Genomic DNA, 72,089 nt, shown 5'->3' with positions numbered 1-72,089 from the left:
TTCCTCAGAATGAAAGTCTTTTTCTTTTGTCACTCTTCACCACATCAAACAAAAGCAGATGAAAATTCCATCACACAGAGTCTTTGTCAAAGCCATCATAAATTGATTGATATTGTTATGTGATTCTCAAATTTACGGATTAAATTGAACCAAAAATGTCCTCAAAAAAATAAGTAATTGCCTGGTTATTTTATTATCACTTTTCAGGACTTCAATTCCTTTCTTACTGCATTGAACGCTTGCAAATAAGTGAGGTCGTTTGCCGTACGAATGGCTACCCTTCAAATCATTTCAATATTTTGCCGGCGACGACATGCGACTGAAAGTTAATTTTGTAGGAGAATCTTTTACGCTCAAAACGGTCGGTCTCGTATTTTCGAGAAATTTCCTTGAACCACCTCAAATTTGCCATTTCACTGGATGCATTTTCTGAACCAGGTTCAAAATCAAAGATTTTCCTAGCACAGAACACAGCTAGATATTAATCCCGCAAAAAAAAAAAGTCATAACAAAGATTTTTTACAGCGCAGGAAAGCTAGCTACGCCGTACACACATAACCTAAAGATTTTGTAGCGCGGAGAAAGCTAAGTTTGTCGCGCACACCACGGAAACGCACGCCACATGCATACAACCCCTGGTAAAATAATATCGAGATATGACCAAAAAGAAAAATCAGTTCCGATCAGAAAACTAGATTTCACTTGAAGAAAGGGTCTTTGTTTTTTTTATGTACTAAAAGGGTTGGGGTGGTTCAGCTGAACCATCTGAACCCCCTCAGATCCGCCGCTGCTATCTTGTTTTTAGCTTGCATCGAGTCTTCAAGGAGCAAAATCTTATTGTGATTCGCAGCATCCCCTCTTTGTTATTGGCGTAACATCCATGTCACTCGAAAACGTTCACATTGTTGATCCTGAACTTAAAGTAGTGTTGTCTTCGCTCAATAAAGAGGACATAGAAATATACCAATCGTTTCGATCGTGCTATCATCTCCGTCAAAGATCACATTTGAAAATTGGCTCGTTTGTTGTCTTGGACGATGGGAGTGTCGGAAAAATCGCAGAATTTATTTTTACGAAAAGTGCTGATTGCTCAACAAAATTGGTTCGGTTGCAGTCTTACGAATTCGATGGTTCAACAATTTAAGACACTTCTGCCCATCAATACTCGGAACATAGTTAAAATGGACAGAGTACTAAGAAAGGTTATTGTGTATAAAGGAAATAATGACTTCCTATTTTATATCGATTACGACCGTCTAGATTTCGACTTTGATTTCGAAGTTTTACCTTAAACATTTCTTTTGTATATATTTATTTCTAATCTTAATTTTTAAGGTTAATTTGTTGAAGTATTCAAGGCTTTGTTTATTGACAGGTTTTAAAACTTCTGGACGAAGTGAAATAGTACCTTTATGAATGAATTGCAAGCTTTAAAAACCGAATTTAATCAAATTAGGACTTTGGTTAGTCAGGCATGATTACTCTTAAAACTGAGTAAACGCCGTCTCGTCTGAACGTGACGAAAAACAAGACACGTGCGAGGTCGGGATTGGCCATACTTTTCCTTCACAGTAAGTTATTAAGTAAGTTTCACTTCACTTGCGGTCGGTTGGTTAAGTTTCATGGTCAATCTTGATGGAGCAGGTAGAAATCTACTGAGCTCTGTGTTCGTTGATGGTTTCCGATGAAATACCTCCCGCCAAGTTCTAATGTAGTTCAACAGCTCTTTGTCTGTTGACTTGATGCGCTGGTTTTAAAACAACTTGTTTCCAATACAGTTATATTTTTTTAATATGCTGTATTTTTGATTATTGAAAAATAACTTTCTTCAGGCTTGATAATTCTTTTCCTACGATTCGAATTTGAAAAACCTGTCAATTAAAATTCAATGTCTTCAGAGGTAATAACTTTAAATTAGTCTAAAAGGTACATAATGATGTGTTAATTTTGGTACTTTACATGATTCTGCTTAAGTTTGTATTTCCGGATGACGTTTTATCCTAGAATGTATAGAATATTGTACTTCCCATACTAATACTTCATTTTTCCGATTTTGCCATTAAGTTAATTACCAAACTACCAAACTTGTGAATTTATATTTTCGGATAGGTTTCCATTTCCGATGTAATCTATTTTTCACGATGTGATTTCTAATTTTTCCTAGTTTCTTTATGAATTAGATTACCAAACTTGCGAATTTGTATTTTCGGATAGGTTTCCATTTCCGATGTAATCTATTTTTCACGATGTGATTTCTAATTTTTCCTAGTTTCTTTATGAATTAGATTACCAAACTTGTGAATTTGTATTTTCGGATAGGTTTCCATTTCCGATGTAATCTATTTTTCACGATGTGATTTCTAATTTTCCTAGTTTCTTTATGAATTAGATTACCAAACTTGTGAATTTGTATTTTCGGATAGGTTTCCATTTCCGATGTAATCTATTTTTCACGATGTGATTTCTAATTTTTTCCTAGTTTCTTTATGAATTAGATTACCAAACTTGTGAATTTGTATTTTCGGATAGGTTTCTTTTTTCATTTAGAAAGAATTTTAGCGGTTGGTGTTATTTTGTTTCCCTACCTTGGTCACAACTTTTACCTATTTCAAAAATTTTAAGTTTGTGATTTAGGTTTTGCCATAGAGGATTTTATTGATCCCGAATATGCCAAACAGATTTGGGAAATTAATTCCAGAATGGTAAAAACAGATACCCAATGCTCCAAAGAATCCAAAGTTAACATTCCCTAATCCTAAAAGAAATGCGTTGAAATTCCCAATCTGTTTTTCAATTTTCACAAGTTTGGGATTTAAAGATTTTTTCCTGTGGAAGTCGCCAACAATTTGAATGTTTGAAAAAAGACTTCAACTCTTTCTTGGAAAGTGTCAATACGTTTCAAATCTACTGTCGTTGCTCTGATATCTCTTGCCAAGTCTCTGAATAACTCATACAGCTTCATTACTTGCCTCATGTTAGAAAAGCTTTTATCATCTACTGCCTCATTTTCTTTGATGAAAAAGCTAATAAACTTTCCAATATTGTCTTCAAAGTTTTTGCAGTCTCTCCCAATCATTTTCAAAGATGAGTTACCGTCATAGTACTTCTTTTTACTGAAAATAGAAATTCAAAATCTAATAAGTCTGTGACAAGTCTATTTCCTAACTCTGTTGATCCTACAGGGAAATTCCTTTGAAAGGCTCATTGCGTTTAATCTCCCTGAACTATAATAACATTAAAGTAATTTAAAAGATAACGAGAAAGAACTTAACCTTTTGAAATATGATTCCATTTAAAGAGCTAAAAAGTGACAATTTATGCTGCGTAAAGCCTTGGGAAGTAAATCTTGAATGATATTACTCAGAAAATCTGCCGTATACTACCTTCGCTTTCTGATTTGAATGATGGCGCTGCGATAGGACGTCAGAGGGAACCCCTCGACAGTTTTCTGTCGGCACATGCGTCAACTTTTGAAAATAATTCAAAATTGCGCAATATCCGTGGTTGTTTAATAAAAAAAGAAATGGCCGTGTTGTTAATTTTCAAATTATGTTTTCATCTTAGTGAGATAAACCACAGCTTAATTATTGATTTTGACCGCCATTCCAGGGTTCCAAACAAAAACAAATCAGAAATTCTCAAAGTTAGTAGCAAATTTAGCAGTGAAGGAATTATGGAAAACTTAAAGAAGAAAATCATCAGAAATCATGTCGAGAAGATAATGGAAGTCTTTCCTTTTACCATTAAGGAAAAGCAATTCGATGCTGTTGCTAATATTGTACGTGGTAAAGACACTTTGTGTGTATTACCAACATCATTTGGAAAGAGTTTGATTTATCAAATGCTTCCTGTTCTGGCTAAAAACCTAGACTTGGCACCTTCCCCTTTGGTGATTGTGGTTTCACCCCTGATTGCATTGATCAAGGACCAGATTCATGAGGCTAACAGCTCACCACTTGGTTTAAAAGCTTGTGCTGTCCAAGAAGACATGAAGGGCTTCAACATGATTTTTGGTACTCCAGAGACGTGGCTTAAAAACAGTACAGCTCAAAAATTTCTCAAATCAGCTTTCACAAAGAAAAATTTGGTTTGCTTGGTTGTTGATGAGCATGGCATGGACCAGGGGTTTAGGTACCCCCTAAGAAAATAGGTACCCCTGAATTTTAGGTACCCCCAAACAACAGACGTTAATAGGTACCCCCTGTGATTGGTACCCCCTGTGACTTGAGTATATGTCAAGAAATGAAAAAATTGTATATTTTTACAATTAAAAAGAATAATGATAGTTAGATAAAAGGAAGATAAAATATAGTTCCCACGCCCCCAGACCTTACTGCATAAAAGTTAGATACCCCCAGAGATCATAGGTACTCCCTGAAATTCAAAAAGAATCCAGCCCCAGCCTTTTTCAGGAAGAATTTGGTTGTAGCCCCCCCTGCGGGCTGGGGGGGGGGTTCATGCCATGATGAGGTCCACAAAGTTTCCTGGTATCTGCTATATGCTATTTTAAGATTACAATGTCGCTTTGTGTTTTGTTTTTACATTGTCATCGAAGTTAGACAAGACTCTCTTCTTGGACTTTTTACCAGTCCAAAAGATTCTCAGGGAAATCTACCTAGACGTAGACAGGAGGGTTTCATTGTACATTTATCAGATTTACTGTAGGATAATCAAAAGAAGTACTGCAGATATTCATTTTTGGATGCAGCTACTACAAAACAATGAACACAATAAACTCATTGAAATAAAATTATATTTCATATTTTTCAGGGGAGAAGCATCGAAAACAGAAGCTGCATTTCGTGAATCCTTTGCTCGTATATCAGAGTTACGATCAACCTGCAGATCAAACTTGCCAGTCTTAGCCACAAGCGCAACTGTCAATGCTTACCTGACAGAGCTCATCATGAACAGAACTCTCCAAAAATGTCAAAGTCATTACTGCCTGTAGTGACAGGTCAAACATTAAATTGAACATCATAAACATAAAAGAAAAGGACAATTATTCCTCTTTAAAATGGCTAAATTGGGCTTGAAAGTAATTTTAAAGTATTAATATACTGTAGATCTATGGAGATGTGTGGTCGCCTGTATAGTGTGCTGTTATCATTCTTTGTTGAACATTATGAAAACCCAGAAAATATTGTGGCAATGTTTCATGCTTACACCCCTGATTCGTGTAAGGAGAAGGTATTGCAATCACTTCGAATTGATAACTCTATAATGATAATCATCATTTGCACCAGTGCCCTTGAATGCGAAGTGAATGTGAAAAATGTTCGTTATGTTATTCATTATGGGCCATCATATGACGTTGTAGATTATTGCCAACAGATTGGGAGGGCTGGTAGAAACACCAATGATCAATGTTACGCTATTATGTAATTGTATTCTAATGCAAAAAGAAATATTACACAAAAACTCAAAACTTACATTTCCTGTAAGTCATGTCCGAGAACAGAATTATACACCCAATTCAATGAAAATGGTGATATTATTCCGCCGTTGGAACCCAAGCATAATTGTTGTACAATATGTTTTGTCAATTGTGATTGTGGTGATTGTCCAATCAGGGCGTACGAGGTATTTTGAATTTTTTTGATTAATTACAAATTGACAAATTTATTGACACATTTTGGAGAACAGCTGTGAAACTAAATCATAATGTTGTAAATGTTCTTTCAGAATTATTTTTCACTTCCCCGCTTGGGATGTTTTGTCTGTCTAGTTTCCAATGTTCAATCTTTTAAGGGATAAGTAAACAACTCTCATTTTCAGATTGTGTTCTATTTATATTGTGTTCGCTTAAATAAAGAGAGTTTTTAATTAATGCTGATGTTTGAAATCTAGATTCAGAAATTTCAGAGTCATTGATTGTGAGACCTCTGCTTAGAATTGGCTACTCTCTTTTAAAGAATGAAAAAAAGCAGGATAACTATTTGAAATTTTTTTTTTAGGTACCAGAAATTCGAAAAGTCAAACAATTCAGCCAAATCAGAAATGTTTCTGACGAGCAAAGAGAATTCGTGAACAATTTGATCATAGGATACAAGGAGGGTATGTCCACTGGATTGTGCGTACCCCTAAGTATAACCACTGGGCTGACAGATGAAAAAATTGATAAAATTGTTGCAAATTTAGAAAATATTGACTCAAGTTTATTCTTGGTTCAAAGAATTGGGTTGGTGGAAAATAAAACAATAAAGAAAATATTACAGATCATTAGCATTGTATTTAATGACATAGACATTGATGTTGAAGATTTGTCTATTGAAAATATGGTTATGGACACAAAGTAACAGTTCTGATTTGCACTGGTGTGCTGTGCACCCTTTCTTTTGATAATCGAGAAAATTTACAATGTTCATTTACAGTAGATATCTATTTACAAAATGTCTTTCTTTTTTTAGGTAAGATCGTTCCTCCGTTCATAAAGAATATAGTGAAAATATGATTATTTTTTTAAGTTTTTAACTTTTTCTAGTAAGTCACTGCACAACGATGCCAGACGGTGTGATTCTGATTCGTCTAACTCCATATCAGAACATTCACTATCTGAGTCTGAATCTTCATTTTCAGAGTCTTCGATGTCGCTTTCTTCTTCATTTGGTTCTTTCGACTCTTCCTCGTCATCAAAAACAAAAATGATCTCTTTAAAACTCTCTACGTTTTTTGGAAACCCAGGACATAAAGTTGTCATTGAGACTTGACAAAATTCGTTTATCAAACTTTCCAAACGACTCGTACTCCCTATCGGGTTTTCTCTGAAATGTCTTATCGGCTATATAAGCAAGAGTGAGTTTTTATGTCTTTAAGTGACGCCTTTGCTCGTTTAGAGCCTCTCATCTGCTTTATTTCTAAAGTATCTTCAAAATGTTTCACAATTTTTCCCAAGTTTTTAATGGAAAAAGCAATCCTCTTGGCATTCTCCCTGTTCAGGTTACTGTGTAACGGTTTTAGAAGTCCTTTCAAAAAATCTATTTAAGTGTTCAAGATGGAGGTCACGGGAGATGTTTTTTCCTCGGAAACCGTGAGTGTTGACAAAGCGCCCCCAAATCAATATAAAAGCTTTGTCAGGTTTGTTTTCGATGGTTGCTAGGAGCTTTAATATAGCAAGGCCATATTTATGATGCCTCGTCGTCTTGAAGTAAAGTAAAACCATCTTGTATGAATTCAATAATCGCTCCCCGTCGCCTTCCCTGACGGTATCGTGGATGTTTTTGAGTAACAGGTTCATGGTCAATAAAGCCTCTTGATAATTCAGTACGTAATCTTCTTCCGGTTCGTTAGTGGAGGTTTTTCTGAAAACATAATGGTAAATGATTTAGAAAACTCCAATTTGCGATGTTATTAAAAATTAACTGATTTTCTATAAGAACTTAACAATTTTCCTTTACGAGAGGCAACATAACAGTGAAGTCCGATGTTTTACGAAAAACTCATAAAAGGAATAAAAGTAAGTAAGCCTTACCGATAGAAATCTGTTCGTGTAAGTTTCTTTCCTGTTCATCTAGAAAAGGCTGGTGATCGCATTTAACCCAAAAGAAGAATTTTGCTTTCGAAGACTCGGTCGATCTTTCCTTTTCATTGTCAGTTTGATAGATTACAGTGAACCTTAAATGAAAAATAAAAACTACTTTAACTATGGCCCACGTCTGGATGCTTGAATACAAAATATACATTTCTTTTTTAAATACAGTACGCATTTGGCAAGTGAAAAGAGTTTATACAAGAAGCAAAATCTTATGACATAAAAATTACTATTTCCCTCACTTTTCAACGATGTGTTGTGCAATTTGTTGGACGTACTCTCGGATAACTTCTTAGCTACCATCTTTTATCTCTTCTGGTATTGGATCATCTAAAAGCACATCGGGATTTTTTATGGTTATTATATGCGAAATAATCTATCATAGTCAAGAGAATCAAATGGAAAAATTCAGTAGAATAAAAAAACTGAACAATTTTGGCATTCTATTTCAGGGCCTATTTCGGAATTCCTATTTCTTTGTAGAAGGACTCGATGTAAATGACTAACACCAAAATAAGTTTACGTTCAAAGCTTTCCATCTTCAAATATTCCATCGTAATAGCAGCTATCTGTCCATCAAGCTCCTTGTATGTGTATTCAGAGTAAGCATTCATGGCCTTGTGTGGTCCCTTTTTGGCATTGGACGTTTTCATGACATTCATTGCCCAAGTCACTGTTCCGTGTTCTTTTCCAGAACTTCTCACTCTGAAGAGCTTATCCTTGACCTATGAAATAAATTTAGCCCAATTTTTTTCTTCTGAAATTTCATCACACAGCACATTTTTCATAAAACTCATTGCTAAACATTGCTAAGGGTATTTCTCTCCAAGTTCCGAGTGACTGGGAGAAGTGCTTAAATTTAACCCAAACACGAACAATTAAAAACTATTTTACCCCTACTAGCCTTTTGATGTAAAAATAACTGTTGTTACCTCGTAAAGTGTCTTTCTACAATGCCAGTCAGCAAACTGAGGTTCGATACCTTCAAGTCGTTCGATGTCGGTGTGTACTGCACGAATGAAATTAACAGCCCGTTCTTCGGTTAGATGATCTCCCTCAAATCTTATAGGTTTCAATATCTGAAAAAGAAACGAGACAATGTTAGATGTTTAGCATACTCCAGGTCCCAATGCTTTTTGTGAAATACCTCCAGTATTAGCTAGAATTACTACATTGTCGACTGTAGCTGTGCGGCCAAATGAAGTTTCATGAGTTTGAAATTAATAATGTAAATGTAAGATTTTGGAATATGAACTACCTTAGAAATACCTTACTTTTTTTCGTCGTCTTTGACAACCATTTGCACGTACTTTTCTTTGATTTCTCTCAAGATTTTAGCTATACCAGCAGAAGTGTTCTCGTTTTCGAAAATCAAGCCAAGTGGTACAACTGTTGATTTTTGAGACATTTCCTTCACAAATGGATGATGAATATGCCTTGAAATGTGTTTCTTTAGTGGTGCAAAAGCAGGTAAGTGTGAGACGATTGACTTTGCAACAAGAAAGATGAATTCGTCTTTGAGTCGCTGACAGGTGTCTGAGTTTGGTAGTACTCCGAATCGAGGATCTAAAAGAAAATGTAAAATAATCCGATTGGGATATAACCAGTCTATTCATACAACCAGACTCCCCTTTAAGTCGATTATAGAATTTCATGTTAATAAAGTATTAAACTTTCAAGTACCTTGTGAAGAGAGAACTCGAACTAAGATAGCAATATGATGAAACCAGTGATGATCCTGATTTAATTGATCATTCCCCTGATGCCGTGCCTCTACCTTGATATCAAGATTATCACCAACATCCTATGATATAAAAGTTTTAATTATTTTAACAAATCAACTTTCTAAAAGATGTTCTTATTTTCAAGCATAAACTGGTTCTTCCAATTCTTAAAGATAAAAACCCCCTCAGTTGAATATGTCATTCAAACGACGTTCATACAGTTAATGACTTTCTTGTTTGCTTCATGTTGATCTTTGTTTGCGATTATTTCAAAGTTTTGTTGTTCACCAATCTTTCTCTTTTTAATAATGTCGTCTAGTTCGTGTTCACAAGAACGTTTTCGCTTTTTGTTGACCCTTTGCATCAATGTTGTTTCTTTCTCCTTTAATTTATCATCTAACAATTTTTCAATCTCTTCAATGGTAGCCATGTCTGTTTCAAAGTTAATCCACGTGTGCTGCTCAATACCTGCTTCTTTTACAGAGGGCTGAGAATGAGAAATGTCACAAAAAAAGATATTGCAAAAATAACTTAACTTATATGCAATAAGTAAAGGCAAAAATAGAGCAAATGATCTTGTAATATCAATGATTTCTTCTTATTTACAGGACGATACTCCAGATCACAGAAGTTTTGGATGATACTGATTCGTGTGACGAATTTGAAGATACCCCTCAAAACGAATCAATTATTTTTGATGATGCAAACGAAAAAATCATTATTATGCTTATGTACCAACTTTTTGCCCTTCTAACAACATACTCAATTTTAGACAATGTTATGGGGATCTTGTTGAAATTGTTCCACTCTTTTTTGACACAATTGAAGTCGCATGACGGTGTTGATGATAAATTGAAAAGGACAATTGAGTGGTTTCCTTCAAGCCTCTTCCTTGCTAAAAAGAAGATTAACTTAGAAAATAATTCTTTCGTTAAGTATGTTAGCTGTGGAAAATGCCACTCTATATACAAGTCAGAAGACTGCTATTACGAAAAAGATGGTAAAAGAGAAAGTCACTGCTGTACCCACGTTCCATATCCTGACCATCCTCAAGCACGCTTTAGAGAGCCATGTGGCGAAACACTGATGAAATCTGTTTCAAGTGGTGATGGTAAAAAGAATTACCTTCATCCAAAAAGGTTATATTGTTATCAACCCTTAAAACAGTCTCTACAGAACCTGATTAGTAGGAATGATCTTAGAAAAAAACTTTTGGGTGGCCCATCAAAAGGTCCCGAAGGCGTTTTGTTTGACACCATTGATGGCAAGTTTTGGAAAGAATTTAAAGACAATAATGGGGAAATTTACTTCAAAGACCCTCGAAACCTTGGAGCCATTTTAAATATAGACTGGTTTCAACCATTTGACGGTGTGGAGTATAGCTGTGGAGTCATATATATGGCACTCCTTAATCTTCCAAGAGAGTTGAGGTTTCGATGGGAGAACATAACAACTGTTGGCATCATCCCTGGCCCAAACGAACCTTCACTCAATGTCAACAGTTATGTCAAACCTCTTGTCGACGATTTGCTGACGCTTTGGCAAGGAGATATGTTTGAGGAGAAAGAATCTAGAGCTATGTACAAGTTCGCTCTTTGTTGTGTATCTTCTGACCTTCCAGCTACAAGAAAATTATGTGGTTTTGTTTCATACAATGCAAAACAAGGTATAAATCATAGAAATTTAGTATGCGCATTTGCTTTTGTTTTATCCATTTCATTTTGCGGAAAGGAGTCTGACCCCCCTTGTTAAATGATCTCCCCTTCTTGACATCCCCAACTTTTTAAAATGTCTATCCCCAAGGGTTTTGTGCTAAATTTTCAGAAATACATAGTGTATAGTGCGATCTGCTAATCCCCTTCTCGCTGCTACCCCCTTCTTAAAATCAATCCTCCGTTTTTTCTCTATCTATTTGTTTATGGTAAAAGGGAGGGAAACAGCAAAGAAAAATGAAGTCTGGTAAATATAATACCACTTTTTCAGGGAAATAAAAGTAACAGTGCTGGAAAATAATCTACAATATATGGGGCTTACTTAAACGATCCCCCTTCCTTGCTACCCCCCTTTTTAATTAAATTTTCTGAAGGTGTTATCCCCCCTTAAGAAAGGGTGATTCGAACTATGCATTTAAATTTTTTATATGCTCATGTTAGTGTTGAAATCTTTTTGATTTATTATAAACAAATATTGTAAAACTTCAATCGATTTTTAATAAAAGCGTCATCAATTATAGGCTGGGGTTAGGGTTTATGGGTAATGGTTTTTCTTGTGGTCCAAGTATTGAAATCATAAAATCATTTTAAACTGGTGTGCTTTCTACTGGACCTCATTAACATTCATGCGTAATAGTAATACAACGTTGACGCATATAAATCATTTTTACTCGCGTACTCAACCATCACTGGATCACTATTAAGCTGATTTTAAATCTTAAATTGTTAGAGAACATCTCCACAGCTAGAATGAAGCTACGTTTTTCTCTTTTCTTAATATTGTAGGTTGTAGTAAATGTTTTAAACAATTCGAACACGATGTTCCTGTTGGAACTACTAAAACTGACTATTCTGGCTTCGACGAAGAGAACTGGACTGAGAGGGACCCTAAAGAACATGTCAGGTTGGCGTTCAAACACAAAGCGGTGAAAACACTAGCTGAAGCAAAAGAAACAGAACGTGATTATGGTGTTAGATTTTCTGAATTGTGTCGTCTACCGTATTACGATCCGGTTCGTTGTCACCTCATCGATCCAATGCATTGTCTCCTCCTAGGTGTAGCCAAGAACACGTTGACAATCTGGATAAAAGTTAGTATAATTCTCATTACTTCCTTTACTATAAGGACAAGCAACTTGTCTTGCAGGTTTGAAATTGCCCAGTATTGGTCTCATATTTAAAACAGCTTTCCTCATCACCACCATTTCAAGTTGATTTATTCATAAATTTACGCGGAACAAACAATTTTACAGTTTTCCAGGGCTGGAAATGGAGTTTTCACACCCGTGGGATCTGATGACTTTTTCCTGGGAATGAGACAAGGGTGCTATCAATGTTTCTAATTCAGGAATGAGACAAGGGTGTGGTCAATGTTTCTCATTCAGGAATGAGACAAGGGTGTATCAATGTTTCTCATTCAGGAATGAGACAAGGGTGTTTTAATGATTCTCATTCAAGTGAGACAAGGGTGTGGTCAATGTTTCTGATTTAGGAGACATGGGTGCTATCGATATTAGGTACCCGCAAGAACCTCTTAAGAACATTTAAGCCTAAAGATAAAAATAATAACAACTAAGCCTGAGCCAAAATTTAATGGTTCTAATCAAAATAAAATATTTTATTTCATAGACCGACGTTCTGACGAAGGAGAAGCTGGAAGCTGCAGACGCTCAGATGAAGCTCATCAAACTTCCACCCGGTTATGGTGTTCTTGCAAGTGCTGTGTCAGCGGCCTTTCGAAAAATGAAATCCGATGAGTACAAAACATGGGTGTTATACGTGTCATTGTTTGTTTTGAAAGATCTTCTTCCTAAAGCTCATTACAATATGTGGCAAGATTTTGTACGTGCTTGCCAGCTATTGATCAAGCCCTACATTATCGTCGAGGATGTCGAAGAGGCCCACAAATTGCTAAAGTCTTTCAACGAGAACTTCGAAAAAGTCATCGGTCCTGATAAATGCGTCCCAAACATGCACATGAAGATGCACATAAAAGGCTATATTTTAGATTTTGGGCCAGTATATGCATTTTGGTGTTATTCATTCGAGCGTTTCAATGGTAAACTAGGTGAATACCAAACTAACAACAAGAGCATTACGATGCAACTAATGCGACAATTTCTGGACAATTAATCCATTGTCACTGCCTACCAAAAGCTTGATATAGATGATATTCCGTCCTTTGAAGAGTTGAAGCTGATCTCCAACGTTGACGAAAATTTGAAGCATCTGGTAGCACTTTGCAGCTCTAGAGTCGGCATAGTCGATATTTCTTCATTGCTGTTATCAAACCATTCTACTTTTCTCTCTGGAGCGAAATTCCGTCGCATCCATAAAGATGACGCCGAGTGCATCACAGAATATCTTAAAGCTGTGTTTTCTACTGATGATCTATCAATTGAGCGCACCGTTCAAAGCTACTCACGAATAAAAGTTGGTAGGGATGTAATAGCTGTTTCGAGTTACAGAAGAAATGATAACCGCAATCAATTCATTTTTATTTCGTATCAAAATCAAAATCACCCTGGATTTGTTACAGATATTGTCGATGTTCATGTTAACATTTCTGGAAATGAGTTTCACATCCCTTTTTTTCAAATGAGTCTTTTTAACACTCACCAGTATAAGAACTTTTATGGAGAAGACTGTCCTATGAAAATTTGGAGCACCACCATTATGACAGAAATCTTTGTCCCTGTAGTGGCCATGAAAGGAAAATGTGTTGTCATTAAAGACGATTGTAAGTTTGATCGTATACCAATAGCAAATGGCCGAGTGGCTAGAGCTAACTTTGAAGATATCGTTTATTTTGTATTAGAAATGTAGATTTTAATTATAGATAGATATAGGCTAAGAATTTAAGCCAAATTTTGATAGTTTAAACTGACGAAATTTTTTTTTTCGTACTTTGAGCAGCTTGGAGGCCTACTTTTTTCATAAAAAGCCTGCAATTCATAGAGAGAAGCTCTCATTTCAAATGGAAAAATTCATCTGAAATGAAATTATACCTCTTTTATTTAACTTACTTTCTGAGCGAATCAAGTTACTGGTCCGTATTAATCTTTGTGGTAACTTGGCAATAAAACCAGTCAATAGCTATTATAAATATCGGAAATCATGTTTTGTCAAAGTTAAAAAAGAATTCGGAACAAACTCTTTTTATTGACTCTGTCTAATGCACGTATGCATTTTCATTTCGCTGATGTAACCCTTCTCGCAGGATCGATGGAACCCCCTCTCCCCACTGGAAAAATTGGCCAAAATATTGTTCTCGTAGAAAGCTGTACTTTCTTTTACTTTCCGGTGGGAAAGTATCAAATAACCCTCCCTACAAAATATCGTGTTATTTTTTCATTCCTACTGTGTTTTTTGACTTGCAAACAATGGAATTCATAACTCCTCAGCCATAAAAACACGAGGATATCAAGCTCCAATCAATCCCTATCAAGTAATCTTTTATTTTCACCATCCCTCCCCAACTGCTGAAGTCCTTCCTAGTCTGTGAGAAGGGGATGTATTAATACATTGTTGTTGTTTTTTGTATTATTTATAAAAGATGGAAAGATATAGAACTTTCGTTTTCATTTTTAATTCACTTCGAAAAATAGATTTTAAACTATACCGTACCATGTTTTTTAGAAGATTCACTTCTTTCTGTTTCTGTGTACGCAAACAACAAAATAATTTTAACTTTTCACATCTAATTTCTTTGACTCATCTTTCGAAATCGTTTAATTGTTTGGAATATTTCGTTTAAATTTTGAGCAAGTTCCATGTCTATCATGCCCCTATCAGGCGTTTGAACGCTAGAATTTTTCAAAATAGCGAATTAAAGAGGCATTTAATCGATTCGATTACTTATTTGCAGGTCTTGGGCCGTATCAGTCTTTATTGACATTAGGGATATTATTTATTTCCGTACATCTGTTTCAGACCGATCTTTCAAAATAACGGAAAACCCAACATCTTCAAAAATAAAATTGCAACGGAAATCAAGAATTTGCGGTGGTTTACCGTTTTGGAAACTATGAATTTCCGAGAATTTCCGTTTCGGAAAATTTATACTCTTAGTTTCATATTTCCCATCGACATATTACATGGAAATCCCGAATTTCAGATTTCTGGACAGGATAGTAAGGGGAAATACCGAAGTTTCAACTTCTGGATACCATCGGAAATTTGACCATTTTTCCCAGTGCAGGCTAGATAGATTATGGAATACAAAATGTATTTCGAGTAATCGAATCTTTTAGATTTTAGTCTACTTCACCTAACCTGATAGCAGCTGTGGAGTTTTCTTAACGCGACACGCTGAAGCTTTAAAGATCGCTAAAAACTAACATCTGAGCAAAATGGCCCTATCTCTACAGAAAATTTGAGTCAACTTTTTGTCTTGTGCCGAAAACTAAAAAACTAAACTAAACTAAAAACTAAATTGGCGCTCCATGAAAAGTGCGTTTTATAGATAGGCATTAAAATTCTGTCCCACAATGCTTTGCGAATGGAAAGGTTTCAAATTGGAGGCGGTAGGTGAAAATGGATGTTTGTTTGTTTTTTGATCTTTATACTTTATAAACTTCATAAAAGTATTCAATAATGGTTTGTATTCATTTTCTATAGCTTCAGTTTTCTTCTACTGATAATATAAAGATGTTTGTTTATGATTTTTCTCTCTTTTTAAGTGATATTTGTGTATGATGTTATTATACTTTGTTCTCTCTTGTGTGATCAGTTTAAAGTTTCTTTTTTGAGCATATTCATCCATTAAAGAACCTTGTTTGTGAAATACAATAATGTTTTGCATGCTTCTTTTCCAAAAGAGTTCTGAATTTGCTTTGAGAGAACTTGACATATCTCCCGACCCAAAAGTTGTCGGCCATGACACCCTTCCCTGTCGACATTGCACTCGGACCTGTTCCTCTTAAATAAAATTCTCCGCGGTCCGCGTACAGGCGCGCAACCATATTCTTCAGATTGTATATTTTCGCCCACGTCTTTAGAGCTTCAGCGTACTGGGCCAGAAAATACACAATCTGTTATCAGGTTATCTTCACCCAACAAAACCTTCAGAAATTCCCATCAAAATTAGAGGTTTATAAGTTTCAAGAAAATTACAGAAAATTAAATTGTTTACTGTCCCCTTTCATTTTTATTCCCTTCCATCCTCTCTACTTTTAGTTTTACAGATCAAAAACCCCATTCGTAAACTAAAAAAAACAACGCTTTTTAGAATTTTGGGCCAACTTGGTTGCGTCTGAACATAACTCGAAATATTTTTTCAAAATTTTGTTTTAGAGTTACGTAACTCGAAAATAAATTCTCAACGGTCGTAAGGGGCTCATTTTCGGTTTTTTCAAAACTGCATGTACTTCCACCTCATGAACATACCTATTTTTGGACTTTTTTGGAGAAGCTTAATTTAGCCATCATGAATGTGTCCTGTCAGATGTCCCATAATGCACCAAACTCGAAAATTTTTGGAAAATCTTTGAAAAATCCGCCATTTTGATGACGTCATTGACAGAAAAACTTGAATAAGTTCAGGAAGAAAAAAGATTTCGAGCTCAAATTTTTACCAGAGATTCAAATTAAAAATTAAAAGCATTTTAAATCAAAATTGGTTTGATTTTTTGATGACGTCAGCATTTTTTCGCAAAAATGGTTTTTCAGCCATTTTTGCTGACGTAAGCATTTTTTCGATTTCGTTTTCCAATTTTCTAATTTGTTTTATTTATATACGTCTCTGGTCGAAATTTCAGCTCGAAATCTTTTTTCTACCTGAACTTATTCAAGTTTTTCTGTCAATGACGTCATCAAAATGGCGGATTTTTCAGGGATTTTCCCATTTTTTTCGAGTTTGGTGCATTATGGGACATCTGACAGTACACATTCATGACGGCTAAATTAAGCTTCTCCAAAAAAGCCCAAATATAGGTATGTTCATGAGGTGGAAGCACATGCAGTTTTGAAAAAACCGAAAATGAGCCCCTTACGACCGTTGAGTTCTAAAACAAAATTTTAAAAAAATATTTCGAGTTACAAAAGAACAGTAAATGAATTTTTCGAGTCAAGAAGTCCCCTGATGACGTCATAATTTGAGACTTATGACGTCACATTCGTCGTAACTCGGGTTTTTGTAACTCGGGTTTTCCGGGCCTCTGAATAACATAGAAACAACTGATACTTTTATGGACCTACCTGGTTATGCATTTAACACATATATAATTGATATCTACGTGAGCATGAACGTTAAACAATCATTCAGAACACAAATAGTGACGATTTATTAAAATTAGTCGTTTGTTTCTTATAAAAAAACATTTAGAAACCCAAATTTCATGCTCTTGAAATATTCTTTCATATTCAAGACTTCGTGAGCATAAAAAGACATCCATCTCATCAAAAAATTGAGTAATTTGACTAAGAACATTGATGTATGCTTATTAATAGTGATTCTTATAGATAAACATGCGTTTTTAAAGCCAAATATTTTTTTTTTGCAAAAATCTGCTTGAGCCATCTTTTACCTATGATGGTACCCTACTTTCATGCAAGTCCAAATAACCCGTTTTTTAGCTGTTTTTTTGGCCCAAATTTGCCCAAAACCTTTTCTTTCTCGAAAATCGGGCTCCGTCACATTTTGGCCACCACTATTTTCCACCTTTGTACCAAAAATTAAATGATTCCTATGATTCAATCTCGAGAAAAGCTGGTAACGAACGGACGGACGGACAGAGGTGAATTTATAGGACCTCCACCCCACCGGGGTAGGTCCAAAAAGAATGTGATTGTGGTAATTTATGGATGGTACGATACGATAATATAGGAGCTACCAAGGTCCAAACTATATTTTATATCTCAAAACTTTGAAACCTTTTTTTAAGTCTGTAAAAAGCATTCTACTCTTTTATAATTGAGGATGGCAAAGCGTGGAACGATGAGTGTTGTTGGGGTATACACCATCGGTTTTTACTGCTTTGATTGACATTTTTCTTTTAAAATCCAAACACTTGTACATCGAATCAAGTTTGCTCTTTTATTAGTGTGTGAAAAGGCCTGAATGCACTTGAGATGATAAGATTGTAAAAGCTAATAATTGGGATCAAAAGCTGGTCAAACTAGAAATATCTAAGGTCTAGGATAAGGTGTTTGAAATAAAATGTATACCTCTTGATTAGTAGTAGTTAGTGAGATGACATTCATGTTTCGTTGTTTAAACCTTATTATTAGTAATTTACAACATAGTTTCTACCCCTTAAAATCAAGAAGATTTTTTTCCTTTTGGGGAGGTCTACCTTTGAGAGGGTTTTCATGTGTAAAGGGGTTTTCAAGTTTTTATAATATTTTTGTCTGCATTTCCAATTTTTTACCATAAAGATTTTCATACACAAGAAAAATGTCAAGAACTGATGAAGGACTTGAAAGACGCAAGGTAAGAAGAAAAAGCATTCTAGCAAAAAGAGAAACAAATTGAAACGTGATTTAATCATATCTAAAGAGTTGAATCAAGAAATTCAAAATGAAAAAACTGAAGTGGTTACCAAAATTCTAACCTAATGAACTTAAGAAAGCAGAAGAATCAAAAGCAGAGATCAAACTTCAAAAGGAAGAAATTATACAAGAAAACATTGACTTAAAATAAGATCTGCAAAATGCAAACAAAGTGAATAAACATTCAAATTAAAATTGAGAATGCTCTTTTAAAATCATCTATAGTTGCTGCTGAGGGAAAAATTGGGAATTTGAAAAATAAATTATATCATCAGTCAAGTATGTTGACATCAGTTGACATCAATTTGCCACCAGCTCACTGAGGTTTTGTTATTTATCCACAAAAATGGAATACTTCACAATGATTTGAAATCTAACATTATTTTATTGAGATCTAATTTGTGTCCGGCCATTGTTGATTTCGGTAAAGCTTCTCTACGTAGTCAACCAGAAGAGTACAACTTGACTGAGGCGCAAAAATAAAGCACATTATTCGTCATCCATATTTGGCATATGAATTGAGAAACCAACCTGGTGTCAAGACATCCATGGCTTCAGACATTTTTTCTTTGGGATTTATGTTTAATTTTGTAGCAGACAAGGAAAACCTCTTATAAATGCTTCAAAAGGCAATGCAAGAACAGTTACAGTTCTAAAAGAATATCCATTCTTAACATTTTGAATTTTGGAGCAAAAAAAGAGATTGATAATATATCAAATGAAGCTGGTTTATTTTTTTAAATCTTAGTTTTTTCTTAAACAACACTACTCAAAACTGATCCAAAGAAGATTATTTCTATCTAAAAAAAAGAATTGTATGTTTCAATTTATATCAATATTCACATTAGAAATATCTTTAATCGATGAAATAAATTAACTAATCCTTCTCCAATTGGTAAAGAAACATTAGCAGAGTGCAATATTTTGAAAGGCCAGCCTAAATATATATACAGAGATCTGACCTCAAGGAGAGAAAGTGTTGAAAATACTAAATAAAATAAAGATGACACATAAACAGGCACTAATATTTTTATAATTATACGTTTTTTCCATTTTTTTGAATTTTTCTAAATATATAAATCAAACCAATCAAACATCCTGTCAAGAAATGAGAATTTTATGCGAAAAAGAACCAACAAACCAATAGACATAAAGTTTAAAAAGCCAAGCAGAAAAACACAAACACCAAAACCCACTCAAAAACCCAACTAATGCAATCTGGAGTCCCTGACTTGCGACAGGCGCAGCGGCTTTAAACATGTTTTATGGACGTCCAACACTCCCCCAGATTGCATAACCCTGAACCGACCCGCAGTCCAAACAAACTAACAAACATAGAAAAATAAACAAAAACTCCCACACAAATACAAAGAAACAAAAAAGGGTAAACAAGAACAAGACAAACGACAAAATACAAGTATCAAAAAACACAAATTTTCAAAAGGTAGGCCCAAGTTTCAATAGTTCAGAAATGCAGTTGCGCTAAAAAGCCATTTAAAGATTCTCCGAATTTCATAAAAGTCTCTGGAAATCTATCAAAACACTTTCTATTTGTTTTCGCAAGAAAGATCTTTCAGCTCCCTGATTGAGCATGCGCTTGAAAAGTTCTGAAATTCTGGGCAGAACATCTTCAAAAAGAAGAGTGCATCTAGCAATGCGTAGGACTTCAGAATATATAGAACTGTAAAAGATGATTGATGGTAAATTACTATCTTTATGTGGCATTCTCACAATGAAAAAGGGAAAGGCGTCTCTCTTGTCAAACAATTTGTAGCGAAAGATGTTATTTTCAATGCTTATATCTAAATCCAAAAACGTTGCATGTGTTTCATGATGTTCAACTTTCAACTGTAGCTCTTCCGGATATATATCATTATAACATGAGAAAAAATCATCTCTATCATTAATAGCGCAAAGGTCATCAATAAATCTACCAACTGAATGAAAATTGTATGCTCTAGGAGAACTAGTAGATATCAAATTTTGTACATATTTAGATTCGTAATAATAAAGAAAAAGGTTAGCCCAAAATGAAGCTGGATCTATTCCCATTGGGATACCGATGTTTTGTCTGAGTATATGATTACCAACTTTGAAATAGCAATTCTTGATTAAAAATTCAACACACTCTGATAAGGAAATGTTGGTAAAAAATCTGTTATCTTTTCCTTTTGCTGTCCAATAGACTGAATTTGCAGAAAATCCAAGTTTATTGCGACAGGCCCCATCAAAAACGAAATTAATGATATCTGTCAAAGTTTTTACAAGTAATTCATGAGGAAGAGTGGTATAAAGTGTAGCAAAATCGAAGGTAGAAATTCTTTGTGCTTTTTTCTTAGCATTTATCCGATTTAGATGTTCAAAAACCGGTGAAGAATTTTAAACCACCCAAAATTTGCTAAACCCAGAAAAGAATCTTGATTTTCTGTGAAAACTTTCAACATGTTTGTAAAGAACTTTAAAAACATTTGAAACAACTGCGGTCAACGGTTTGGTGCTACAAGTTTTAGAGGCTACAATAAATCTGAAACCAATAGGATTTTTATGCATTTTTGGCATCCAATACATGATGGGAAGAGTTTTCATTTTTTTCTATCAATCCTAAACCAAAGCGCTTACACATTTCCTCATTCGTATTGATGATGGTATTGCAGTCTATGTCACTAGGCAAGTATGTATTATTGCCTGAAACCTCAGCAATGAGTTTGGCGACATAGAACTTCTTACAAATAAAGGCAAAGTTTTTGGAAGCTTTATCTATCGTCACTATGACGTATTTACGATGGAAGGATTCAAGATATTGCTGTACATTTTGTACCGCTCACCGCAAAAGCTGGCGAACGACTGAATCTTGAGAAAGTTGAAATCTTGCAAATTCTGAAATATGACGGACAATCACCCTACGAAAACTACAATCTAGCTTTGCGTTATCAGCACCCTGACGGCGCATTCTTTCAATGAAAACTTTAGCTTTAACTTTCAGGTCCTCGAAAAGTAACGTTGATCGAGCAATCCTGAGAAGTTCACCAACAAACGAAGTATAAAAAATGGATTCAGGCATGTTGCTATCTTTATGTGGCATTCGAACTATAGAAAAGGAAAAGCGTCGCGCTTATCAAACAACTTGTAAATAAAAATCACGTCGTTGATGGAAATATCTAGGTTTAAAAAAGAAGCATGAGATCCAGAATGTTCAATTTTGAGTTCAAGTTCATCTGGATAGATTTCTCCATACACAGATTGAAACAAGTTCACATCATTGATAGCACACAAATCGTCAATGAATCTCTTTGTTGAATGAAAATGGCGAGCTTTAACCTTATCTTCCTCGATGAGCTTGCTCATCTACCGTTGTTCGTCTTGGTAGAGGAAGAGATTAGCCCAAAACGGTATATATATTTTGTTTATGATGCTTATATTAAGGTTTTTGTCTAGTGATTTCATTTCGACCTATTTTAAAGTTTTTTCATCTTTGAGAAAAAATTAAAGTCTATTCAAGAGTGTGCACACTTTTTGGCTTTTGTGTGGAAACCGTGTTAGTTAGTGCTAGGACTAGTTTCCACGTAGCAGGAAAAAAGAGCACACACTTATCGTGAACAGGCTTGAATTACCTGGTCAATTTGAAAATTAAATTCATATGATTATCTTCTGATTAGTTCAATTTTCTTGATTGTCAAATTAAAAAAAAATCTTATTCAAAGTGAATTTTACGTAGTGGTTAAAGGTTAAGTATGGTCACCTAGGTGGCTCGCTTTATGTATCTTTCATGAAATAATTTTCTCATTGTGGTAGTTCAGAGTAAAACCTCTCTCTAGTCTTGCAACTTTATTTGAGGGTTGCAATCTTTTGTTATAATACCCTAGTTTAGAGCTAACACAACAGGCAATGTAAAAACATATTTTCCAAGTGAATTTTACGTAGTGGTTCAGATGGCATTCAAAAATTGTGCGAGGTTTTCAAAAACAGCAACAAAAAAAAGAAATTTGAATATCCTTTTTAAAAATAACTGTTTTCAAACGAAACTTCACAATATTGGTTCTAAAGTAGGTTGAAGTAGGTTGAAAAAAGAAATTTTGTAAAATGGGCCAAAATTGCAGCACAAATCAAGAAAAACACTATGTTGATAAAACAGCAGCCACAAATTTGTTCAATGAGTAAAAATCATTTTTTTCAGATGAAACTCGTAGGGTTTAACCACAAAATATCAAAAATGGAACCAAAATTATTGGGTCATTGGGCTAGAATTGCGGCTCAAAGTTGACGATTTTTTTCATATATGCTTTGATTGAAGCCACATTTCAAGCCCATTGAAAACCCTGCAGCCACAAATTAAACCCATAAGTATCTTAAGACCTTAAACTACCAATTTCAAGAAAAACGGTTAAAAAATATTCAAGTCTTAAAGCAGGACAGCACATAAGCCAACCCTAAAAATGCCAACTAATACCTAATGTAACAGCTCAGAAGGTTATAGTTACAAAAAATGGTATTTGCAGCCACAAAATGTACACTCTTTCTTAAAATAACACTGTCTTGTGTCAGATTGTGTTTGTTTTGCTTTAGGCTTTGCTAATACTCAGGCATTTTAAGGCCTGTCCAAATTTTCCGTAATTTTTAAACACCAATAGCACTCGCCAAGAGGTGTTCATTCATACCTTTTTGGAAGCGTATTAGGGTGTAGAATATGAAAAGTGCTGTTCGATAATTGTTTTGTTTGCCTAAATAAAGATATATGGATAAATAATGCAAAAAATGTAAAAATGCTGACGTCAGCAAAACTTATTTTTTAAATAACTTTTGATTGGCTTAATTTTAGATGCTGAAATTTTGCAGAATGCAAGAGAATATTGAGAAGCACATTTTGGATTAAATTTTTTTTTAGAAATTTGATGACGTCAGCAGAAATATGTAAAAAACGCATTTTTGCAAAAATATGCTGACGTGAGCAAAATTTCAAAATATTTTTTTATTTAAAATGTGCCTATTCATAATGTCCTACTTTGGTTAAAATTTCAGCATCTAAAGTTAAGCCAATCAAAAGTTATTCAAAAAATAAGTTTTGCTGACGTCAGCATTTTTACATTTTTTGCAATATTTATTCATATATCTTTATTTAGGCAAGCAAAACAATTATTGAACAGCACTTTTCATATTCTACACCCTAATACGCTTCCAAAAAGGTATGAATGAACACCTCTTGGCGAGTGCTATTGGTGTTTAAAAATTACAGAAAATTTGGACATGCCTTAAAATCCCTGAGTATTCATGTTTCGAAAACAAAACCCAACCTGGAATGTGTAAATTGATAAATTAGCGATTGAAGTATGATTGAAGCCACATTTTAAGCCTATTGAGAAAAACCCTGCAGCCACAAATTAAACCGATAAGTATCTTTATCAGACCTGAAACTACCAATTTCAAGAAAAACGGTTAAAAAATATTGAAGTTTTAAAGCAGGACAGCACATATAAGCCAACCTGTTGAGTGACCCACATGACATACAGCCACAAAACCTGCCCTCACTTTGTCATCTTATATTTCAAGACTGAATCACTCAACTTCAAAGATAGCCTGGGAATCCAAGCTCATAATCTTAGAAAAAACAAAAAATACCTCACCTCACAAAGTTCTAAGATTATAGAGCTTGGTACAGGTAGATTAGTCTGACACAGAATCTTATAAACAGTCTGCGTGTGAACCCTTGTTGACAGACTTTCTGAACTTTGGGAACCCAGGCAAACACACATAATTAACTTACCATAAAAATTCTTTTACAAGCTCTAAAGACTTTCAAAAATACTAAAAACCACATCAAAACATCAGCCACATGTATTTAGACTTCCAGTCAACAGCCATTTTGTTTCGAAATTAATCTATGTTTTTCTGCAGAGTCAGCTTTTTCCATAAATTATGCGCGCGCATCGAAATTATCAGAATGCGCCCGAAATTACTGCTAAGTAATACGCCGAAAGCTGGCCAATCAGGCCGAACCTGGATTGCAGGGAAAAATCTCCCTGCAGGAGAGTTACCTGCGCCAAGCGTTAAACAAGCAGCAAAAATATCATAAACTAGACTGTGAATAAAGTTTAACGCTTGGATTCCCACGCTACTTCAAAGAGGGCCACATTTTTGGAAAGCTCATCAATTTCCTTATTTTATGGAATTTTGTACTACACAGCAGCCACAGAATGTCAACGCCGTGGGCTAAAAATTCGTGTGATTGAAAACCTCACTTTTTGGGGTTCTATTTTTGAATGCAATTTTCAAGGTCACATTATGTACTAGTTATATCTAATCTCATGGATCAAAACACTACCCTCAACATAATCTCAGCAAAAGCTGAAACACAATCACACCCCAATTGCTCGACCGAGAATACCAACAAATATGATACAAAACAGACAAAACATTCAAACAAACAACTATACAAAGAAAAAGAAAATGGCAAGATGAAGACAAAGCCTAGAGTCAGGTGTGGTACCAAGAGTAAGCACTCTCTGGCGCCCGCGAGCCACCCGTCATCTTTACCAAAGAAGAAATAGTGTTGATGAGACACTATTTCGTACATAAAAAAACAGAGAAAAGAGATTAAAATAAAACAAATTGTAAACAAAAACGTTTAAAATTTCTGACCATACAGTGAAGTACAGCAGAATGAAAGAGAAAAAGTTGAAAGGTTGACCGAGAGCCCGAAAAAACGAATGTTTTGGTTTAAAAAATAAATTTTTGGTCAACAGACTAACTAAGCAATTGGAATGCAGTCAAGAAAGAATTTGCATTAACATGTCCTCAAGAAATGACGTTTTGATATTTCGAAACCGTCTACAATTTCATTCCGGAAATTACACGAACGAATTTACGATGCAGCCACACTTGGTATATCTTATTCGGCTGCCGGTAAATTCGCCTCTTTCAAACTTAGTATCAACAAAGCGAAGAACAAAATGGCACTCTCCGACAGTGAACTTTTTAAAATGAACCAAGAAAAAGCTGACAATATCAACAAGATCATGCTTAACCAAAAAGAACAAAATGTGAATTCAAATAAAGCACCTGAAACCCAAATGATGGTACAGGTAGTTCGACAGAGGTTCAACCCAAAGAGAGGGAACCTTCCACGAAGAGGATAAGGAAATATTCCTACTCTTCATTATCTGAAGAAGAGGATTCTTCATCCAGCGAAAGTGATAATGGTGAATCATCAAGCTCGGAGAGTTCATCCTCCAGCAACAACAGTTCACTTGAAGAGTCGTCCAATGAGTTAGAATCAAGTGATTCAGACACCCAAAGAAGGAAAAACAAAAAGAAGAAAGGTCATAAACGTAAGAAGAACAAACTAGTCGTACTGAATCCAAATCCAACAAAGAAGAACGTTTCAACCCAACCAGTCAAGAGGAGAAGACACCATGGAAATTATCCAAATCTGAAGCGTCCTACGTGAGGAAGAATTTTAACACCTACATTTCCGAGAAAACCCTCAAAGACTCTATACTAGAGAAATATCCAGTGAAATGTCCAAAGAATGCGGGAAAACCAAAGGAATTAGATACTTTCATGAAAGATATGTATTACGATTCCAAGAAAAATTTTGTCTGCTAATCGGACAAAAAACTGAGAAAAGTACAACAAAAGTTATATGATGTAATGGGGCCACTTGGAACACTTTGGAAAAATCTGAGCAAGACCAAGAAGAACTCCACTAAGACTGTTTCAGGGCCAGAAATTATTGAACTATTAGATCAATCAGTTGTGTTATTAGGCCAAGCCAACAACTCACTCAACTTCATTCGTCGGCTAACTGGACTCACCTCCTTGGGAATTGACAAGATCCAAGCTGCTTCCATGTTAAAAGAATCCTCAGAGGATTTCAAACCGAAATCGGACAAATTATTTGGTAAAAACTTCTACAAAACTTTGAAACACAGATCCAAAGATCTCAAGCTGTCAAGATCACTAATCTGGGACTTAAAGAAGAAGCCCAATCGACAAGGCCCCTCTGGCAAAGGGGCATCCTCATTACACCACCAGAACCGTGCACAAGAAGAAGGTCAACGACCCCAGAGAGAGGACCGTCAAAACAACAGAAATAGAGGTGAGAGAAAGTCTAAAAGAGGCTCAATCTCCCTATCTCAAAAGTCCTGTAGCTCCAAGTCTAAACTTAATGGAAAAAAGAGATCTCTCAAACACAAAATCAATAAGAGGTCTAAAAAATGTACACCCTGTTCTCTTAAATCTGATAAAAACAAGCAAAGAAATAACAAAGCCCCTTGCGGGAAGATTAAAATATTTTTCGGAAAACTGGGAGAAACTTACAACAGACCAGTGGATATTACAAACAATCAGGGGAATGACACTAGACCTAATAAATATTCCAAGGCAAAAAGCCTCTCCAAAAGACATAAACATAAAAAAAAAGAAAAGAAAAGACATCTAACACCCTTCGGGCTGCTTATATCATGCTTATATATACTTCATTGCGCGAAGCTTTGGAATCGAGCGTTAAGCAAAGGGCAAAGACTAATCTCGGGTGTTGTTTTACCGCCCCCATTACCGGAATTACAATTTTAAGTATATTAATGAACATCCATCTCCTTTGTATTTTTGTAGAAAGCACTGCTACCTTCGTTGCAGCCTGGTTAAAGGGATAATCAGATGGTTTGAGATATCTGGCATGTGTAAACTTTCTATTGTCCTAAAAAAAAAAGCAAAACCTCAAAATATTTTTGCCTAAATATTTTCCAAAATCGAGATATTTAAATTACAAGTTTTCGACTTTCAGTAACAAAACAATAGAATTTTAACGTAAGAACCCTGTGAGAACCTGCATTTTCAGAAATTTCAAATTGTGATATCTCGACTTTGGAGAATAGTTACCCAAAAATACTTCGAGGTTTTACTCAAGCCCACACAAGCTTTCTGTAGGCCAAACATCTCAAACCATCTGATTATCCCTCTAAAAATATAAAATAAAATAAACAATGGATTTTGATAATACACCTCTTGGGAATACATTGCTAACTAACAAAGTCAAAATTTCGACAAAAATAATCTCTGTTTTATGTTCTACTGTTCTCAATATTTCTAAATTTTGACCTAAAAGTGTCAAGTGATTTTAGAGAGTGTCACATTAAAATTTTGATATTCTTGCAGAGGGTCTCAACTTTATGGCAAGCTATTTTTTTTCAATTTACAAATAAAAATTACTGGAGTGAAGAAAGTGATTCAACAGTATACACGCAGTTGAAATTATGAAAATTTTTAATGAAAACCATTACAAGGAAAGCCGAGATAACACCCCCAAAATGCATGGTGTATGGGGCATGGTGTATGGGGCATAATAGAATAGAGATTCGCGCAACCTCGTCCCCATCATGATTACAGGCTTTATTTACGTTGTGATTGACGCCAGAGTAATTTTATGCGTTCGAAAACCAGACAATGCCTAGTGCTATCAGTAAGAGCATAAAAAAGCTGATAATGCACAGGGAACGAGGTTGAGATTCGCTGCAACAGTCTACAATATTAATTACATGTACAATTAATGCTCATCTTTTACGCCCACACGCCCAAATCTGGCTAATTAAATTAGCCCAGAAACCCTCAATTTCCTGGCTCGGGGAGGGCTGAGGGTTTCCTGGCTATTAGCTACCTAATTTGCATATTTGCGTACACCAATATGGTGGCTCAGGAGTGTCATAAGCATTTTTTTTTAAATGGGGAAAAAACATAAAGAAAGAAATTTATTGAAAAAAGACAAAAAAAGAATTTTTATTAGAAAAAAAAAAAGAATAAATAATAAAAAAGAAATAAAAAAAAAAAAAAAAAAAAAATAAAATAATTTTTTTTTTAATTTTCTCTCGTGGACCATTGATATCATAGCCAATGAGTGTCATACGGTGCCGTAGAGATACGATTTGCCGATGCCGTATAGTTTTCTTCTCAATTGTCGGCTACCGTATGAAAATTTATCGGCTACCGTTGCAAATGATGTGTTTTATGTTTAGATGTGCATGTCCATTTCGTTCCTTTCCTCTTCCTGTGCACGATTGAAGAAGCTGTCTGAAAGGAAAAAATGCCAAGCAATAAAGGTAACAAACCCCAGTACAACGCATTCGTTAACAACTTGAAAGAACAAACAGCAGGAATGGGAAATTTGATTCTGTTGATAATCTGACTGTACAAAGGTTATCAACAAAAGTTAGTGGTAAGCTTCAAACTTACACCAGAAACGGGCCAATGGTTTTGGTCAAAACGAATGGGAGAGAGCTGACATTTGCTAACATCAAGGCGGCATGCAAAGAACACTTTAGATCCCAAATGAAGCCAAATGAGGAAATTGATATTCTTGGTGGTGAACGTGGCCCTTCATACACATGCATCTCTGAGATAAAGAAGTTTGATCCTTTGCACATTCGTTTTGTGGCAAAAGTAGGTGTTGCTTCCAACTGCCAATCTTCCATAATACCACCAACACAAGCGATGAAGCGTGCCAAAACCTCCACTGCTCAAAGTGCCTACTCTAGTGCAGCAGGTGCCAGGAACATACCCATGCGTTCGTATCCAAGCAGCAGACCAAGCAGATTGCCTGTAGTAAACATCAGCAATAGGAAGTTGGTGTCATTACCACCGTCAAAAATAATGAAAATAGGACAGTTCATTGAACCAAACTCTTCAAAATATAAAGTTTTTATGTTAGAAGAGTTTAGTGTTGCATCTCAGAGATGGCTCCCAGCGATTGAAGTTAAAATGTCACTAGAGGACAAACCGTTTGATCATGGAGGCTTTCGTGACGTTTTCAAAGCCTTTGCTTACAACAAATTGTATGGGGAATATGTGGTAAAGATGTTTCAGGAAGATAAAGTCAATGTTCTGACTGAAAGAGCCTTTACAGAAGAAGAACATGCACGTAAAACGGTCCAAATTGCATTCGCTTGCCAGGCATTTGGCAATGAAATTTGCTCTTTCAGTCCCACAGGACTTTGGTGAAAATTTCACTTATACCAAGCTCTTCTATGGAAAGTTTCATGATGGCAAAAAAGATCGCTTTGTCACTGTTGAGAAATATCTTGAAGGTGAATTTGTCAAATATGTGAACGATGATGGAGCAATAAATCAAGGTGTTAATGATGAAATCAAGTTGAAAAAAGCTGAAACATTCGCACACTTTACTTACATTGACTCTGAACAAACAATAATGGTTGTTGATCTTCAAGGAGTCAATTTTACGCTGAGTGACCCTGAAATAGCAAGCAAAAACACATATGATGAAAGCTCAAATAAAATGTACTTCTGCTCTGGTAATTGGGGTGAAGAAGCTATTCAGAAATTTTTGAAGGCACATGTCTGCAATGAACGGTGCAAGTATGTTGGAAAGAAACAAGGAGAGTGACTTATCAATTAGCACATATATTAACAGTTAACTTTATTGATTGATTTCTTCATATATGACCTAGGATTTTTTGTTGTACTATGAAATTGGGTAAAAGCAATGGGTGAGGGTAAGATACCTCCATTTCACAGTTTGACCAAGTTATTTTTTGTTTACTTTTTGATTTTAGCATCTCACATTTTATGTTTTATTATTGATATAGCAAAAAATTTAAATTTCGTTAAATATTTAGTAATGTTTTGCTTGCCAAACACTAATTTACATTTGTCATTTGGAGTTTACACTACTAACCCGATCACCATTCCTCACGGACATCTCCATTCCTCACTATTCCTCTTCTATTCCTCACCATTCCTCAGTGTTCCTCGAACATTCCTCAGGAATGGATATTTCAAAACTTTGTTTTAGCATTCCTCATCTATTCCTCGAACGTTCCTGAGGAATGGACATTTATGAAGTTATTCTTAAGCGTTCCACACTCGTTCCTCGAACGTTCCTCAGGAACGGAGATATTTCAACTTCATTTCAGCATTCCTCATCTATTCCTCGAACGTTCCTCAGGAATGGACATTTATGACGTTAATTTTAAGCGTTCCTCACTCGTTCCTCGAACGTTCCTCAGGAATGGACATTTCTGACATTATTTTTAAGCGTTCCTCACTCGTTCCTCGAACGTTCCTCTGGAATGAAGATATTTCTACTTCACTTTATCGTTCATCATCTATTCCTCGAACGTTCCTAAAGAATGGGCTTTCATGGCGTTATTTAAAAGTGTTCCTCGTTTGTTCCTCAGGAAAAGACATTTTCGGAGCTGTTAATACATTTTCATGGATAAGATATTCAATATCAAAAACTTTTATGTCGTTTAAAATTTCAGGCTCTGCCTCCAGAGAAAGAGAGAGGGCTAGCTACTTTTGTCCTTGAGAACACATTAGTAACGGAAGCTAAATTAACCCATATTCGTGCGTCCGTTTGTTACCAACTTTTCTCAAGATTGGCTCATTCAAAGTTTCTGATTTTGGCACAAAGGTGCATGACTAACAAACCCTCGAATGTGACAGAGCCCGATTGGATCATTAGTTCTTTCACTTTTTTGCATGGAAGTAGGGTATTATCGTAGGTAAAAGATGGCTGAAGCAGATTTTTGCAAAAAAGATTTATCAGCTCAAAAAAAGCATCTTTATCTATATAAGAACCACTATTAATAAGCATACATCAATGTTCTTAGCCAAATTACTCAATTTTATTGTTCCAAGGTGGAACAAAAATCCAGTGGGGATGGTTTTGGAGTGCAATTCTTAAACATTGAATCTCGAATGGGGATGAAATTCCGGGGTATTTTCCCACCAGGAACGAACTTTTGCAAAATTTTCCAGTAGGGATGAGGTCTCAGTGGGTTTGTGGCACAGGAGTGTATTTGTGTTTGATCATGAAGTTTTGGTTTCTAAATTCGTTTTTTCGGCTGCAAATACGATGATTTATTTTGATGTTTCAAAAAATCTTTCACTTGTCTAATTATAATTATAATTTGAATAATTGCAAAAGAAATAACCAAAAATTGTATTGGGTATAATAAAATACGTAAAAGTGATGAACACTTTACATATATGTCTATTCCTGAGGAACGTTTGAGGAATAGATGACTCTCTATGAGGAACAATAAAGTGAAAAAGAAATATCTCCATTCCTGAGGAACGTTCGAGGAACAAAAATAACGTCATGAAACTCCATTTCTGAGGAAGGTTCGAGGAACAAGTGAGGAACGTTTAAAAATAACGTCAGAAATGTCCATTCCTGAGGAACGAGTGAGGGACGCTTGAAAATAACGTCATGAAAGTCCATTCCTGAGGAATGTTCGAGGAACGAGTGAGGAACACCTTAAAATTACGTCAGAAATGACCATTCCTGAGGAACGTTCGAGGAATAGATGAGGAATGCTGAAATGAAGTTGAAATATCTCCATTCCTGAGGAACGTTCGAGGAACGAGTGAGGAAAGCTTAAGAATAACGTCATAAATGTCCATTCCTCAGGAATGTTTGAGGAATAAATGAGGAATGACAAAACAAAGTTTTGAAATATCCATTCCTGAGGAACGTTCGAGGAACGCTGAGGAATGGTGAGGAATAGAAGAGGAATATTGAGGAATGGAGATGTCCGTGAGGAATGGTGATCGGGTTAGTAGTGTTATTTACTCATGTTTGCTCGTGTTTGGACAAAACCTACCACAAGGGAACTATTTTTTGTGGGAACTAATTTTTACGAATCGCAGTTTTGAGATTTTTTACAGGAACTTTAAATTTTGCGGATTTCTCACTTGAAAGAAAAATAGAGCCGTTCTATTAATTAATCAATCTTTTTCGCATTTGAGAAATTTTACAGGAGCTAAGTTTTGCGGTTCGGGCCCAAATCCACAAACACTGCTAAAATTTGTTTCCCTTATAATGTAGCATGCAAGTAGGATCCTTAGAAGATTAGTTTTGAAACATTTAAGTCTTTTGTTTACATTTTTTATCCCTTTATTAAAAAAGAAAATTTTATTTACTAGAGTTATTTCAAGTTCCAGGAAATTTATATCATGAAAAAATATTTAAGTAAAAAATATTTACTTCTTAGATTTTGTTTTACTTAGGGCAAAGTAGATACATTTTATGGCAAAGTAGACTATTTTGAATAATTCTAACCAAAGTTCTAGCCATTTACCATTGTATGATATTATCAAGATCGACCCTGTTGTTTGTACTATACACTCTTTTTTATTTATAAGCATAACGTTTATAAGCATACTTAGGCTCAAATTCGCTAAAAAATAAGCATAAGCATACCTCCAAGCTGAAATGCAAAAAAATTGTGTAGCTTTTTTAAATCGTTGACCTTTTTAGGGTTGCTTTTAAAGCTGTTTGGGCTTTTTAAGACAAAAGATTTTCGCTTGTGGTGCCAAATTACAAAGAAAACTTTCATTTCTTGGAGCCAAATCAATAATGTTCCGACTTTTCATGAAGTCAAAGAGAATCAACAAATCGAAGTCTAAGCATATAAATAAGCATAAATTAAGGCTGAGAATGAAATTTTGCTAAGCATATTGAGCCTTGACCCGATTTTCCCGTATGCTTATAAAAAAAAGAGTGTACTTGAAAGATTCTTTTTGAAACATGTAGGTCTTTTGTTTACATTTTATCCCGTATTAAAAAAAGAAAATTTTAATTACTAGAGTTATTTCCAGTTCCAGGAAAGAATATTTATGTAAAAATATTTACTTTTTAGATTTTTTTAACTTATAAGGCAAAGTAGATATATTTTATGGCAAAGTAGACTATTTTGAACAATTTTAACCAAATTTCAAGTCATTTACCATCATATGATATTTTAAAAGATCGACATTGTTTTTTGTATATACTGTATTTAGGAAACCTGCTTAAAAACTAGAAGTTCATTTATTTGTTTTCACTTTTCTTCCACTATATCCCCTAAATTTAAAGCCCATTACACTTTTCTAAAGACTTTGTTTGCCTATTATTTGGACCATCCTGAATATTGTTTCTTGTTGTAAAGTTATAACATTTTTCAATATAGCATATAAAGCATGTCTATAATACTTTTGCAATACCTACATTTTGATAAATTAAACCTGATCAATAAATGACGTTTGCACGGGGTATTAGGGTTGCCAGCTGACGGGGATGTGCTGCCTGACTTTCGAACCTCGGACCCTTAGCGGGACTGAAAAAGGAGAAAAAATAGGAAATTTTGCGAATTTTACGACCCTTATGGTAGTCTAGCAAGCTAGACGACTAATTTATACATAGTAGAAATAAAGCAAAAAGTAATGAATGGAACAATTTTAGTCGTCTAGAAACCTTTGTGCACTAACTCCAAACAAAAGAAAAGTGTCAATATTGCAATTATAATTTTTTCCTGCTCAAAATAATTCTTGAGAAAAAAGAATATGTGTGGATTTGTGTATTGAAAGTTTTTCATTTGAGTTGATTTCGTTTTGAGAGTTTGTTGTTGCTTGATAAATTGTTTTTTCGCTACGCAAGTTTCTGCGTAGCTAGCCCCTGTATCTACAAGGCTGGAACACCGGATTCTTCCAGTCGTTTATAGAAACTAAATCCCGTATTATTATTATTATTTCTATTATTATTGGTATTATTAGTATCACACGCATTATAAACGACTCCAGTCTACCCTTATGGGGACTAATTTGACCAAATTTCAATCTTTGAAGAAGCAATAAGTTGAAATTTCCTATTTTTTCGATCCTTAGTGGGACTGAGATTTAATTTTATCATTTTCCGACCCTTACATGGACTTCAAGGTCTCAAAAAAGGTACCCTTAAGGGCGGCACATATCCATACCCTTCACTTGCCTAAGTAACCCCCCCCCGGCCACCATTAAGGTGGATTAATTTTGGCGATTGCCCAAAATGCGATTTTTAGCTAGGATTTGATTTGGCGATTGATCAATTTTGTAGAATTGGGCGAAATGAGAATTTGCAAACACTAAAAAAGGTATTACACTATTAAGTATACTAATGAGGTGCGATTTTTCACATATTACTCATTTTATTTCGATTCTATTTGGCAAATGACTGATTTTCGAACTTTTGATGAGGATTTAGAATTTAATTCACGCCAAAATTAATCCACTTAAGGTAGCTCAATCGAAAGATAATCGGGATTAGTTGATTTGGAAAACCTTTTTTTCGAAATAATTTAAAATGAAGATATTTGGTGATAGACTTTTCTTTCTTGTGCACAGACCTTGTATTAATTTTGGCGTGGATTAAATTAAAACCATTAGAATGTTTAATTTAAAGGGCCTAATATTAGCCAATCCGCAAAATTTTAGACACAACCCGCCAAATTAAATAACCGCCGAAATTTGCTCTTTAGTCAACCGCCAAATTAAGTAGACGTCAAAATTTAATACACTTAAGATTGTCCATTTTCGGTTGGTTTTTGGATAATTACACTTTGAAATTGCGATTTGGCTCCCTCCCTGACAATTGTAAATCCGCAAACGAAAGAAAAGAATTCCGTCATCTAGCAATCAAAAGTAGAGGTCGGTCCTTCATTCAATCTAACGCACTCTCGAGAAACCCAAGTCAGGTCACAAATTTAGCCTAATTTAATGCTTTTCAAAAGGACCGTGAAACCGCTTATTTCCGGACTAAGAACCTGATAGCCACTTGTCAAGGGGAAAATATCGGAACTGCTGGTACTTAGAAGGTACAAATTTTTGCGAGGTCGGAAAATCCCGAAATTTCGGACATTTTTCCGCGAATTTAACGAACAAAAAATTTCGCGACTTGGGTGATCAAAATGACAATTTTCACACCAAAATGGCTCAAAAGTCACATTATTTAAACTGGTATTTTTGACTAATGAATGAGGCTTCTAGCCAGTTATTAAAGGGGAACTCAACAAATTTTTCATTTTTATTTTTTTCCTGATTTTTGGTAATATTAAGTATAAAAATGAAAAAGAAAGTATATAGATTCGATCTCTCAAATAAAAATCATGAAAAATCTCTCTTAACTTCAGTTAAAAATATGTTCAAAAAATCACCCCCTTTCTTTTTAAAAAAGATCGACTTCTCTTTGGATTATGACGTCACCGTATTCAGAAAACAGAGCAAATTCAGTTATGACTACAGTATGTTTTCAGAGTTCTGTTTTAAACAAGAAATAAATACATAGAAAAGTATTCCTGGTGAACTGTGGGTGATTTAGCTGAATAACAATAAAAAATCCAACAAGAAACACAAAAATTTAATCACAAACCCTCTACTGAAGGGCCTGTCTTCACTGATTTTTAGCCTGAGAAGATAAGCATCTTCCTCTTTCTGAATGCGACTACGTCATAAAACAGCTGAAAGTGCGTCTTTTTTATTTGATAAACAATTTCATTTTAGTAGAGGGGAGCCTCTTTTTAAAAGCTCATTAAACAAATTTTTAGAGTGAAAGAAGAGTTGCAACCTTGAAATTTTGAAATTTATCGTTGAAACAAACCATTTCAGGACAGAAACAAAAAAATCCAAAATTTGTTGAGTTCCCCTTTAAGTGAGCGAGTAACGTTTTCTGAGCAACTTCTTTGCCGGTATACCCGAGAAAAATAGCGGAACGATCCCGGAAGAGCGACTAATTTTCCCCAAGATTCTTGTTTTGTAGATAATTGGGATTGGAAATGTGAGGCGCGTGGGTGTTCCAGAAAAGCAACTAAATATGATGAAAACTATTGGACTGGTTTAACCCCTCCAGTAAAAGAAAGGTGTTGTCACTTTGTAGCCGAAAAGTCGTTAAATGGGAGGGGGGGGTGAAAAATAATAACAATATGACACCCACAAAAAGACTTCACAAAATATGTATATTCTTCCAATTAACGGACGCATATAATTTGCGGGTATTAATTATCATGACCACCCTTCTACATGTAATATATTTACTGCTGATTACTGGGTAAAATTAATGGAAATAAAGTAGTAGACCCTCCAAGTTCTTGTCAGTAAACCATGAGTCGAAAAAGCGAAAAAGTACATAAATTAAAGAGGGGTACTTCGTGACGGGGGTAACAATATAAATACAAGCGGATCCGGACTGGATCTTAAGATACTATTATAACTTTTTAATCAACCACAAAATTGAAGCAAAATCTAAAATAATAAAATAAACCAAGGCCTATTTAGTTCTTTTCTTACGGCAACACCAGGTGCGTTTTAACAAACCCAGGTCGGTGATATTCGGTAAAAGAATTTTTGATCCATGAAAATTTTTATTCAGAGAGTTCGATAAGATTAATTCGATGAAAATAAACGGGTTTCGAATTAATGTTTTGTGTTTTTCTTTTGTAGATAGGGGTCTGACTTTTGTAGATCGGGTTCCGACTTTTGTAGATCGGGATCCGACTTTTGTAGATCGGGGTCCGACTTTTGTAGATAGGGGTCCGACTTTTGTAGATAGGGGTCCGATTTGGGGTCCAAATTAGGGTCCGATTTGAGGTCCGATCTTGGGTCCGAAATAGAGTCCGGGGTCAGGGTCCAAGGTCCGGGTCTGACTTTTAAAGTATGCCCTAGATGGGTTCGGGCTGTAAGTCCAATCTATCAAAGGAAAATTTTCTACAACCAAAAATATCTCTATTGGGACATCAACTAAACATTCTGTATTGTTTTATAACCAGCCGAGTTGCTAAGGCTTGGACCCTAGGAACCGCCCGGAAATATACCGTAGCAAGTTACTAAGCAACTTATCTTTGCTTAGCAACTTCTTTTCCAGCAAGAATATTTTCTTTGTGATGGTTTTCCTATATAATAAAACAGCTATAACCCTCAGCAACCCATCAAGCAACTTCAATTCTGAGATTGATAAAACATTTTAACTGAGCCTCAAGGCAAAAAATAGGGTTGCTTATAAAAAATGTGCCAGGGGGATACTAGGGTTGGCGGATGATGGGTATGTGCAGACCTGACCTCCAAAAATCGACCCTTAGAGAGACCAAATTTTAGTTAAAAAGTGACCCTTAGAGAGACGTTTTTGGAAAACTTTCTTCGATTTTTGAAAAATTTTCTACCTACCCTTAGAGAGACGTTTTCACAATATTTCTTGTCAAATTTAATTAGAATCTCCTAGGGTATAAATTCTCGTGAGTTTTTTGAAAATTTTCCAAAAAACTCATGAATTTTCCGACTCTTACAGAGACTAGTTTCTGATTTCTGATTTTTTTAACCCTTAGAAGTTTGAAGAACTTTGGAAGGTGAAAAAACCGACCCATAAAATCCGCACATACTCAGAACCCATTTTTGTCTAAGTACCCCCTGAATCCAGTTACCCCCTCCCCCCGGAACAGTATGTAATCAGAATATAATGACTATACCTGCGATTCGTTTTTGGGGTCGTACAACAGGTTATCCTTCAATCTTCTCAACTGGTCTTTGTAGAAGCCTTCCAGTTTTTCGTGCAGTTCTTTCCACCACCTTTCTATCTGGAAATATTAAATTCAATGCATTTTTATTATGAATTTGATTGATAAACTCTTTAAAGAAATTTACCCAGACAGACAATGAGAAGAAATTTGACAGAAGTTCCAACCCTACAAAGTTAGCTTTTTATTTTACGGTTAAGCAAATCCAGGAAAGTTTAATAAAAATTAAGCTCACAATATAACCAATAAAGACTCTAAAGTGAGGAGTACAATTACCATAAGTGATTCTTTTGATGCAAGTCAATAATTCAGTTACTTATACTTAATGGGAGCTTTTTATCTAAAATGATACCTGGTTGGATGTCGAGGGTCCAAATATTATTGATTTTAGAGGATCTTCCAAGTTATTTCTTTGAAGATAGCAGTGAATTCCAGCCATGTGAATTGTTTCAGTGCCTTTGTCGATTCTTAAATTTTGTGCAATTAAATTTGTACTGTGTAAATGTCCAATATAAAACCTGCCAATTAGTTCAGGGTTACTGTTACCACTCCACACCTTTAACCACAGCAGCTTCCGACTGCAAGTGCCGATACAACCATACACAGCTATGGGAAAGGTACTATTTTGATAGCCCATCAATTTATCGTGTCCATCCATTGAATGGACAAAATTAGGCCCAGGAGATGAAAAGTGCCCCTTTTCCTTCCTCTTGGCCCCAGGCCTTCTTGCCTCCAGCAATTCAGGATTTTTATTGTACATGGCTGCATGAACAACTGCTCTTGGAACATTTAAATGGTACATTTGCCTTAGTTTTCGATGCATTGCGCTGTAGCCTAATAAGGCTCCAGGTAGTTGGGATTTCCCACCTCAACGCACATATCTTATTTATTTTCCACCAAAATAAAACGATGTGTACAGAGGTGGGTGAAAGTGCCCAGAAAATTAGTCCATTTTAGACTACTGCAATCTGATTGGTTAAAATAAATTTGAAAATTATTCAAGAATCCCGCTCGAGCGCTGGCCTCACTAACCCGGAGTTTCATATTTGCCGTGATTGAGTTTTTGTTTTAGTTAGTGCAACCACGAGTAATGTTTACATCAAAACGAAAGTTCTTTCAGTTCAGCGACACACAAACACAATCAAGATGGCTTCTGTGATCAGAGATGCTGTCGAAAGCTGCATTTCAAAGGTGAATTCTTCTTTTTCGATCAAACCAAAACAACTGGAAGCCATCACCAACATCATCAATGGTCATGACACGTTGGCTATTTTACCCACGTCTTATGGTAAAAGTATGATTTATCAGCTTTTGCCATCAGTTTGCAAAATGCTTCCTGGTCAACCAGACCAGGCCATCATTGTTGTTTTTTCACCACTGAAGGCACTGATTCAAAATCAGATTGAAGAGGCAAACAATCTTCGTAAATCGCTGAACCTCCGTGCCTGCTCATTGGATGGAACTTACAAAGAAATTGTTTCTGGCCAATTCAATTTGATTATTGACACTCCCGAAGCTTGGCTGAACAATCGCTGGAAGGATGTGTTATCTTCCCAGTATTTCAGGAAAAATGTTAAATGTTTTGTTGTTGATGAGGCACACAAGGTCGCTTGGGGAACTCCCTCTTCCAAAGATGGTGAAGCTTTCCGAGAGGCGTTTGCTCGTATTGGTTCTGTGCGTTCATTTTGTTCAGAAAATATTCCTGTGTTGGCCTTGAGTGCAACTGTTGATAGGGACTACACCCAATTGATTAAAGCTTCACGTAGTTTATCTTCTTCATTACAATATGTGTTTTCGTGTAGTGACAGACCAAATTTGCGTCTTTCTTTGGTTAAAATGAAAGAAAAGAATGTTAAATGTTTTTCATGGGTGTTTGACTGGATTATAGAACAGGGTATTGGTTGTCCAAATGTTTTGATATACTGTTACTCCCAGGAATTGGCTGGCTGGTTGTTTGAACAGTTCACAGTTGAACTGGGACCCCATGCATACAAGGACAATATTGAACTACACAAAAATCTTTTGATTTCAATGTATCACGCTGACACTTTTGACTATAACAAAGAAAAAGCTATGAATTGTTTGACAAAAGGAACTGGAAATGTTCGCATAATCATTGCTACCAGTGCACTTGATTGTGGTGTCAACTGCAAAGATTTGTCGTTTGTCCTTCATTACGGTCCAGCTCATGGTTTGGTTGAGTATTGCCAGCAGATTGGACGTGCTGGAAGGTCTGGCGAAGCAATCTCTCATGCCATTTTGTACGCATACCCACAAGGTTCATCCGTTATTTCAAAACAAATGAGGGACTACATCAGTAATGGGAATTCCTCATGTTTGAGAACACGATTGTTCTCTCCATTTAATGCCGATGGCAAAGATATACCCTCCATCACACCTGCTCACCGCTGCTGCTCTTTTTGTTCTAAATTATGTGAATGTGGATTAGATGATTGCTGTAAACTATATTCCTTTGAAGATATGGAAAGGTTGACATCTAAACCTGCTGATTTTAAAATTGTTGTCAGAGACGTTTCACAAGAGGACAAATTCAACCTCTCAGACTTGCTGAGAAATTTTCATAGTGATTTTGATGAATCATTACGTACTGTTCCTTCAGCTTTCTTGAGTGGACTGACCACACCTATTCTCAAAAAGATTATTGAAGAATTACCTTACATTGACTCACCAGAATACTTACTCAACACGTGTATTGCTGATGAGATTTGGGCCAAGGATATTTTTAACGTTATTAAGAATTATTTTGAAGGTGAATCAAACCCACCAAAGAAATTGAAAACTGACTTGTCAGAGACGTCGGAGCCTAAGTATGAATTTCCAAACTCTTCAGACTACAGCTCAGACACTGACTGTGACTATAGTGATGAAAACTTGTAAGATTCTAATTATTTACTTTTTGATACATATATCAATATCATTTTTTATGTTTTTAGCCTTTATCTTTTTTTTTTTGATAAAATCTAATTTAACGGAACTCGTAAATACATAGATAATCGTGAAAAGGTATTTATTTACAAATAAAAATGTATACTATGGTATGACGTAGATAAATTGTTATCATGATAAAAACAACCATATCCAAACCGATTTATTTCAAAAATATAAGCCTCTTTTCTTTCATCTTTTAAAAATTTGACCGCAGATCTACATTTTATATCTTTTCATGAATTGAATGTATAGGAAAAAACTTTCATTATTGTTTAGTAAGTTTTTTGTTTTTAAGAGTATTTTGCTTACTGTAGGAATTTTTTTGTATATATATAGTGAAGATATGTAATATCTGTCATTTTAGAAAAAGAAAAGTATTGATATATAAATAACTCAAACTGATAAAAACGAAAAAAGTTAAGAATATTTTTGTTAATTGTGTGTATTTACGATTTTTTTTGGTATTTTTTATTTTTTAATCATTCCGAAACAGAGGGTAATTTAGCAAAAAGTTAAAGGGAATTTAAATAGTGGTATGTGAAAGAAAAACCTAATCCAAATAAAGATAGAAGAAAAGTAATAGTGGAGAAACAATGAATTGCAAAAAACTTTTTTGATAAACACACTTCCGTAAGTTCATCAAAATACATACAAAATGGGGACAAATACAAAAGCAAACACATCAAATAAATTAAAAAAAAAGAAAAGAGATACACAAACAAAACAAAACCCGAAGTCCCAGACTTGTGACTGGCATAGTGACTTTCCACGTGTTTAAGGGCCCACACTCAGTCGCCTTCGGAAAACATAGTAGAAAAAGGAACTGACCAGCAGCTTCCAAATAAATAACAGACAACAAACAGACACTACAACAAAATACAGTACAAAAGGGCAGAAAGACACACTGTACCAACTATCCCACGTACACTACAGGTGAAACAAACATTTGTAACAAACACAATCTTACATAAAAATAGAAAAGATCACACAAAAACTGAAAAGAATAGAATCGTAAGTTGGCCGAGAACTCGGTTCGGCGTGCCGCGATGGGAGGACTGCACAGGGCAAAGAAAAGTAGGAAATGAATACCTCCGATGCTAATGCTAATTCTTTAGACAGAAAAAAAAAAAAAAAAAAAAAAAAAAAAAAAAAAAAAAAAACACAAAAAAAACAAACAAACAAACATACAATACACAAGAAACAATTTCACAATTTGAAAATATGTAAAAATTCTTCGACGGTTTTCCCATACTTCATAAAACAGTCAGGAAACCTGGAAAAACATTTGACAACTTGCTTCTTCAAGAAAGCGTTTGAAGCACCCTGGTTTCGCATTCGAATGAAAAGCTCAGTGACTCTAGGAGTCAGATCTTCAAACATGAGTGTGCTACGTGCTATCCGTAAAATTTCTGAAAAGACGGATCCATAAAAAATGCACGATGGGATGTTACTGTCGGCATGTGGCATCCTTACAATGAAGAAGGGAAAGGCATCTCTCTTATCAAAAAGTTTATATCTAAAAATATTGTTTTCAACGGTGATATCTAAATCTAAAAACGATGCATGTTTTCCATGGTGCTCAACTTTGAGATCTAATTCTTTAGGGTAAATATGTTTGTAGCAATTATGAAACTCATCTCTGTCATTTAAGGCACACAAATCATCAATAAATCTACCTACAGAGTGGAAGTTATAGGCACTAGGCGAACTAGCAGAAATGAGACCTTTGACATACTCAGATTCAAAATGGTACAAAAACAGATTTGCCCAAAAAGGAGCAGGATCTATTCCCATGGGAATTCCAATGCACTGTTTAAGGATAGAATTGCCAACTTTGAAAAAGCAATTTTTTATCAGAAAGGACACACACTCAGACAGTGAAGTACTAGTAAAGAACCTATCATCCTTCCCTTTTGTAGTCCAGTATGCTGAAGTATTTGAAAAACCAAGTTTATTTCTACAACCTAAATCAAACACAAAGTTAATAATTTTGGTTAAAATTTCAATGAGAAGATCGTGTGGAAGGGTTGTGTACAGTGTTGCAAAATCGAATGTCGAAATTCGTTTTGCTTTTTTCTTGGCATTGATTCTGTTAAGATGTCCAATAACAGGCGAAGAATTTTGTACAACCCAGAACTTATTGAAACTAGAAAAGAAACGAGATTTATGATGGAATTGCTCAACATGTTTGTATAGAACTTTGAAGACCATGGATACAGCACGAGACAGCGGTTTGGTACTACATGATTTGGAAGCAATGATGAAGCGGCAACCAATAGGATTCTTATGCATTTTAGGAATCCAATACATAATGGGGAGAGTTTTCATTTTGTCAGATAATGATAATCCAAATGTTTTACACAAGTTTTCGCTATACATACATATATACAAAACATATATACATATATATAAAAGTCAGATGGTTCATTTTCACAAAACTTACACATAAATACTAACATTTTCTGAAAAAAAATACAACAAAATGGTAAAATATACAAAAGTTCAATGGTGTGGTGTAAGTTTCAATAAAATATTTCTCAATAACAAAATAAAATTATATATAATTATAAAACAAAATGCTAAAAAACTGTAAAAACTGTGTGTAGTAAAAACTGTGCATTATCAATTTATCTATTTCAATTTGTTCAATGCAAAAAAGTCTTTCCTTTTTGTAATCATCCACTCCATAAATCCAGCGCAGTCTAACTTTTGTAGAATTTTACCATTGAAGTTGGCAAAGGATTCGTAGGTTTCACAGGTCTCTCTGAAAGGGTTGTTTTTGTGAATCTCAGTAGCCAAGTGACGAATGCTTTCACCTGCCTTCATCTTGTGACTGCCAGATTCTGGTTTCTTGATGTCGAGCATTTTTTCAGTGTTATCGACCATTTTCTTGATGTTGTTCAGAGCTTTTGATACTCGCTCAGCATTGTGTTTATTAAGGTTTGATCTCAAGTTCTTTAGCTGTTCTTTTAGGAAATTATTTAGATGCTCTAAATGAAGATCTAAGGAGATATTCCTTCCTGGGTAACCTTTGTTGTTTACAAAGCCCTCCCACAACAATTCGTGTGCAAACTCGGGTTTGTATTTGATTGTGTAGAAATACTTCAGAAGAGACAATGCATAATTTTTGTGACCATGTGCTTTGAAATATAGCATTGCAATCTTGTAATTCTCCATAAGTCGTTCACCGTCACCTTCCCGGATTGAATCATTGATATTTCGGAGCAAGAGATTGAGGGACAACAAAGCCTTTTGATAATCCAGCCGTTTAGTCTCCCATTTCGTTCTGAAATTTAAAAGTTATATGATTTTACTATATTCTCTAGCATCTCCTTATGTTAATTTCTGTTTACATTGATTGATTTTCATTGTATTATTAAGATTTTCAAAGGGATATTCAAATTTTATGGTAAATTTGACCTGTCATACCTGTCATAGTTGTGTTTTTTCTTTTCGTGTGAGTTTCTTCCTTTCATTCTCTTGAAGCCCTGCTTTGTGCATTCTCCAGTTTTGTTTTTGTAGCAAAGATACATGTGAAGAATGGGTACTTTTCCTTCTCTCTCTTCCTCTTTTTGAGCTCTTTGCAATCCATCACTGTACTTGATCGTGAACCTGAAAAATAGTGTTGTACTTCGTACGAATCTTTTAAAATATTTCTGTATATGTATTTGAAATGGTGTCGTTTAGAATCATTTAGAATTCAATCTTATTCAAAATTGCTTCATATGGTTAGCTCAATAAATGTTTACTTACTTAGTCAAAATCTCTTCTATGTGTTTGTAAAGCCACAAAAATCTAGCTTTAGGGTCTTCGCTCTCTTTTATTTCTTGTGGAACTGGATCGTCTGAAATAAGGATATGTATTTTTTTCCTTATATGATAAAGTTAAATACGTATTATTTGTCTTAGTTTTATATTTCATTTCATTTCACATTGTATCAGCTGAAGGAATTAATCTTTATTACATGCTTAGTAGACTATGTTCATATATATGAGTTATTTAATTTTCTTAATACATTTTTTCAAAAGGAATTCTTACATACCATCAATACTTTTCATTTCGAAATGAAGCATGGCACAGGCTACTAGTTGAGAGTCCAATTCAACATCTGAAAAATCTTTATAAGCATTGAATGCCTTTTTGGGTCCTGATTTAGCATTTGACATGTCCGTCACGTTTAATGACCATTGAGTTGTACCGTGCTGTGAGCCCGAGTTCGACTTTTGAAATAGTGATTCTTTAAGCTGAAAAATAAGAAAATAACTGAAATGATTCCTTATGAATAAATTCCATTCATACTTACTATATAGCTTTAGGTTTTAAGTGTATTTTAAATACCAGATATTTTCATGCTTACTTAATTTTTGTCAATCTCAAAGAATGATAAGCGTAATTTGTTATTATACTTACAATGTACAAAGTTCTTTTGAGATGCCAATGTTCAAATTTACCCCATAGTCCTTGAAGTTTTTCAAAATCGTTTCTGCCATCAAGAAAACACCTCTGAGCTGATTCAATTCTACTCTCAGTCTTCTGGTCTCCTCCACACGCAATTTTCTTGACCACCTGAAGTTAAATAAAGTCGATTGCTCTAGATCATAATTAATTTCTGTTTTTTTAGTTTAACTCCAATAGGCATTGGCATTATAAAAACAAGTTTTATTTTGAAAGCTTCAGAGTATATAAATTGAAAATCTATTTACTATGTATTTCATAATTTTATTTTTGCTAGCTTGAAGAATTTTGAACATTTGAAATATTTTTTGATCTTATTCTTTATTTACTATACCTCTATCGTACCATCTTCTAATTCTACTTGAGGGACATAGCGTTCTTGAATGTATCTGAGAATTTCGATCGTACCACTGGTACTAGTCTCGTCTTCGAATATTAGTCCAAGAGGTACCTATATAAAAAATATATATGAATCAAACTAGTATATTGAACAGCGACTTGTTAATTTTCTTATTTCGCAGATTTTTATTAGTGTATTTTAGTGTCAAATTTATTCATCAAACAGACTGAATTTATTTCATGAAATTATAAACTTACCACTTCTGATTTTTCTGACATTTCTTTTGAGTAAATATGTGGAATGTGTTTGCACACGTTCTTTTTGAATATCTTCAAAGCAGGGATATTATCTACCAGCACTCTTGCGACTAGAATCTTGTTGGATTCAAAAAGCTTCTTTTCGGTGTCTTCATTTGCAACAATACGTATTTCACTGTACTCCTCTGACATTCTTTTTGCTATAATACAAAGAAACATTATTTTTCCAACATTTTTCATGGTCAACCTATCTGTCAGGATCAGAGTATTCTTATTCTTAAAATAAAAATAAAAATTCTTAAAATTTTCTTGTCTTGGGTCTATTCTCTTTGTACAAATATTCAAAAAGTCCATGAAAGTCAATTTTTTTATTTATTAATTCTACCTTCCACTGGGTCAGTCCTGTATTTAACAGGCATATGGTGAAACCAATGTATGCTTTTGTTGTGATTTTCCTTTGTCTGATGCCTAACTTTTTGTTCAAAATCGAGGTTATCTCCAACAATCTAAATAATAAGATAGTGTTATAATTTAATTTCTTAAAACATTTACTTATCATATATTATTTTGTGTTTGAGATTTAAAAGATATTTTTCACTGTAAATAATGTATGTGCATATCACAAAGATCTTAAAATATGGTAAACATACCATACCAAACTTGTAAAAACATTGTTATTTCCTTACCAAGTAGTTTGTTGGCATAGGATGAGTCTTTCTGTATTCTCTAACGTGCTCCATGTTTTTAGGATCCAACCCCTCTGCTTTCATTCCCTTGTATTCGTTCTCTAGAGCAGTCCTCCATACCAAAACTGCCGTGTCAAAATCTTTTGACATTTCTCCATTGGTGTTGACAGCCGTCCTGTACGAATTAGTTATTCCTAATTTATTGAACCAACCATAAGACCTTTTTTTGGCTCCAGCAGCAACAAACGTTTGATCATTTCGGCAACTCACCACGTTTCTACGATTAGGGTATCTAGAATAAATAGTGGAAAGAAACTAAGGGTATTAGGGACAATAATTTAAAAACGGTTCTAAAATTTATTTAGAACATGAGGCTTAATTTTGCAGCAATGAAAATAAATGATTTTCTATTTATTTTAACACTTGATAAGCTAGCTGTTTTAATATACCCTATTCTTGAATTATCTGTGATATTACAGAAGGGTTTTATTAGAAATGCATTTTTATTTTGGTTGTATAGTATTTTTTCGGATAAACGTCTTCTTTTCAATAATTCCTCATAATTACCACCATTCGAATATACACCCCTAAAAACCACACAATTATTCCCAAACTTACCTCTTTTTGAATATTGATGCATATATTCCGACACGAATTGCTTTGGCCTTATCGTTATTAACGGTTGTACCCAAACTTCCTTTGAGAGCGGTAGACAAAACAGGACAAAGCTGGTCAATTTCGTCACACATATCGTTATAGCTGAAATTCACTATTTTCTCAATGCTTGTGTCTTTTATTGTAGACTTATCTAGCTTCTTAATTTCTTCATAGCACGCTTGTTTCAAATCTTCCAAGGAATGTCCCTGAAGAATTAAAAAACTGGACCAGAAGAATAGAAATTACCCGATTGGTTGTTTTTTTTATGGTTCTTTTTTTGAGTTAAGTTAAAGGAAGAAACTTTTGCAAAAAGAAATTTTGGGCAAGTTCCAAAAACCTAATAATCTTTAGAGATTGCTTACTTTGAAATTTTCTGATTTTTGTAACCCTTTGACCGGGGGAGGGGGTACTAGGGTTGCAAGCTGACGGGCATGTGTCGCCCGACTTTTGGTGGGTGGGCCCTTAGAGGGATTAAAACTGATCCTTAGAGGGACTGAAATCGAGGGAAAAAACCGATTTTTCTTGAATTTTGTAACCCTTATTGGAACTTTTTTTTCTTGAAATTTAGGCTTTTCAGGGTCAAGAAATTGGGTTATTACAACCCTTAGGGGGAAACTTCCAAAGACTTCCAAAGTTCCATTTCTGGAGTTTAGAATACCTGGTAAAGAGAGTGAGGATGGCATGGGACTTATAAACAAACTTGAAAGTGATACATGGGAAGAAAGGGAGTAGAGTTTAAAAAAGAGATACTCAGTGATTTGTTCCTGTTTTTCTGTGTTATTTTATGCGATTGATGGGCCTACTCAAAGATTAAGCGCGCGAATTTACTTGGAGAACGATTTGTAAGTTTTATCTTTCAATTATAATCATTTTTCAAAAGAAAAGCAAACTCTAAAACACAGCTTTGTTTGCAGCTTTTTTATGAAATCTGCCACATTTTTTCATTTTTGTTTTTATTTCAATCCGCCATTTTTAAAGGGACCTGAGAGATTCTTCAAGCTGCATAATTATGCTAATAATTTTAAACATTCGAAAAATGGTGATTTCTGATTGGCTCTTTCTAATTATGCCATGGCTTTGACAGTTAGAGGGAAAATTTGAATTTGAAGTTGTTGTGGACTTTCACCATGCTTCAAATTCCAAACTTCTGAAAATATGTTCTCATTTGGAAGAAGGATGGAATTTTAGCATGGAGATCCAGGCTAGGCTCCAGGTCCTTCCATTTCATTACAGACAACCTCTTGAATGACTTCAACTGGTACACTGTAATCAACATATTTAATTTCAAAATGTGCCAATCGACGGGATAGCGAGGATGGACTCCATGCGTATTCAGGGAAATCCCTTTTAACAAAATCAAGGATTTCACTCTTTTTAAAGATTTTAGAAACATAATTGGTCAATTCTTCTTGCAGCCTTGCATCATCTTTCCATCCATCATTCCTCATTCTTGCCATAGTTGATTTAACTGCTGATATCTTGTTTATATATTGACCTGTTGATTTTTCTAATTAAAAGATAATTCACTTTTTTCTATAAGAACAGTATATGAACAATTTTAAAGAACAACTCTCAACTTACAAAATTTCAAGGAATAGGAAATAAAGACACAAAAATAGACATGTTCTTAAATTTTATTCTCTTGGAGCTTCAAAAGTTAATTCACATGCACATGAAATTCTTTATAAGACTCAAGTATGGGAATGTTTTGTGTGTTTTAAGCCTGTGTTTTTAAATTTAAATTTGCTTCCATATTCAAAGATTTCAAATCACAAGGGTTGTTCCTTTAGTTAAAAACTAAAATTATGCAGCTGTTAATTATTCTCACATGTCTTTAATTCTAATGCTCCCAACTAATACTTTCAATACCTTCTGTCTACAGGCCTTCTCATACTAAAGATAGAGAAGGGAAAATGTCCGAACAAAAACATTAGTAGGGTAGGGCGTCAACGGCCAATTTTTGGGTGATGTCAAAAAATTCAAGATGTAGTATTTTTTTGTGAAAATTTAACCTATTACAAGACATTCTGCACATTCTGCACAATTTGTCCATTTCCAGCCCCAACAAGTGAGTTGGTCAGTCGGCACTGAAATCATTGGGAAGCGAGCTCTGAATATAGGCTTCTCCAGGCGACAAGAATCATCAAGCACATACAGAAAAACAGCTGCATACCCATGGCATCCTCCCCCAGGAAGATGGGGGGTCAACTTTGGTCCTGAGGGGGTGGGGGGAAGTGAACATTTTCAAATTGATGGGGGACTAATGCAAATTGTGGATGTCAGGGAATTTTATGAGAAGTGAGGGGAGAAACTGTAAAAACTAGGTATAATATTTCAAATAGATGATTAAATCTCTCTATATTTCATGTATTTGTGTGTTTCACTGCAGGGAATTGTTATTATTGTCAAGTTATTGTTCAAAATATAGTGAATCAGTTGGTCGCAAAGATATTTTTCAAATGGGGGGAATGCCGGAAAAAGGGTAGGTGGGGGGAGAAGTCCAAATTGAGGTTTTGGGCCCCAAATGAGGGGACCTGAAAACCTGGAGGACACCATGATACCTAGCGCTTTTAACTTTAAACACTAAAAATTCTTGAACAGTTAATTTCAATCTAATACACAGGTAAAAAAGACATTCAAACGGCATTAATACACCTTTCCTGTAATTCACAATTCCGGGCAAAAGGTGCACTCCAATGTTGTGTCAAAAAGTTTTGGGAGGTAAACACAACCCGTTTTGCCTGGGTTTCCTTAGGTAAAGTGAGTTTTTGTGTTACACATTTTATTTTTTATTAGAACCCAGTTTATAAAAATATTTAGGCTGAAATTTGGCAAAAAATTAGAACATCGTAAGAACATGTCCAGCCTGAGAATCTTCAAGATTGATTAAGTTAGCTTAAAATATTCTGAATTCTAAAATTTTTTTGTGAGATTGCTGTATCTGTGTTCCTCTTCAGCTAAAAACAACAGTAAATTAACTCAACTTTGGAGCCAATATAACATCCAAAGGTCTTTTTGGATTTTAAGCAAATCAATTTTAAGAACGCCAATAAGAACATTTCAGACTGAAAATTGACAAGAAAATAGGCACATCCAGCCTCAGCCAAAATTAGGACGTTCTAATAAAAAAACGTGTATATCTTTTGATACCCAGTTTTGTTTGAAAAGAAATTTAAAGGGAAGTATTGTATTATTGATATATACTTAAGTTTGAAAAAATTCTATAGATGGATTCTTGATGACATCATTTGTTTACATTTTTTCTCAACTTGCCTGCTCAGATGAGCACATTGCATTGCAATTCATTCCAAATAACAATAGATTTGCAATGCAATGTGCTCATTTCTGCTCATCTGAGCAGTAAAGTTGAGAAAAATATAGGCCAATTCTGTGTGATGTCACTCTGTCTACCATGTTGGATTAACCTAGCCTGAGTGTCAGACATGATGTATAACCTCCGTTCAACAAGTTATCACTTCACTCATACGAACGCCTAATCGCAAACAAATTCGTTTGCACCAGATTTTGGTGCATCCAATCAGATTCAAATATTTTTCCGACAATTAAACCGAGAATTTTCCCTTTCTTATTGTTTTGATCAAAACGCGTATACTAAACAAAGATAAAAAGGTAGTCGTTTTAATTACCCTTTGGGAATATATAAAAAAACATTTGATGACAATGAGAAATATCTCGATGTTTTCTCGTTTTCGAATGAATTAACATAAATGAGTTTTTTTGCGACTAAGCTAATATAGTTTCTTAACAAAACTCTATTAGCTTAGAACCTTGGCTAGGATTAACCATTATGAATTGAAAGTGGGTGAAGATTTTTTCCATTAAAAGCCTTTCTACATTCCAAAAAACTATTAACTTTATTCATAAAAAAGGCCTTTCTTTACCTTAAAAATCAGGCTTTTTCACCCACTCATCAAAAAAGATGGCAGCTAGCTTCAGAAATAAACAAAACAATCTTACGGCAGCCGACAGTAAAGAAAACAGCAAGCAATTTTACGCAGGCAAAAACAGCTTTGTTTACCTCTTGTCAAAGAAACGATTGGATAGCAGAGATTGTGCTGGTGTGGTCAAATATCACTGATAAATTGTAATTGGCTGGCAGGACCCAGGGCAAAAAGGGGTGCTGGGAGGCTCAGGGTGGTGGTCTGGTCAGGGTACCTTTTTTTACACCTTTTTCACCTACACCAGTATATACCACGTAGGTCACAAAAACACCAAAATAGAAAAATCATTCCCTCATAGGTTACCCTTTTTGGAAATATTGAGAAATTTAGAAATTTTAGTCCCATTCAAGGTCACTATTTTGCAAAAAAACGAGTCCCCCACACATAGAGTCAATTTTTCAAACCTCAGGTCAGCCCAGGTCAGCGGAGCATCCCATCGTCTTCAGTCTGCATAGTGCCCCCCTGGCAGGACTCAACCTTAACTTCCACAATTGTGATAAATCACATAAAACGATAGTAAGTAAACCTAATAAACTGATATATACTTTTGGCTATCTCACCACAAATCCTTGAGTCCTCGTCTGCTGTGTTGCGTCTGCAAGAGGCAAGAGAGGCAAGATGGCAAGGTTACCAATGAAAGTACTTTCACTTTCACATCTAGAACTTTACGGCACACAAAATGTGTTTGATTATCGGTGCCGGTGCCGAGGCTAAATTTACGGCACCGTATGACACCTCATGGCTTATGACACTGATGGGCCACGCAGGGAAAAATTTTTTCTTCTATGTTTTTTTTTTCTAAAACATACATTTTTTTTTTAAAGATTTTTTTTTATTTATCTCTTTTATTATTTTTTTTTTATAAAACTACTTTTTTACTCTTTTTTTAATAAATTTTTATATTTTTTTTGTTTTTTCCCCATTTTTTTTTAAAAAATGCTAATGACACTCCTGGGCCACCATACACCAATAATTCCCACCATCCTTTTCGTCCCATTTTTTTTTTGACGTGATTGGTCAGATACAAAGGCCTCCGGCAAAGAAATGTTTTGAAAGTTCGCCCAATTCCCAGAACATTCCTTTCACCTTCCACCTTTGATCTGAAAACGACGCATATGAAAATGAAGAAAGGTAAGCCAAAATTTGATAGTTTTTTATGTTTATCAAAGAAGAAACACAACAGGCATGAAATCTAAAGAATAACTTTAGTGACCTATATAAAATAATTAGAGTTTTGATTTTTTTTGTAAGATTAAATCAACTTTTTTGTCTTCCTCAAAATTTTTAGAACATTCCCAAAAAGGAGCTGTGGATTTGACGAACACTGTTCAATTTTCAACTACCAGCCCTGATGAATCATCCTATTCCAAGCCTAGTGAATTATCTCAGGCAAAACCTAGTGAATCAACTCAAGCAAAACTTGGCGAATCATCTCATGCAGAACCTCGTTCAAAGCCTTGTGAATCATCTCGTGCTAAACCCTGTGAATCATCTCGTGCTAAACCTGGTGAATCATCTCGTGCTAAACCCGGTGAATCATCTCGTTCTAAACCCGGTGAATCATCTCGTGCTAAACCCGGTGAATCATCTCGTCCTAAACCCGGTGAATCATCTCGAGCTAAACCCGGTGCAAATATAACATAAAATCGACCCTTAGAGAGAGTAAAAGAATTGTCGTTTTTGAGAGACTTTCTCAAAATTTTTGCTTGTTTTTTGTACAAATTTGGATATCACGACCCTTTGAGGCAGTCTAATACATGATATGCACCATTGCAATGTCTTCCATTCCACCCAATAGCTGATTGGTTGAAAGTGATGTATTGACTGATTTTACGTCACTTACAACCAATCAGCTATTAGATCCGTGATGTAATGTCAGAAGACATTGCAATGGTGCATATCATGAATAGCAAAACCTCTCTTTCAAGGCTCACCCTAATTTTCAGGGTAGCTCTAGATTTTATGGTATTTTAAATGATTTTTTTATATTGGGGTATTTTTTACCACTGCCTGTCATGCCCTATTGTATTATGTCCATTTATAATTTAATTTGAGTTAGTTGAAGGCAAAAATCACAAATACCTTCACTTCGCCTCACCTGGCTGACTCTAAAATTGCTGAATTCTGAGTCAGAGAGTTGGTAAATTTGTCAGATTTTTTTGTATTCATGATGTTTTTTTTCATGGGTTCCAGCTTTTCAGTTTGCAAGTTTGTTTACATTTTATTCTGACATTTTAAAAATATGAGCCATTTTTGCTGTCGAAAGTTCAAAAGTCATGTTTTGAAACCACACGAGACATGCTTCTAGAAACCTTTTATAGCTTGGCTGTCCGTGCATGGCAAAAGATAAAAACAGAAAATCCCAACTAAAATTTGTTCGACCGACCGACTTTAAGATATTTGTGATTTTCCAGACTATTATCCAAACTGATAAACTTATTGAGTTCTTTAAACATTTGCTAGCTAGAGAAGTATGGCTCAATTAACTTCCCTCAGTTAAATCTATTTTTTAAATGGTTAATTTAAAAGTTTGTTCAATTTGTTTGAATAACCATACCGGCTGTAATTTATTAACATTGATTATCAATTGTAATCCATAGCTAAATGATGTAATCAATGCCAGAAAAATTGGATATGGATTAGTTATCAATTTGTTTAAATTAATAACTAATCCATTGATTATAGATGCTGAATATTAAAGTCTAATACTAAATTTTGGTTTTTTGCTCATTCAACGTATTTGCTATGTCCACAATGTATCTCCAGTGAAAAGAAGCAGTACAAATAATTCAGATTACTTTGAATGTATGCTGCAATTTGAGGATAGTGCCAAGAAAAGTTTGTGCTTTGTGCCCAACAAGCGACAACGACTGTGTGATGCTGAGATTACCAAGAGTCCCATCAAGATTAAAGATCACAACATCTCGAGAGGTAAACTATGGATTAACCCAGGAACCAGGATTGACATTTTGAGATGCCATTGTTCCATTTTCAGAATTCCGTCATCTAGGGTCAACTAATATCAGCAAAAGCTGAATGTTATTCTGTTGGTGAGATCTTCAGTCATCAGGGAAATAATGGTCCAATAAACAAACAAATTGTTATGTTAAGAGATCAGACGTATTGTGTCAAATTGAATCTTTTTGGTGATTGCTGCTCCACTCTTGAAGAAGGAAAAACTTATCATATAAAGAATGTGAGGCTCTACACCATGAAAGATGTCATGTATCTTAACACCACCCCATCAGTGCCGTTTGATTATGTGGAAACAACACCCCTTGACAGCTTGGCTGATACATCAGTCCATACAACCAATGTCAAAATAGTAGCTACTATTACTGGAGTCGGCAAGTTCGAAAACACACCTCTTTGCCCAACCTGCAACCGTCGAGCTGACATTGAAGAAGATGGTATCCGGTGCACCAATTGTCATATGTTGTATCCACGTAGTGCAGCTGCTTTTTTATGGTCGTTGCAGCTGATGGTTAAAGATCTTGCAACACAGGAACATGTTCACGTTTTTTTGAAGAATGATGCAGTTCAGATGTTGGCTGATACTCTTGATTTGAACTTGGTTGACGATAAGCAATTTGTTAAGAGATTATTTGAAATCCAAGAACCTCTGCTGTTAACATTTGACTTTTCTAATAAAGTTGTTTCACAAGTTAAAGTTGCTGTGGAAGAATAGTTTTTTATAGAATATTTTGTGTTTATATTTTGTTACATTTTTTAGGAATTTATATTTTTGTTTTTGTGCTAAAAAAGAGAGAACAGCTTCAACTTTGCTATAGTGTTTTTATTATTTATACATGAGAAGTTTATATAAAATATTTTACACTTAAAGAGTTTTTTTGAAAAGCTGTCTGGAATTGGTGTTGTATAATATTTCATGAAACAATGAAGCAAGCTATGGTTGGCTGACATGTCCATACATTTCTAACTTTTCTGCACATTTTGAAAGTATAAGCCACAAGTGCACATGTCTGCCAATTACCGTTAGTTTGTTTGATGTTTCTGTGGGAAAATTAAACGGCACCCAAATATAACATGTGATTTGTTTGATTGCAAAAAGCCTTCTACCTATTTTCACTGTTGAAACCATTTAAATGGAGGTCAAGAAACAGCAGCTTGATTTGTCTTAACAGCGTTTCTTTAGTACCGGGTGCGCCACAAAAAAGTTTCTCTCTTTGAAAGTAATTTTCTCGAAATCTAAAAATTTTAAAAGAAACATTTCTGTTTCGTTGGAAAGAAGAAATATAAACTTAAATTTTGGATCATTTATTAAATTCGATTCGTTAGATTAAAAGTTATGCTCAATTAAATAAAAAAGTTACTTTCAGAAAGTGCTCGAAAACGTTAAAAATCAACCTATCAAATTTTTATTTTAAATTTGGCAATCGCAATAGCCTTTACATGATTAAGAGCATTTTTCAGTAACTAAACACATAAATTTAAAAAATGAAGGGTCGAAAGGGTTTAAAATCTTCATCAAAATCAATTTAATTTACTTTTACAGAAATTTTCCTCAGGTTTTTGGTGTTAGACTGGATAAAGTCTATGTAAGACTGGATCTACCTCGAAACCCATATTTGATGTATTTAAATAATTTTACCGGATTTTTTGGCCTTTTTCGAGATTTTTCTTCTTTTCATTGAAATTTCAATCTTCCTTTATATAACAAAAGGTCATTTAGACAGCTAATTATCATTTTTAATGACTGAAACAAAAATACTGATGTACTATGTAATTATGCTTCTGTTTAATTTGATAGGTCTATTTTTAACGTTTTTGAGCACTTTCGGAAAGTAACTTTTTTATTCAATTAAGCATAACTTTTGATCTAATGAATCGAATTTGATAAATGACCCATCAAAATTTAAGTTTATCTTTCTTCTTTCCAATGAAAGAGGAATGGTTCTTTTAAAATTCTTAGCTTTCAAGAAAATGAGTTTCAAAGAGAGAAACTTTTTTGTGGCGCACCCGGTATTTAAGCTTTTTGAAATCATAGTCCCATTATTTCAAAGTTTTTTTTTAAGAATTGTACTGGTTGCAATTTCTTATATTCCTTTTGTTTACATATTTATTTTGTTTACATTATTTGACATATTATTCACGGGACATCATCTAAAAATCTTCAGTTTTTTATCTTAAAACTTGTTTTCATTTTATTTTTAACCTTAGTTTTTGTTATCCTTCAAAATTTTGCAGTCTATGACTTTCCCTTGAATTCTAACAGGATCTGATTCTCTCAACTCCGAGAGTCATCCTCTGAATGAACATTGCTATAAGTAAAAGTAGACTAGGAGCAATTAGCAAAGTTTTGGGCGGTCATCAGAAATTTCTAAGTTTTTTTGGGAATTTAATTTGGCCCAATGAAGTATAAGCGTCCGCCTGGTTTTCTACAAAAAACTAAACTGGAAACTAAAATTTACCGAGTATAAGTAATTTTCTAATTGGTGAGTTGGGGAGTTGCAAATTTCGAGTTGGGGAGTTGCTTTAAAATTACGGCAACCGAAAATTTTAAAGTTAAATTTATGTAGCTCAAATGAACAAATTTCAAATAAGGCAGTACCTAACATATTATAATTGGCTTAAGATACTGAAAATAGTAAGGTGCTGGCTAGCAAAGATAAAATAAATTGTACTTCTGCATGTCATCGCCAAATGCTGACATGACACTTTCTAGTGAAAATCTTTAAATATAATGATTATCAGAGAAATTCCCTAAACATATTAATCATATACTGCAAGTGATGCCCATTGTATAAACGGATATAAGTTGACAGTCATTTTAGCCTTACAAAATTACGTAGAGATAGCAAATAGAACTAGTACAACAATAACGTTTCTTTTGTCATTCTATCAATAGATTGACAATTTTTGATAAAAATTTTGATGCAACTATTAAATTATAATGGTTCTAAAGTCACTTCAAACAAAATTTAAATTTATACTCAATGTGATGCTTGAAATATAAATGGATATGAATTGACAGTAGAAAATGGCTTTCGATACCCTCAGGGCACGGGAAATGAGCATATTATACAGATGTTATGTATTATACATGTTATAATGTGTTATAATATGTTATATGTTACTCTCATATTACATTTACGTACTTTTGATGGATGTTATTATTTTTTTTCGGTAGCCGGTAATTTTTCAACTCCCCAACTCACGACTAGAATAGTTTCCACACTCAAATTTACCGCTAAATTTCGAAAGGAATATTTATCGAAAACAAAGAAATCACTAAATCCTATCCATTTCGTCAAAAACGGCGTAAATTATATATAAGGCAGGCTTAACTTTTTTTTGCGTGTGAGAGAGGTTAGAGATCTGATTCTAGCCACAGATCTGTGATCTGTAAAGCCCGAAAGGCCAGATATAGATATAATAAGCGAGTTTTCTCGAGGAGTGAAGCTAAGGTTTGGAAGGATTTCCTACTTAAAGTCACATGACTAAGATATGCAATTTCATCGGTTTGAAAGATGCGAAATAGCGTTTGCCGCCTACTTTTTTTGATCTCGCGCTCCAAAAGCAATTGAAAATGCTAGATTATATCCGCTGGCACGAAATTTAAAAAGTCAATTTTTTGCTTCCCTTTTTTTGTTCCATTTTTTGCTGGAGAAAGCTTAGAGTTGCATATCTAGCCCTTCGGGATTTAAACAGAACTGTATGTAATTCTAGCCCTTTATAGGCTTCTAGGCTTATACTTCATCGATTTGCTCTCTCCTTTACAGCTTTAGCGTGGACACAGCCGCCATATTATAGTCTACGCCATCGGAATATCAACGGAGTGTAGGGGGTCGGACCAATGATATCCTAAAGCCCGAATGCTGAAAAGTGTGTCGAAGTTCCTGTTTAAGTCAAGTGACATTATAACATAATTTCAGCGGTTGACCGATCAGAAGCTTTGCGGAATTTTGGAAACAATAGATAAAAAATATTTTTCCGGATATTCACTTTGTCTGCTTGGAAGAGCTTGATAAAGCACTCCATCTAGCCCTTCGGGCTTTAGGACATCATTGGGTTGGACCCAAAACGAGCAGCAATTGTTTTAGGACGTTATTTCTATTGTTTAATTAAAAGCTTATAACAAATATTGAGCGAACCGAACATACTTTTTGTCTTACCCCGAATGAAACACCGCTTATTAACTTCTAGCCCCTTTTAGGGCTTTCATTTCAGTGTTTAGGATGCACATTATTCAATAAATTTTCTAATAGATGCCTTATTATTTATCATTTTCCGTCTGGCTGTGTACAGATCAAGGAACGTTTTCTTCGGCTGCTGTTTGCCTTAACTAACTAGACATGTTAGTTAACACGAATAGAAAATTTGTTATTTTTTCGTTTTAAATTTGCATCCCTTAATTAACTCTAAGTAAGAGTTAATTTTAAAAATTATTCAGAGATTGACTAGCAGAAAAATATTCATTTGCAAGTTTATACTTACCTTTCTTACTTGATTGAACATCACATTCGCTGTTTTCGTCTTCATCAATTTTCACAACTTCTTTGACAAAACCACGGTGCAAATTAATGTTTTAATTACCACCCCTCAAGTTTACACTTCGTCATTTGTGTTAATTTCAAATTGTAAAAATTTCATGACTGTTAAATACTTGACTAATTATATTTGTGTAATTTGTGCCTACATTTACTCATATATTACTGATAGTGTATAATATCATAAAAGATGCTAACAAAGTTTTCCAATCAGCTGAATGATGAAAGAGATTGATTGAAACACTCACAGGAAAAAGTCATCAGTTCCCACGGGTGGGAAAACCCCATTTCCAGCGCTGGAAATTTTAAAAATTATTTGTTCCGCATAATTTTTCTCAAGCTGCGAAGTGGAATTTTTTAAGCTGGAGGATTCTTAAAATCCCACTGCGGACTTTTTTCAAAAAATATTTTAGTCTGAAGTTTTAGACGTGTAATATTGAAATAAACCCTTCTTACGAGAAAAAGTACATCACGCTAGTGTGAAACGTAATTTCCCCCATTGGAATTTCCCTGCAATAAAATTCGGGTACAAATTTGAATCTTTAGGATTTCCGATTTCACACCCTGGACTTTATCAAAAATATTTTGATACGTCGATACATCGGTATTACTAATATCACACTGCGGAAACCCCTTTAAAGTCTTTTTGATATATCTTAGGTGTGAATTTCAAATAAACACTAACAACTTTCACTCAAGTGGCGTTTTCTTTCAATAACCAAAATAGGATATTAGATAAACATTTTTCGGAAGCAAATGATATATATAGTCAAAGAAGTATAAAACTTTCAACTACTCAAAACTCTAAAAACACGGAACATACAAAAGAGAACTTACTAAATAAGCACGACATATATTTTTTAATAAATACTTCATAGCTGAAGAAAAATCGAAACTATACATAGAAAACACTTGGAGTAAATAAAGATTTGATAGAGCCATTTTTGACACTTGGTGAAAAGTTCATCAGCCACTGCAACATTTGCAAGCGAGCTTGACCCAACAAATACAAGAGACACTTCATCCGTGTATGGGAAGTTTTTGGCTGCTTCAACACTTGTCACAATCTACAAGTGAAAAGATCGAATGTCATTTTTATTGAATCCCTCGTCAGAAGTGGAGTGTAGAGGAGTTCATGGAGTGTAGAGGGGTCCAGCAATTAACCCCGGGCAAAATTTTAAGAAAGTAGCCCCCAACTACCAAGCAGCAGAAAACCAAAAATAAGTGTGCTTGGAAGTTCTTAAGTTTTGTCTGGGAGCACTCTTTTAAAAAATATTTTGCATCATAACATATCAAACAGGCTCTAACTGGAGGCCCACCATGGTTGGTGCCGACAGGAGGAAATTTTGAAACTCCTTTCTCCAAAATAGCTCAATTTACCCTTTTTCAACAGTGCAGCCCACAGTTAGTTAACTGAACACAAAGTGCCAGCCCCCTAGCAAGGTCAGCCCACATCATTAAAAGAAAAAAAATCCCCAGACGAGCAAAAAAGATTTAGCCCATTCTATAAACTTTTTGTATCATTCTTTTTCGCACGCTGGCATTAGTTTGTTTGAAAGAGTAAATTCTTAAAAATTATCGAACGTTTGGGATTATCAAAATAATAGAGAAAGTGGGTCTGAGAGAGTTTCAGTCGATGCATCCATGGATTTACTATAGACATTGGATAAACACCAATTAAAACGATGGAGAACGAGCCATTGTTTTTCCATTGTTTCTGAAAACAATCCATCGATGTTCAGGTTTTTTCGGCGAAGGACAACTGTCATGATGGCTCGAAGATCTTTGATTTTGAAAAGTGTTTAATAATATTTTTTCTCAAAAGTGATATCTTTATGCTTTTACAGACAGAAACTTTGAAATCAAAATCAGAAAAGCTTTACTGTTAGGCTTCTAGACCTTCGGATATAGACCTTACCCCTCTATTGGTACGTACTCTTGCTGTAATACCCTACTAATAACGTTTTTACTTACTCCGTTCACTTGGTCAATTTGGTATGTTGTTCTTTCTTGAATTGCTTCTGCAACCGCTCATATTTCTCTTTTTACCTCCAACTGTGCGTATGTCGCCTCTATGTTCTTACAATTCGTCGGTAGATCTTTGTACCTAAAGAATAAAATATTTATTTATTTCAAATTGCTTTTTTCAATCTTTTCCACAAGTCAAAGAGCATTACTGGGTAAAATCTAACCAATCAACGTGAGTGACAGAATAGATACAAAACAGAACATTATAACAATAACAACGATAAAAAATTACGGCCACCTAGTTCTTAAGGGCTTGTCTCTCTGTAAACACAAGGCCTACACTCATGCTTACTCAACATAATGTTCCTTGTAAAAGTTCGAAAATGTGGCTAAGCATCTCTTGTGTTCATAATAATTGTATCTTTGAAATACTCAACAAACCATCTTACCGCTTAACCATTCTTTCGTTGCTAAAACACCAAAAGTTGTCGCAATGGCCAAATCTTTCAATAGCTTCTGCGATATGGATAGAATTATGAGCAGTAATGACACACTGCTTTTCATCAACATTTTCTTCCAGAAGAATTAATCTCCTCCAACACGCATCTCTCAGGTTTTGCACCTCATCTTCAATTAACCCACTTCTATGATGGAAGAGAAGTTCAGTGATACGTGCATTCAGGTAGGTTAGGTGTTGGTCAGTTTCCGTCAGCTCAACATTCAACAACATTTCTGCAATGGGATACCCAAATATTTGCCACTCTTCATGAACTGAATTTGGACAAATTCTTTGGACAATGACCATCAAGCATTTCTATAAAATCAAAATGAACTGAGTTATAAACCTGGAAATAGTCAGTTGAAGTCTGTGTCAAAAAAATGGCAGTTGGCACATTTCTAAGATTACTCTTGAAGGAAAACTGCTTTACTATAAACAAAAATATCTCATTGGAAAGATATCTTTGAGTAGAAAGACGAAGATGAAGATTAAAAGTTAAAAATGGTGATTTTCATTTCGTAAAAACTTCAATCTTATTCTATATCTATCTCCCTTCAAAGTACCCCTAAAATGGTTCCCCTAATTAGACTCAATTTGAAGGGCTGTAATTTTCCGATCAGGATTGATGTGAAAAAAGTATTAGTTAAAATCTTTAAAATTATAAGAAAAGTCCAGGAGTTGCCATAAAGCCATTATGGTAACAACCGGGAGGGCACATTGCAATACATATGTAAAATTATATTCCAAATTTCTTATTGGGGCATCCGCATAGCCCGTTTGCATGCACGAAAATACCAAAAATCAGACCTACTTCTCCCCTGTATGCAAGTGTACGCCAAAACATTACCCCTCTTTGGTACATACTCTTGCTGTATTATGTACATACATGTTCTTTTGACCCCTCCCCCTTAGTGCGTACTTACTATATATGGATGGTCCCATGGCCACTTTTTGCAAAAATGTAGTTACCTGTAGTAAATGGAAAGTTCTTCAGTTCTTCTTCAAATGCATCAATCTCAAAATAATCACTGGTGAAGATTCTTTTAAACAACTTCCGTGTCATGTTTAAACAGACCAAATGCATCACATCATGAAATCTTTGAAAATATCAAATCCATAGAGGAAATTCAAATTGGCAAGGATGCTAAGACCAGTATAGCCAGTTTCCTTTGCTTTACGGACTTTCGCAGCAGGGTTCAGTAATTCTTCAGTGGCTTTCATATCATCATACAAAGCATCAAAGTTTCTCTTTATCCATCTGTGTGTGTAACGATGTCTATTATTGGTAAAGTATTTACTACTGCTTCCGTTCACTGAAACTCCTGTTAAAACAAAATTCTCAGTGGAGAGTTTCTTCTTTTTAATCCCCCACTTGTTAATTTTCAATAATTTCCAACCTCCAGACCTTAATAGAACCGCCCATTTATCAATTTTTGAAAATAAATCAAGCTTATAAGAAAAGTGCCTCATTTTGCCCTAAAGGACCTTTTTTACTGTTCTTTAGCATATTTTTACCCTATATATATAATAAGGGTTTTCTGGAGTACTACTCTTTGTTTATTAGATTGAAAATTTATTCCACCCCTGCATATTAAGCACACCAAGGGAAACGTCAAAATTTAGGAAATGAGAAAAGTTAATAATGATAATAGAGACCAAGGAGTAGCAATCCATATGGCGTTTTTGTTGTAAAATTATCATAAACTGTTTCGAGGGCAATAAGTTTAATTTCTAGAATAATACAATAACCTTTACACTCATCCACTCGACAACCGAACGTTCCTTTATTGGAAAACTTGCCAACTTGACACTGGGCAGGGTAATCCCCAGTCCAACACACGAGCATACAGCATTCCAGCCTTTATAGGTCCAACATCTATAGGATAATCAACTTCCAGTCCTGAAGCCAAGAATAGAAATGAATTTTGAACGTTTTGTAACATTACAACATCTTCTTTTCGAATTTCAATCCAGCATCGAGGTCAGAAAAGTGCAAAAGTGATTTCAGAGTTATGTAAAATCAGTGTTTTTTAAAAGAATTTCTACAAGCATTTCTTTATTGTCTTTAAGAGAACTAATTTTTTTGGAACTTAGTTTTATGATAACAGGGTCCAAAACATTTGTATATATGAACTAATTCTCATCATCAACACCCAAACTCATCAAAATCAGTTCCCGCAAAAATCAGGTAATTGGTTTTTACTTTAGCAAGGAAATTAGCAAGCAACCAGATCACAAACTAATTTCTGAAGCCTTATAGAAGTACAATAGCATAAACAAAGCAGCTATTTACCATTGATAAAGAGTTCTTCAAGCTCTATAACAAGAGGAGCTAAAAATGGATCCAATGAAGTAGGCGTTCTTTTGGGAAGGTCACGCTCTGGCACAAAGGTGGATGTGTAGACATGGTCATTTCGGCAGCGGTCTTTCTTTTCCATATTGGCAATATTAAGTTCAATTGAGCCTAAATTTGAAAATAGCCAAATGAAAAATACAATAAAAAGAATATCAGTATATTGCTTCAACATTTTAGGTAGGCCGATACAAAAGATTCAGAAAATCAGACTTTCTAAGTTCATTGAAGGTTTCCAATTATCTTTAGAGGTAATACTGGCTTCTTGAAAATACGTTAAGATACCTTTCTTAGAGTAAGTTTGTAATGTATATGACTAATAAAATAACAACTAACTGCTGAATAAATGCTCCCCTTGTAAATTTTTCTATTTTTTTCCAAACCCCCAGGAACTTAGTAGGACCCCCCCACCGTTTATTAATTTTGAAAAATTATTTTGACTATCAAAGGAATGGTTATTAAGAACCCCCCCCCCGTTTATTAGATTTTCAAACATTTTCCGACCCCCTCTTCCAAATTTTGGTGTCCACCCATCCCAGTGTCCAATTAAGCCAATGTTCCGTGGGTCACCAGAAACAATTTTTGGCCGGATATGTTGTTTGGTACTGTAGTGAAAGCATTGTATTTCTTGTAGATCATCAGTAGTTATATTCAAGTCCTTCAAATTTATATACATACTACAAGAAACACATTTATGAGCAATTGGCCAACTAGAGTTTGGATCCCAGAACCACTGAAGCTCTTTGAACCTATATCCATCCCAGATCTCATCCAAAGGATATGTAGCTCCTGTTTTGCCGAGCCATCTTTCTCGATTTTTCCAATGACCCAACATCTTTCTAGTGAGATCTTCATTTACAAACCAACGTTTAATTTTGTCTCTTAATGGTAAATAATATCTATTTATCACAGGTATATCATCACAATCAGGGCAAGCTTGAACTTGAGTGCCATCAAGTACATAATAATGAGCTGGGTGAATGTTATTGTTAAAACATATTTTATGATGCTCTGGAACACAGTATAATCCTGTTCTATTCAGGATGCTCTTTGCTGTAGCAAAGGTTTTTGGCCAGTCATCACCAAGGTCTGTAAACTAACTTATCAATGAACCAACGTACCTCAAAAGTTTTTCTGTCATTGAGATAGAGGCATTCATTTCTGATGCTAGGGTCATTGTTTGGAGCAAATTTTCTATCAACAATAGACCCCTAAAAAAATAAGAGGATGTCACTGAAGATAAATAACTCTAAGAATCAGTACAACCTTGCTTCAGCTAAAATCTATTAAGGAAGTTTTCTATGGCAATTACTTTTTGAATTTACAAATGGACAGACGACAATAATATGAAACTTAACGACATAAAATTGAACTCTTTAGATATGGTCAAAATCAAATCATCAAGGACCAAACAAACCATACATCACCATCAGGCAATATCATTAAAAGCAAAAATGTTGTAAAAGATTTGGGAACCCTGATGAGTAACGATTGCTTGTTTTAAAGAACAAATAATTTCAACCATTCAAAAACAAAAAATTTAACTTAATGGATACTGCAAACTTTTTCATCGCAGTCATTTGAATGTATGACTACACTCTACAAATTGTTAGTGCTCGAGGAAATCAATGAGGTGAATTTTGCGAGTCTGTAGTTTTTTCCGTGTTTAAGTCTAAACAGAGTTTTACGCCGAAAATACATTCGAATTTTCAAATGTAAACAGTGCTTTGAAAATCGAATGTTTTTGAGTGTTCACACGAGCGCGCAAATGTTTTCGAATGTTTAGAAACAATCTATTTTAGTAAGTACGTTCAATCTGGACAGTCTGGAAAATGTTATTTGTCACTCGGTCTTTCGAAATCATTGAAATCTTTTTTTCTTAGAGGGGAAGGACTCTGATATTTTCTTTTTCTAAATGTTGCATACTGGTATTCTTTTCATTAAACAGAGTCAAAATGTATTTTCTTTCAAAGAATTATGATTTATAATCAGGAAACACTTCTTAGTAATTTTAACTGTATTTTGGATGCACAAGTTTATTGAAAGGGCATTTTTTTTGCCCAGAGTTATAGCTTCAGTTTTCATTTTTATTCACTTCTTTGTTGTTTACAATTCTTTATTTTATTCTCCAAAAAGTTTTAGATTTTTTTTGGTGTTGTCAATGATGGTGATGATATGTTAGTGCAATTTAAGAACGAAGAAGATGGGAAGAAGAAAAAACCGAGCATTCTTCAGTTTTGAGATGTTTTTGAATTTGAAATGCGTGCTGGAGCTCAACTGCAATAAAACAAAGGTTAGTTAAATTTTATTAATTGTAGATTCTTGATATTATTCATGTCGCAGATGACAAGAGCAAGAGAATTCTCTCACTGTCAACTGAAGAAGGAGTTGTGAAACTTCTACCACCTCAAAATTGGTCGAAATTCATGGAGAATCCAGCCTGACTCAGCTCATTACATTATTATTTGCTGGCAAATGCTAAACCCCCTTCACTCTCCTCACTTTAGATACTTAATTTCCCTACAGATGAGCTAAGGCTCTATCATTTTCTAATACCCCTGTTATGGCAGAATGTAGATTAAAATGCTATGTTATGCTATTACGGTCTTGAAAGAGAATGGAAGTAAAAGATGTTTATTTATGCTAACCATCCCTGTCTCACTGAAGGTATCTTCTTTATTTCTAAGGTTAAGGATTGATGACACAAATCTTGATTTATATTATATTTATTTATATTCTTTCTTTTTCTTCAGGATGTAGAAAAAATGGATTTCAGATGGTTTTGGAGTCATTTTTTTCTGGATTTTTTATGTCTGAGAGCAACAGAAAGTTTAAAATATATTGTGCATTGTGTATCAAAAAGTCACCTTGTCTCGTTGTTTCAAATCTGATATCTAGTCCTTCTAGTTCAGATACATCCCTGTACTATGAATGAGCTATAAAATATTTCACAAAAAGAATAAAATTCATCTCTTTCCTTTCAATCTTTGCAAGTTTCTTGATTTTTGAAGTTCATTTTGGGACATTTCGCCTGTTTTTTCTTCCCCGCCTCCTTCTTAAAAAAAAATCACTTTTTTCTACGCCAATCAGATTCTACGTCTTTTTCCCGATCAGCCAATCACAGTGGCTTGTAGAGGGCATTACGTAATTTTTTGTCTGGTCTGTAATTTTGATGTTTTCTCGAATCCAATGAATTTTCTTTAGCAGAGTAATGGGGCCCACTAAACCTGCAAATGTAGCGATTGTATTGGCTATCAAAAAGCCATTTTAGATTTTCTTGAAAGCCAGATAAATTGCGGACCGAACCGTGGGTCGGGGCTATTTTTTCATGGTCATTATCTCGAATAACAGGAGATCAAAGTCTGGACTTCGAAATTTCCTTGGACAAAATAACTTCCTGAAGAAAATATTTAAGCCAGAAAATTAGCCCCGACCCTAGATCAGGTGCCCCTATGTGCAGGCCACCCTAAACATTTGTTTTTGACCCTTAACTCTCGGCCGAGTCGTTGCTTTTTTTGATAAATAGCAATTTTGGGACCTCACTTCAGTGCTCGTTTACTCGCGGTTTTTGACAGTTTTAACAAAAGAGTTTGCCCTAAACTTCTGCTAAAAGGTTATATTTTCACAATAAATCAATTACACAATATTTTGAACTTGTTTATACGTTTAAATTTGAGCTCAATACTCTTCATTATGAAAATCGCAAAATTTGATAAATTTTACAGACCAGAAAATTCACCTCATTGACACACTCGAGTGGTCAGGATTAGACAATCTGACGGTACAACCTAAACAAGGTATACAACTTGTTTAAGGTATTACTACCGACTGTGTAAGGTGTAAGGCCGAGATCACAAATAACTTGTGTTCGCGTAGTCTGACCGACTCACTTTTGATTTAAAAATCCGATTGTTCTTAGTCGGAAAGTTGGGGAATCTGTCGGATTTTTAGGTGATATTTTCCAAAGAGTTAGTTAGTTAGTTAGTTTTAAATCATCAAGCTTTAAAACGATTTCTACTCGCAATTTTTAAAAGATTTTTTGCGTTCTAGAGCGCTACATAACTGATTTTTTCGCTTCGCATGTAACAATAAACATACTGCAGACTGCGTGTCTAGATGATTGGGCCATTCCAGGTTTTGTCCGTAAATGGGGGGCCGACGACACTGAATTTCCAAGCCTTGAGAACAAAAATGATGAAATTTCCAAGGCATTGAGTAAAAACGAGTAAAAAAACGTGGAATTTCCAACGTCTACTTAAAAAAACTATACAGCACCCGACCCCGAGAATGTAGGTGAAATTTGAATCAGACCTGAGAGATGTAGATTTGCATTTAAAAAAATATTGAATGTTTTAAACGAAATTTTGAACTCCCAAAATCCTTTCCCAGGGGTTAGTTTCATTACTTTTGATAGATAGGCTAATTTTTTTGGTCCTTGAAGTTGACTCCCATTTTCGTTATAACCCTCAGAATGTAGGTTTGGTTTTATGGCTTTAAATCTAGTAATAGTAAAAATGTTGGTATTTTTTCGATTGAATTAATTATAACAGGAAATTTTAGAAATATTTTATGCCAAAACAATATTCTAAAGAGCTTTTGTTATTCTGAAAATTGGATTTTTTCGCTTTTTAACCCCCAGAATGTAGGTGAAAAGATTCGGTTGCTGAGAGCGAAATTTCAGTATTCATCAGAAATTTTTGTTCTCTAAGTGAAATTCATACTTTAGAAATATACTCTGACAAAAAATATTAATAATATTAATTTTATCATGCTACAAATGATGAAAAGTAAAAGAAAGGACGAAAAGAAGAGACAAGAAAGTTGTTTTTATTTTGTAGGGTTGAAGATTCTGTGTCAAAATATGTGAATAATGTAACAACACCCCTGCCTCACAGCCCCGGTGGAACTTTTCCCACATCAGGTCAAAAAATTTCTACTAAATTCCCAATGGGAATAGAAATTATGTTGTTCCAAACTTAGGCAAATTTTCTGATTGGGCTGAGGTCCCAGCGGGTCTGGGACACGTCATAAAAGCTTAAAATGCCAACATTAATCATCTCTCAGGTAATACTTTCATGTTATTAAAGTACAACAAACAGACTTGACAGACTTTTTATGTCGGGTTATGAAAGCCCCTAAATTGTAGGTCAACTAACCCCAAAAGGTAGGTCTAACATTTTCGTTAAAATATCTAACTTAGAACAGTAAATATTGAAATGGACTATCTTCCACATTTCCTTAGTTCATTAGGAATAAGAAAATACCCTATCATCATAACTTAATTCCAATAGATTTCGATTTAGAGAGGATTTATTTAAGAAATGTCTCAATTCGAGTAGTATCCAATCAACTTCGATTCAGATTTTCGCCTGAAAAAAATCAACTCAAGTTAAAATTTTATGTCTAGAAATAATCAATAATATGTAACAGTATCCTCTGAAACAACTTTTTACATAAGTTGAACTATCGTTAGGGCTACCATGCTAAAAAATGAGAAACCTACATTCTCGGGGTTTACTACATTCTCGGGGTTAGGTGCTGTATAATTTCTGAAAGTATTTTGAAAATCAAAAGGAAATTCCAAGGCCTTAATTTTTGCAAAAAAACGGTGTCGTCCGCAGGGCCAGGGGGGTATACAGAAAATTTCTGGAATGGCCCATTCTTCTGTCAGGGTTACCCTTCAATCGCGGTATCCTTCGATCGCGGTATATTATTGTTGCAAAAATTAAATTTTCCGCAATCGCTAGACACATATATTTTTGTCACGCAATCGCAGTTGAAATGTATAAAAGTATACTGTTAAAGTTGCAAGTTTCTTGGAGGAATATCTCAAGTTATTGACAATGGATTTTATAACTATACGACAGTTATCTCACTAATGTATTAAAAATAGCATGACGTAATCTTTAGCATGCGCTTTTTTTCAGTGACATGCGCAATGCTCAAAGAAAAAGGTAACAATTTTTAGGTTGGCTCTGATATGATTGAAGATAAGGTGATCTGAAAACGACCATACGTTCGGCCCAAAATTTGGCATCTTAAATCGGACCCCTACAGTGCAGTGAATTTCCATGAAAAATCATACCCTTACAATGCACTTTTCAAAATTTCTCGTCCGTAAGTGCGAAAAGTTTTGCAATTTTCCAAGAAAATATGGAATTTTTCCTCCAAAATTGACCAATTTTGTGCCAATTTTGTGCCAATTTTACCAAAAAATTGACCTTTTATCACAATTTCCTACCCTTACAGTGCAGTTCAGTGCAGTTTTGTAATTTCCTACCCTTACAGTGTACTAGCTGAACTATGAAAAACCTACCCTTTAGGGCCGAACGTCTGGTCATTTACCTTGAGTGCCCCCCCCCGGGGTGCCCCTCCCCTGTTTTTTAGATTTGAAAATTCTTTTCAAGCAATAACCAAGCCTTTCTATAAAACATAATGAATAAGACATTTCTTGGAGCTTACCGGTTATTCACCACATTCAATTCAGGATCAAGATTGTTTGCTTCTTCATTTTCATTAACATTTCTTTCATCACTCTCATCATCATCGCCATTATCATCATCATTATAGTCACTTTCACCAGAACTTTGTGAAGAGCTGCTATCGGAATCATGTTGTTCATCTTCTTCGCCACTTCGCATTTGACAGGCCTTCGTTGTTGTCATCGTCTGATGATGTTGTTTCATCATCAACATCACTACTACTACTACTGCTGCTAAAGCATTCAGAATATTGTCTTCTATGTCTGTATTCAGTGGAAAGGCTGACAGGTGCATTATTACAATTGATGCATTGGCAGTGTCTGTGTGGTTGCAATTGTGAATCAGCACAATAACACTCTTCAGCTTCATGTGTTGTCCAGGTTAATTTTCTTCGTTTGTTCATGGCCATGATGTGTAACTCGTTTCTCATGCATAAAAAGCCAAAGACATCAAAAATAAGAAGATAGGTATGTTGTTATAAAAATAACAGTTTTGTTGCTGGTTTCGATACGATGTGCATATATGTGCATTGGAGACAGTAAAATCTTCTGCACTTTAACATCCAACAAGAATATTGTATTGTATTGAGCGAAGTAAAACTACTGAAAATTTTATTTGGCGCTTCTTTTTTGAAAAATGGTACACGGTTTCACTTCTTAAACTAAAAGCTTTGAGCAGTTATATATTTTCTATGATAGAAGAAGCGACCGTGGATTTAAGGAAATTAGAATTAAAGACTTGAATTTATCTGCTACATAAACCATTTTTATATCGATTGAAAATAAAATTAAAGATGGAAAGGAAAAACTATCAACTTCAAAATTTTCTAGTATGATTAAAATTATTCTAGATATAGCTTTGGTGGGAATTACGTTTTAGTATTTTTTAGTATTCAGTCTGTAATTTACACTTGATAACTACCTGACGACAAAACAAAGAAAGATAGATACAATTTTACAGACCCAACATTTTTACAATTAGATATCAGCATCTACAGTTAAAATTAATTTTTTGCAAAAATAAAGCTTTTGAAAAACTTGAAAAATAAATTAGTCAGAATGTTTTTACTCTTTTAACCTTTTTCAGGTTATTCGTCTTAGTTCAAAGTGCCATTCTGTAAAGTTTACAGGTCCTGACTTTGTACATCAATGAGATTCATTTTGAAAAAAAAATTGAAAGCGTGCGTGGTCAATGTCTGGTGGAATTCCTGGTTGGAATTCCTGTCTGGTTGTGGTTGTTTATGTGGGTCAGGTTACTAAAATTCTTATTGATTGCAAAATATTCAGCTACTTCAAAATCTAGTGTAACCTTAGCTTAATAAAAGTTAAATATCGTAAAATTGATTAGATTTAGTTAAACATTTTCTTTATTATTCTTGTCAGTAAAATTCACGTATTAAAAACAAGAACCTAAACAACCACCGCATAGCATTTTGACAGTTAAGAGGAAAAATGCCAAAGTTAAGGAAAGAAACTGGAAAAATAGATACAAACAATGTTGACTACAGTCAATTTGCCAATCTTAACGTTGATGAAGTTTCAACAATGATGAAGGAGGTTTTTCCATCATCTCGAATTGCAGAAAAGATTATTGGTAAGTACTCCACACAACTTCAGAGAGCATAAATTCAACCATTGATCAGTGTTGCAAGTTGTTTCCGTCTAACAAATCTATTTTTTTTTTAATTCTGTCTCACTCGCAAATGAATTTTATAAAATATTGCTAATAAAGACAAGTAATTTTTAGCAGATTTTAGCGCCTTTTCCCGGTGGGGGGGCACTTAGGCAAAAATGGGTGATGGGTATGTGCCGACGGTAAGGGTCGGTTTTTTCACCTTTCAAAGTCTCTCTAAGGGTCGGAAAAATCAGAAAGTTTTAAATTAGTCTCTCTAGGGGTCGGAAAATTCAGGACTTTTAGGAAATTTTTTGATTTCCAGAGAAAAAATTGCAATAAAGTCTCTCTAAGGAAGGGTATGACTTTTTTCAAAAATCGAAAAAAAAAATTCAAAAAGTCTCTCTAAGGGTCACCTTTTTAGCAAAAATCAGTCTCTCTAAGGGTCGGTTTTCAGAGGTCCCGTCCGCACATACCCCTCATTCGCCAACCTTAGTACTCCCCCCCGGGCACCTTTTCTTCCAATCTAGAGCTCTATAATCTCTATAATTTGCAACACTGATTATTTTTTTTTTTTTTTTTTATTAATTGTCT

General features: G+C 34.7%; 5 protein-coding genes across 5 annotated transcripts; 4 read left to right on the top strand and 1 right to left on the bottom strand.

The window, feature by feature from the left end:
- Positions 1-10,465: 10,465 nt before the first annotated feature.
- LOC136811721 (uncharacterized) lies at positions 10,466-13,314 on the top strand. The gene is made up of 3 exons (XM_067068342.1): positions 10,466-10,921; positions 11,754-12,058; positions 12,597-13,314. Exons 1-3 carry the CDS (start codon positions 10,654-10,656, stop codon positions 13,098-13,100), a joined length of 1,077 nt encoding a protein of 358 aa, XP_066924443.1. The 5' UTR covers positions 10,466-10,653; the 3' UTR covers positions 13,101-13,314.
- A 5,049-nt stretch (positions 13,315-18,363) lies between these two features.
- On the top strand, positions 18,364-25,899 carry LOC136811706 (uncharacterized protein DDB_G0280579-like). Its single transcript, XM_067068329.1, has 3 exons — positions 18,364-18,399; positions 24,003-24,111; positions 25,535-25,899. The coding sequence occupies exons 1-3, from the start codon at positions 18,364-18,366 to the stop codon at positions 25,897-25,899; spliced, it is 510 nt and encodes a 169-aa protein (XP_066924430.1).
- Positions 25,900-29,358: 3,459 nt separating this feature from the next.
- LOC136811705 (alpha-protein kinase vwkA-like) lies at positions 29,359-29,847 on the top strand. The gene has a single exon (XM_067068328.1). It carries the CDS (start codon positions 29,359-29,361, stop codon positions 29,845-29,847), a length of 489 nt encoding a protein of 162 aa, XP_066924429.1.
- A 7,243-nt stretch (positions 29,848-37,090) lies between these two features.
- On the bottom strand, positions 37,091-48,626 carry LOC136811704 (uncharacterized). Its single transcript, XM_067068327.1, has 4 exons — positions 48,325-48,626; positions 38,118-38,616; positions 37,718-37,825; positions 37,091-37,147 (listed from the first exon to the last, which is right to left on the bottom strand). The coding sequence occupies exons 1-4, from the start codon at positions 48,564-48,566 to the stop codon at positions 37,091-37,093; spliced, it is 906 nt and encodes a 301-aa protein (XP_066924428.1). The 5' UTR covers positions 48,567-48,626.
- Positions 48,627-52,192: 3,566 nt separating this feature from the next.
- Positions 52,193-52,715, top strand: LOC136811702 (serine-rich 25 kDa antigen protein-like). Its single transcript, XM_067068326.1, has 2 exons — positions 52,193-52,202; positions 52,360-52,715. The coding sequence occupies exons 1-2, from the start codon at positions 52,193-52,195 to the stop codon at positions 52,713-52,715; spliced, it is 366 nt and encodes a 121-aa protein (XP_066924427.1).
- The last annotated feature ends 19,374 nt before the right edge of the window (positions 52,716-72,089 follow it).

The sequence above is a fragment of the Clytia hemisphaerica genome, unplaced genomic scaffold (assembly GCF_902728285.1).
Source record: "Clytia hemisphaerica strain Z4C2 unplaced genomic scaffold, Clytia hemisphaerica genome assembly, whole genome shotgun sequence".
In the NCBI taxonomy this organism is placed as follows: domain Eukaryota; kingdom Metazoa; phylum Cnidaria; class Hydrozoa; order Leptothecata; family Clytiidae; genus Clytia; species Clytia hemisphaerica.
Note: the sequence above shows the minus strand (reverse complement) of the source record. Positions and strands in the feature narration are given on the sequence as shown.

What these genes read in the sequence shown, in the direction of transcription:
- LOC136811705 (XM_067068328.1), top strand. Translation starts at nt 29,359, where the DNA reads ATGCACGTAAAACGGTCCAAATTGCATTCGCTTGCCAGGCATTTGGCA.
- LOC136811704 (XM_067068327.1), bottom strand. Translation starts at nt 48,566, where the DNA reads ATGGCAAGAATGAGGAATGATGGATGGAAAGATGATGCAAGGCTGCAA. An exon ending in GTCTGTAATGAAATGGAAGG is followed by an intron (nt 38,617 to 48,324) that starts ACCTGGAGCCTA and finishes GAAATCCCAACT; the next exon opens with ACCTGGAGCCTTATTAGGCT. An exon ending in ACCCCAAAAACGAATCGCAG is followed by an intron (nt 37,148 to 37,717) that starts GTATAGTCATTA and finishes TTTATTATATAG; the next exon opens with GAAAACCATCACAAAGAAAA.
- LOC136811706 (XM_067068329.1), top strand. Translation starts at nt 18,364, where the DNA reads ATGTCAAGAACTGATGAAGGACTTGAAAGACGCAAG. An exon ending in AAGGACTTGAAAGACGCAAG is followed by an intron (nt 18,400 to 24,002) that starts GTAAGAAGAAAA and finishes TTATATTTCAAG; the next exon opens with ACTGAATCACTCAACTTCAA. An exon ending in GATTATAGAGCTTGGTACAG is followed by an intron (nt 24,112 to 25,534) that starts GTAGATTAGTCT and finishes ATGATGGTACAG; the next exon opens with GTAGTTCGACAGAGGTTCAA.
- LOC136811721 (XM_067068342.1), top strand. Translation starts at nt 10,654, where the DNA reads ATGGCACTCCTTAATCTTCCAAGAGAGTTGAGGTTTCGATGGGAGAAC. An exon ending in TTCATACAATGCAAAACAAG is followed by an intron (nt 10,922 to 11,753) that starts GTATAAATCATA and finishes TTAATATTGTAG; the next exon opens with GTTGTAGTAAATGTTTTAAA. An exon ending in CGTTGACAATCTGGATAAAA is followed by an intron (nt 12,059 to 12,596) that starts GTTAGTATAATT and finishes TTTATTTCATAG; the next exon opens with ACCGACGTTCTGACGAAGGA.